Genomic DNA, 72,089 nt, shown 5'->3' with positions numbered 1-72,089 from the left:
GCTTGCTTGAATCCTGATGGAGCAGTGAGCAAGGGACTCATGTCTGAGTATACCCTGCCACACCTATAGTGGCCAAAAACGATTCAGAAAAGGGGGTGGTGATGAACAGAGTATCTGAATTAAGCAGACCACTCTTACCCAGTCCAAAGATCAGGGCTTGATCCATCACCGTTATTTGGCTCACTGCCCCATCCCAGCTCAGAACCTGGCTATATGCAAATTAGTCTGTCCCTGGCCCAGTGCATCATGGGAACAGGGCAGACTAAACTACCAAGCCAATTCTTCACCAGAAAGGAGACAAGCTACCGGGGACCGGTTTCTGGCATTTCAGCCTCGTCGGCCCGGCTTGCTTGAATCCTGATGGAGCAGTGAGCAAGGGACTCATGTCTGAGTATACCCTGCCACACCTATAGTGGCCAAAAACGATTCAGAAAAGGGGGTGGTGATGAACAGAGTATCTGAATTAAGCAGACCACTCTTACCCAGTCCAAAGATCAGGGCTTGATCCATCACCGTTATTTAGCTCACTGCCCCATCCCAGCTCAGAACCTGGCTATATGCAAATTAGTCTGTCCCTGGCCCCGTGCATCATGGGTACAGGGCAGACTAAACTACCAAGCCAATTCTTCACCAGAAAGGAGACAAGCTACCGGGGACCGGTTTCTGGAATTTCAGCCTCGTCGGCCCGGCTTGCTTGAATCCTGATGGAGCAGTGAGCAAGGGACTCATGTCTGAGTATACCCTGCCACACCTATAGTGGCCAAAAACGATTCAGAAAAGGGGGTGGTGATGAACAGAGTATCTGAATTAAGCAGACCACTCTTACCCAGTCCAAAGATCAGGGCTTGATCCATCACCGTTATTTAGCTCACTGCCCCATCCCAGCTCAGAACCTGGCTATATGCAAATTAGTCTGTCCCTGGCCCAGTGCATCATGGGAACGGGGCAGACTAAACTACCAAGCCAATTCTTCACCAGAAAGGAGACAAGCTACCGGGGACCGGTTTCTGGCATTTCAGCCTCGTCGGCCCGGCTTGCTTGAATCCTGATGGAGCAGTGAGCAAGGGACTCATGTCTGAGTATACCCTGCCACACCTATAGTGGCCAAAAACGATTCAGAAAAGGGGGTGGTGATGAACAGAGCATTTGAATTAAGCAGACCACTCTTACCCAGTCCAAAGATCAGGGCTTGATCCATCACCGTTATTTAGCTCACTGCCCCATCCCAGCTCAGAACCTGGCTATATGCAAATTAGTCTGTCCCTGGCTCAGTGCATCATGGGAACAGGGCAGACTAAACTACCAAGCCAATTCTTCACTAGAAAGGAGACAAGCTACCGGGGACCGGTTTCTGGCATTTCAGCCTCGTCGGCCCGGCTTGCTTGAATCCTGATGGAGCAGTGAGCAAGGGACTCATGTCTGAGTATACCCTGCCACACCTATAGTGGCCAAAAACGATTCAGAAAAGGGGATGGTGATGAACAGAGTATCTGAATTAAGCAGACCACTCTTACCCAGTCCAAAGATCAGGGCTTGATCCATCACCGTTATTTGGCTCACTGCCCCATCCCAGCTCAGAACCTGGCTATATGCAAATTAGTCTGTCCCTGGCCCAGTGCATCATGGGAACAGGGCAGACTAAACTACCAAGCAATTCTTCACCAGAAAGGAGACAAGCTACCGGGGACCGGTTTCTGGCATTTCAGCCTCGTCGGCCCGGCTTGCTTGAATCCTGATGGAGCAGTGAGCAAGGGACTCATGTCTGAGTATACCCTGCCACACCTATAGTGGCCAAAAACGATTCAGAAAAGGGGGTGGTGATGAACAGAGTATCTGAATTGAGCAGACCACTCTTACCCAGTCCAAAGATCAGGGCTTGATCCATCACCGTTATTTAGCTCACTGCCCCATCCCAGCTCAGAACCTGGCTATATGCAAATTAGTCTGTCCCTGGCCCAGTGCATCATGGGAACAGGGCAGACTAAACTACCAAGCCAATTCTTCACCAGAAAGGAGACAAGCTACCGGGGACCGGTTTCTGGCATTTCAGCCTCGTCGGCCCGGCTTGCTTGAATCCTGATGGAGCAGTGAGCAAGGGACTCATGTCTGAGTATACCCTGCCACACCTATAGTGGCCAAAAACGATTCAGAAAAGGGGGTGGTGATGAACAGAGTATCTGAATTAAGCAGACCACTCTTACCCAGTCCAAAGATCAGGGCTTGATCCATCACCGTTATTTGGCTCACTGCCCCATCCCAGCTCAGAACCTGGCTATATGCAAATTAGTCTGTCCCTGGCCCAGTGCATCATGGGAACAGGGCAGACTAAACTACCAAGCCAATTCTTCACCAGAAAGGAGACAAGCTACCGGGGACCGGTTTCTGGCATTTCAGCCTCATCGGCCCGGCTTGCTTGAATCCTGATGGAGCAGTGAGCAAGGGACTCATGTCTGAGTATACCCTGCCACACCTATAGTGGCCAAAAACGATTCAGAAAAGGGGGTGGTGATGAACAGAGTATCTGAATTAAGCAGACCACTCTTACCCAGTCCAAAGATCAGGGCTTGATCCATCACCGTTATTTAGCTCACTGCCCCATCCCAGCTCAGAACCTGGCTATATGCAAATTAGTCTGTCCCTGGCCCAGTGCATCATGGGAACGGGGCAGACTAAACTACCAAGCCAATTCTTCACCAGAAAGGAGACAAGCTACCGGGGACCGGTTTCTGGCATTTCAGCCTCGTCGGCCCGGCTTGCTTGAATCCTGATGGAGCAGTGAGCAAGGGACTCATGTCTGAGTATACCCTGCCACACCTATAGTGGCCAAAAACGATTCAGAAAAGGGGGTGGTGATGAACAGAGCATCTGAATTAAGCAGACCACTCTTACCCAGTCCAAAGATCAGGGCTTGATCCATCACCGTTATTTAGCTCACTGCCCCATCCCAGCTCAGAACCTGGCTATATGCAAATTAGTCTGTCCCTGGCTCAGTGCATCATGGGAACAGGGCAGACTAAACTACCAAGCCAATTCTTCACTAGAAAGGAGACAAGCTACCGGGGACCGGTTTCTGGCATTTCAGCCTCGTCGGCCTGGCTTGCTTGAATCCTGATGGAGCAGTGAGCAAGGGACCTCATGTCTGAGTATACCCTGCCACACCTATAGTGGCCAAAAACTATTCAGAAAAGGGGGTGGTGATGAACAGAGTATCTGAATTAAGCAGACCACTCTTACCCAGTCCAAAGATCAGGGCTTGATCCATCACCGTTATTTGGCTCACTGCCCCATCCCAGCTCAGAACCTGGCTATATGCAAATTAGTCTGTCCCTGGCCCAGTGCATCATGGGAACAGGGCAGACTAAACTACCAAGCCAATTCTTCACCAGAAAGGAGACAAGCTACCGGGGACCGGTTTCTGGCATTTCAGCCTCGTCGGCCCGGCTTGCTTGAATCCTGATGGAGCAGTGAGCAAGGGACTCATGTCTGAGTATACCCTGCCACAACTATAGTGGCCAAAAACGATTCAGAAAAGGGGGTGGTGATGAACAGAGTATCTGAATTGAGCAGACCACTCTTACCCAGTCCAAAGATCAGGGCTTGATCCATCACCGTTATTTAGCTCACTGCCCCATCCCAGCTCAGAACCTGGCTATATGCAAATTAGTCTGTCCCTGGCCCAGTGCATCATGGGAACAGGGCAGACTAAACTACCAAGCCAATTCTTCACCAGAAAGGAGACAAGCTACCGGGGACCGGTTTCTGGCATTTCAGCCTCGTCGGCCCGGCTTGCTTGAATCCTGATGGAGCAGTGAGCTAGGGACTCATGTCTGAGTATACCCTGCCACACCTATAGTGGCCAAAAACGATTCAGAAAAGGGGGTGGTGATGAACAGAGTATCTGAATTAAGCAGACCACTCTTACCCAGTCCAAAGATCAGGGCTTGATCCATCACCGTTATTTAGCTCACTGCCCCATCCCAGCTCAGAACCTGGCTATATGCAAATTAGTCTGTCCCTGGCCCAGTGCATCATGGGAACGGGGCAGACTAAACTACCAAGCCAATTCTTCACCAGAAAGGAGACAAGCTACCGGGGACCGGTTTCTGGCATTTCAGCCTCGTCGGCCCGGCTTGCTTGAATCCTGATGGAGCAGTGAGCAAGGGACTCATGTCTGAGTATACCCTGCCACACCTATAGTGGCCAAAAACGATTCAGAAATGGGGGTTGTGATGAACAGAGCATATGAATTAAGCAGACCACTCTTACCCAGTCCAAAGATCAGGGCTTGATCCATCACCGTTATTTAGCTCACTGCCCCATCCCAGCTCAGAACCTGGCTATATGCAAATTAGTCTGTCCCTGGCTCAGTGCATCATGGGAACAGGGCAGACTAAACTACCAAGCCAATTCTTCACTAGAAAGGAGACAAGCTACCGGGGACCGGTTTCTGGCATTTCAGCCTCGTCGGCCCGGCTTGCTTGAATCCTGATGGAGCAGTGAGCAAGGGACTCATGTCTGAGTATACCCTGCCACACCTATAGTGGCCAAAAACGATTCAGAAAAGGGGGTGGTGATGAACAGAGTATCTGAATTAAGCAGACCACTCTTACCCAGTCCAAAGATCAGGGCTTGATCCATCACCGTTATTTGGCTCACTGCCCCATCTCAGCTCAGAACCTGGCTATATGCAAATTAGTCTGTCCCTGGCCCAGTGCATCATGGGAACAGGGCAGACTAAACTACCAAGCCAATTCTTCACCAGAAAGGAGACAAGCTACCGGGGACCGGTTTCTGGCATTTCAGCCTCGTCGGCCCGGCTTGCTTGAATCCTGATGGAGCAGTGAGCAAGGGACTCATGTCTGAGTATACCCTGCCACACCTATAGTGGCCAAAAACGATTCAGAAAAGGGGGTGGTGATGAACAGAGTATCTGAATTGAGCAGACCACTCTTACCCAGTCCAAAGATCAGGGCTTGATCCATCACCGTTATTTAGCTCACTGCCCCATCTCAGCTCAGAACCTGGCTATATGCAAATTAGTCTGTCCCTGGCCCAGTGCATCATGGGACCAGGGCAGACTAAACTACCAAGCCAATTCTTCACCAGAAAGGAGACAAGCTACCGGGGACCGGTTTCTGGCATTTCAGCCTCGTCGGCCCGGCTTGCTTGAATCCTGATGGAGCAGTGAGCAAGGGACTCATATCTGAGTATACCCTGCCACACCTATAGTGGCCAAAAACGATTCAGAAAAGGGGGTGGTGATGAACAGAGTATCTGAATTAAGCAGACCACTCTTACCCAGTCCAAAGATCAGGGCTTCATCCATCACCGTTATTTGGCTCACTGCCCCATCCCAGCTCAGAACATGGCTATATGCAAATTAGTCTGTCCCTGGCCCAGTGCATCATGGGAACAGGGCAGACTAAACTACCAAGCCAATTCTTCACCAGAAAGGAGACAAGCTACCGGGGACCGGTTTCTGGCATTTCAGCCTCGTCGGCCCGGCTTGCTTGAATCCTGATGGAGCAGTGAGCAAGGGACTCATGTCTGAGTATACCCTGCCACACCTATAGTGGCCAATAACGATTCAGAAAAGGGGGTGGTGATGAACAGAGTATCTGAATTAAGCAGACCACTCTTACCCAGTCCAAAGATCAGGGCTTGATCCATCACCGTTATTTAGCTCACTGCCCCATCCCAGCTCAGAACCTGGCTATATGCAAATTAGTCTGTCCCTGGCCCAGTGCATCATGGGAACGAGGCAGACTAAACTACCAAGCCAATTCTTCACCAGAAAGGAGACAAGCTACCGGGGACCGGTTTCTGGCATTTCAGCCTCGTCGGCCCGGCTTGCTTGAATCCTGATGGAGCAGTGAGCAAGGGACTCATGTCTGAGTATACCCTGCCACACCTATAGTGGCCAAAAACGATTCAGAAAAGGGGGTGGTGATGAACAGAGCATCTGAATTAAGCAGACCACTCTTACCCAGTCCAAAGATCAGGGCTTGATCCATCACCGTTATTTAGCTCACTGCCCCATCCCAGCTCAGAACCTGGCTATATACAAATTAGTCTGTCCCTGGCTCAGTGCATCATGGGAACAGGGCAGACTAAACTACCAAGCCAATTCTTCACTAGAAAGGAGACAAGCTACCGGGGACCGGTTTCTGGCATTTCAGCCTCGTCGGCCCGGCTTGCTTGAATCCTGATGGAGCAGTGAGCAAGGGACTCATGTCTGAGTATACCCTGCCACACCTATAGTGGCCAAAAACGATTCAGAAAAGGGGGTGGTGATGAACAGAGTATCTGAATTAAGCAGACCACTCTTACCCAGTCCAAAGATCAGGGCTTGATCCATCACCGTTATTTGGCTCACTGCCCCATCCCAGCTCAGAACCTGGCTATATGCAAATTAGTCTGTCCCTGGCCCAGTGCATCATGGGAACAGGGCAGACTAAACTACCAAGCCAATTCTTCACCAGAAAGGAGACAAGCTACCGGGGACCGGTTTCTGGCATTTCAGCCTCGTCGGCCCGGCTTGCTTGAATCCTGATGGAGCAGTGAGCAAGGGACTCATGTCTGAGTATACCCTGCCACACCTATAGTGGCCAAAAACGATTCAGAAAAGGGGGTGGTGATGAACAGAGTATCTGAATTGAGCAGACCACTCTTACCCAGTCCAAAGATCAGGGCTTGATCCATCACCCTTATTTAGCTCACTGCCCCATCCCAGCTCAGAACCTGGCTATATGCAAATTAGTCTGTCCCTGGCCCAGTGCATCATGGGAACAGGGCAGACTAAACTACCAAGCCAATTCTTCACCAGAAAGGAGACAAGCTACCGGGGACCGGTTTCTGGCATTTCAGCCTCGTCGGCCCGGCTTGCTTGAATCCTGATGGAGCAGTGAGCAAGGGACTCATGTCTGAGTATACCCTGCCACACCTATAGTGGCCAAAAACGATTCAGAAAAGGGGGTGGTGATGAACAGAGTATCTGAATTAAGCAGACCACTCTTACCCAGTCCAAAGATCAGGGCTTGATCCATCACCGTTATTTGGCTCACTGCCCCAACCCAGCTCAGAACCTGGCTATATGCAAATGAGTCTGTCCCTGGCCCAGTGCATCATGGGAACAGGGCAGACTAAACTACCAAGCCAATTCTTCACCAGAAAGGAGACAAGCTACCGGGGACCGGTTTCTGGCATTTCAGCCTCGTCGGCCCGGCTTGCTTGAATCCTGATGGAGCAGTGAGCACGGGACTCATGTCTGAGTATACCCTGCCACACCTATAGTGGCCAAAAACGATTCAGAAAAGGGGGTGGTGATGAACAGAGTATCTGAATTAAGCAGACCACTCTTACCCAGTCCAAAGATCAGGGCTTGATCCATCACCGTTATTTAGCTCACTGCCCCATCCCAGCTCAGAACCTGGCTATATGCAAATTAGTCTGTCCCTGGCCCAGTGCATCATGGGAACAGGGCGGACTAAACTACCAAGCCAATTCTTCACCAGAAAGGAGACAAGCTACCGGGGACCGGTTTCTGGAATTTCAGCCTCGTCGGCCCGGCTTGCTTGAATCCTGATGGAGCAGTGAGCAAGGGACTCATGTCTGAGTATACCCTGCCACACCTATAGTGGCCAAAAACGATTCAGAAAAGGGGGTGGTGATGAACAGAGTATCTGAATTAAGCAGACCACTCTTACCCAGTCCAAAGATCAGGGCTTGATCCATCACCGTTATTTAGCTCACTGCCCCATCCCAGCTCAGAACCTGGCTATATGCAAATTAGCCTGTCCCTGGCCCAGTGCATCATGGGAACAGGGCAGACTAAACTACCAAGCCAATTCTTCACCAGAAAGGAGACAAGCTACCGGGGACCGGTTTCTGGCATTTCAGCCTCGTCGGCCCGGCTTGCTTGAATCCTGATGGAGCAGTGAGCAAGGGACTCATGTCTGAGTATACCCTGCCACACCTATAGTGGCCAAAAACAATTCAGAAAAGGGGGTGGTGATGAACAGAGCATCTGAATTAAGCAGACCACTCTTACCCAGTCCAAAGATCAGGGCTTGATCCATCACCGTTATTTAGCTCACTGCCCCATCCCAGCTCAGAACCTGGCTATATGCAAATTAGTCTGTCCCTGGCTCAGTGCATCATGGGAACAGGGCAGACTAAACTACCAAGCCAATTCTTCACTAGAAAGGAGACAAGCTACCGGGGACCGGTTTCTGGCATTTCAGCCTCGTCGGCCCGGCTTGCTTGAATCCTGATGGAGCAGTGAGCAAGGGACTCATGTCTGAGTATACCCTGCCACACCTATAGTGGCAAAAAACGATTCAGAAAAGGGGGTGGTGATGAACAGAGTATCTGAATTAAGCAGACCACTCTTACCCAGTCCAAAGATCAGGGCTTGATCCATCACCGTTATTTAGCTCACTGCCCCATCCCAGCTCAGAACCTGGCTATATGCAAATTAGTCTGTCCCTGGCCCAGTGCATCATGGGAACAGGGCAGACTAAACTACCAAGCCAATTCTTCACCAGAAAGGAGACAAGCTACCGGGGACCGGTTTCTGGCATTTCAGCCTCGTCGGCCCGGCTTGCTTGAATCCTGATGGAGCAGTGAGCAAGGGACTCATGTCTGAGTATACCCTGCCACACCTATAGTGGCCAAAAACGATTCAGAAAAGGGGGTGGTGATGAACAGAGTATCTGAATTAAGCAGACCACTCTTACCCAGTCCAAAGATCAGGGCTTGATCCATCACCGTTATTTAGCTCACTGCCCCATTTCAGCTCAGAACCTGGCTATATGCAAATTAGTCTGTCCCTGGCCCAGTGCATCATGGGAACAGGGCAGACTAAACTACCAAGCCAATTCTTCACCAGAAAGGAGACAAGCTACCGGGGACCGGTTTCTGGCATTTCAGCCTCGTCGGCCCGGCTTGCTTGAATCCTGATGGAGCAGTGAGCAAGGGACTCATGTCTGAGTATACCCTGCCACACCTATAGTGGCCAAAAACGATTCAGAAAAGGGGGTGGTGATGAACAGAGTATCTGAATTAAGCAGACCACTCTTACCCAGTCCAAAGATCAGGGCTTGATCCATCACCGTTATTTAGCTCACTGCCCCATCCCAGCTCAGAACCTGGCTATATGCAAATTAGTCTGTCCCTGGCCCAGTGCATCATGGGAACAGGGCAGACTAAACTACCAAGCCAATTCTTCACCAGAAAGGAGACAAGCTACCGGGGACCGGTTTCTGGCATTTCAGCCTCGTTGGCCCGGCTTGCTTGAATCCTGATGGAGCAGTGAGCAAGGGACTCATGTCTGAGTATACCCTGCCACACCTATAGTGGCCAAAAACGATTCAGAAAAGGGGGTGGTGATGAACAGAGTATCTGAATTAAGCCGACCACTCTTACCCAGTCCAAAGATCAGGGCTTGATCCATCACCGTTATTTAGCTCACTGCCCCATCCCAGCTCAAAACCTGGCTATATGCAAATTAGTCTGTCCCTGGCCCAGTGCATCATGGGAACAGGGCAGACTAAACTACCAAGCCAATTCTTCACCAGAAAGGAGACAAGCTACCGGGGACCGGTTTCTGGCATTTCAGCCTCGTCGGCCCGGCTTGCTTGAATCCTGATGGAGCAGTGAGCAAGGGACTCATGTCTGAGTATACCCTGCCACACCTATAGTGGCCAAAAACGATTCAGAAAAGGGGGTGGTGATGAACAGAGTATCTGAATTAAGCAGACCACTCTTACCCAGTCCAAAGATCAGGGCTTGATCCATCACCGTTATTTGGCTCACTGCCCCATCCCAGCTCAGAACCTGGCTATATGCAAATTAGTCTGTCCCTGGCCCAGTGCATCATGGGAACAGGGCAGACTAAACTACCAAGCCAATTCTTCACCAGAAAGGAGACAAGCTACCGGGGACCGGTTTCTGGCATTTCAGCCTCGTCGGCCCGGCTTGCTTGAATCCTGATGGAGCAGTGAGCAAGGGACTCATGTCTGAGTATACCCTGCCACACCTATAGTGGCCAAAAACGATTCAGAAAAGGGGGTGGTGATGAACAGAGTATCTGAATTAAGCAGACCACTCTTACCCAGTCCAAAGATCAGGGCTTGATCCATCACCGTTATTTGGCTCACTGCCCCATCCCAGCTCAGAACCTGGCTATATGCAAATTAGTCTGTCCCTGGCCCAGTGCATCATGGAAACAGGGCAGACTAAACTACCAAGCCAATTCTTCACCAGAAAGGAGACAAGCTACCGGGGACCGGTTTCTGGCATTTCAGCCTCGTCGGCCCGGCTTGCTTGAATCCTGATGGAGCAGTGAGCAAGGGACTCATGTCTGAGTATACCCTGCCACACCTATAGTGGCCAAAAACGATTCAGAAAAGGGGGTGGTGATGAACAGAGTATCTGAATTGAGCAGACCACTCTTACCCAGTCCAAAGATCAGGGCTTGATCCATCACCGTTATTTAGCTCACTGCCCCATCCCAGCTCAGAACCTGGCTATATGCAAATTAGTCTGTCCCTGGCCCAGTGCATCATGGGAACAGGGCAGACTAAACTACCAAGCCAATTCTTCACCAGAAAGGAGACAAGCTACCGGGGACCGGTTTCTGGCATTTCAGCCTCGTCGGCCCGGCTTGCTTGAATCCTGATGGAGCAGTGAGCAAGGGACTCATGTCTGAGTATACCCTGCCACACCTATAGTGGCCAAAAACGATTCAGAAAAGGGGGTGGTGATGAACAGAGTATCTGAATTAAGCAGACCACTCTTACCCAGTCCAAAGATCAGGGCTTGATCCATCACCGTTATTTAGCTCACTGCCCCATCCCAGCTCAGAACCTGGCTATATGCAAATTAGTCTGTCCCTGGTCCAGTGCATCATGGGAACAGGGCAGACTAAACTACCAAGCCAATTCTTCACCAGAAAGGAGACAAGCTACCGGGGACCGGTTTCTGGCATTTCAGCCTCGTCGGCCCGGCTTGCTTGAATCCTGATGGAGCAGTGAGCAAGGGACTCATGTCTGAGTATACCCTGCCACACCTATAGTGGCCAAAAACGATTCAGAAAAGGGGGTGGTGATGAACAGAGTATCTGAATTAAGCAGACCACTCTTACCCAGTCCAAAGATCAGGGCTTGATCCATCACCGTTATTTAGCTCACTGCCCCATCCCAGCTCAGAACCTGGCTATATGCAAATTAGTCTGTCCCTGGCCCAGTGCATCATGGGAACAGGGCAGACTACTACCAAGCCAATTCTTCACCAGAAAGGAGACAAGCTACCGGGGACCGGTTTCTGGCATTTCAGCCTCGTCGGCCCGGCTTGCTTGAATCCTGATGGAGCAGTGAGCAAGGGACTCATGTCTGAGTATACCCTGCCACACCTATAGTGGCCAAAGACGATTCAGAAAAGGGGGTGGTGATGAACAGAGTATCTGAATTAAGCAGACCACTCTTACCCAGTCCAAAGATCAGGGCTTCATCCATCACCGTTATTTAGCTCACTGCCCCATCCCAGCTCAGAACCTGGCTATATGCAAATTAGTCTGTCCCTGGCCCAGTGCATCATGGGAACAGGGCAGACTAAACTACCAAGCCAATTCTTCACCAGAAAGGAGACAAGCTTCCGGGGACCGGTTTCTGGCATTTCAGCCTCGTCGGCCCGGCTTGCTTGAATCCTGATGGAGCAGTGAGCAAGGGACTCATGTCTGAGTATACCCTGCCACACCTATAGTGGCCAAAAACGATTCAGAAAAGGGGGTGGTGATGAACAGAGTATCTGAATTAAGCAGACCACTCTTACCCAGTCCAAAGATCAGGGCTTGATCCATCACCGTTATTTAGCTCACTGCCCCATCCCAGCTCAGAACCTGGCTATATGCAAATTAGTCTGTCCCTGGCCCAGTGCATCATGGGAACAGGGCAGACTAAACTACCAAGCCAATTCTTCACCAGAAAGGAGACAAGCTACCGGGGACCGGTTTCTGGCATTTCAGCCTCGTCCGCCCGGCTTGCTTGAATCCTGATGGAGCAGTGAGCAAGGGACTCATGTCTGAGTATACCCTGCCATACCTATAGTGGCCAAAAACGATTCAGAAAAGGGGGTGGTGATGAACAGAGTATCTGAATTAAGCAGACCACTCTTACCCAGTCCAAAGATCAGGGCTTGATCCATCACCGTTATTTGGCTCACTGCCCCATCCCAGCTCAGAACCTGGCTATATGCAAATTAGTCTGTCCCTGGCCCAGTGCATCATGGGAACAGGGCAGACTAAACTACCAAGCCAATTCTTCACCAGAAAGGAGACAAGCTACCGGGGACCGGTTTCTGGCATTTCAGCCTCGTTGGCCCGGCTTGCTTGAATCCTGATGGAGCAGTGAGCAAGGGACTCATGTCTGAGTATACCCTGCCACACCTATAGTGGCCAAAAACGATTCAGAAAAGGGGGTGGTGATGAACAGAGTATCTGAATTGAGCAGACCACTCTTACCCAGTCCAAAGATCAGGGCTTGATCCATCACCGTTATTTAGCTCACTGCCCCATCCCAGCTCAGAACCTGGCTATATGCAAATTAGTCTGTCCCTGGCCCAGTGCATCATGGGAACAGGGCAGACTAAACTACCAAGCCAATTCTTCACCAGAAAGGAGACAAGCTACCGGGGACCGGTTTCTGGCATTTCAGCCTCGTCGGCCCGGCTTGCTTGAATCCTGATGGATCAGTGAGCAAGGGACTCATGTCTGAGTATACCCTGCCACACCTATAGTGGCCAAAAACGATTCAGAAAAGGGGGTGGTGATGAACAGAGTATCTGAATTAAGCAGACCACTCTTACCCAGTCCAAAGATCAGGGCTTGATCCATCACCGTTATTTAGCTCACTGCCCCATCCCAGCTCAGAACCTGGCTATATGCAAATTAGTCTGTCCCTGGCCCAGTGCATCATGGGAACAGGGCAGACTAAACTACCAAGCCAATTCTTCACCAGAAAGGAGACAAGCTACTGGAGACCGGTTTCTGGCATTTCAGCCTCGTCGGCCCGGCTTGCTTGAATCCTGATGGAGCAGTGAGCAAGGGACTCATGTCTGAGTATACCCTGCCACACCTATAGTGGCCAAAAACGATTCAGAAAAGGGGGTGGTGATGAACAGAGTATCTGAATTAAGCAGACCACTCTTACCCAGTCCAAAGATCAGGGCTTGATCCATCACCGTTATTTAGCTAACTGCCCCATCCCAGCTCAGAACCTGGCTATATGCAAATTAGTCTGTCCCTGGCCCATTGCATCATGGGAACAGGGCAAACTAAACTACCAAGCCAATTCTTCACCAGAAAGGAGACAAGCTACCGGGGACCGGTTTCTGGCATTTCAGCCTCGTCGGACCGGCTTGCTTGAATCCTGATGGAGCAGTGAGCAAGGGACTCATGTCTGAGTATACCCTGCCACACCTATAGTGGCCAAAAACGATTCAGAAAAGGGGGTGGTGATGAACAGAGTATCTGAATTAAGCAGACCACTCTTACCCAGTCCAAAGATCAGGGCTTGATCCATCACCGTTATTTAGTTCACTGCCCCATCCCAGCTCAGAACCTGGCTATATGCAAATTAGTCTGTCCCTGGCCCAGTGCATCATGGGAACAGGGCAGACTAAACTACCAAGCCAATTCTTCACCAGAAAGGAGACAAGCTACCGGGGACCGGTTTCTGGCATTTCAGCCTCGTCGGCCCGGCTTGCTTGAATCCTGATGGAGCAGTGAGCAAGGGACTCATGTCTGAGTATACCCTGCCACACCTATAGTGGCCAAAAACGATTCAGAAAAGGGGGTGGTGATGAACAGAGTATCTGAATTAAGCAGACCACTCTTACCCAGTTCAAAGATCAGGGCTTGATCCATCACCGTTATTTAGCTCACTGCCCCATCCCAGCTCAGAACCTGGCTATATGCAAATTAGTCTGTCCCTGGCCTAGTGCATCATGGGAACAGGGCAGACTAAACTACCAAGCCAATTCTTCACCAGAAAGGAGACAAGCTACCCGGGACCGGTTTCTGGCATTTCAGCCTCGTCGGCCCGGCTTGCTTGAATCCTGATGGAGCAGTGAGCAAGGGACTCATGTCTGAGTATACCCTGCCACATCTATAGTGGCCAAAAACGATTTAGAAAAGGGGGTGGTGATGAACAGAGTATCTGAATTAAGCAGACCACTCTTACCCAGTCCAAAGATCAGGGCTTGATCCATCACCGTTATTTAGCTCACTGCCCCATCCCAGCTCAGAACCTGGCTATATGCAAATTAGTCTGTCCCTGGCCCAGTGCATCATGGGAACAGGGCAGACTAAACTACCAAGCCAATTCTTCACCAGAAAGGAGACAAGCTACCGGGGACCGGTTTCCTGGCATTTCAGCCTCGTCGGCCCGGCTTGCTTGAATCCTGATGGAGCAGTGAGCAAGGGACTCATGTCTGAGTATACCCTGCCACACCTATAGTGGCCAAAAACGATTCAGAAAAGGGGGTGGTGATAAACAGAGTATCTGAATTAAGCAGACCACTCTTACCCAGTCCAAAGATCAGGGCTTCATCCATCACCGTTATTTAGCTCACTGCCCCATCCCAGCTCAGAACCTGGCTATATGCAAATTAGTCTGTCCCTGGCCCAGTGCATCATGGGAACAGGGCAGACTAAACTACCAAGCCAATTCTTCACCAGAAAGGAGACAAGCTACCGGGGACCGGTTTCTGGCATTTCAGCCTCGTCGGCCCGGCTTGCTTGAATCCTGATGGAGCAGTGAGCAAGGGACTCATGTCTGAGTATACCCTGCCACACCTATAGTGGCCAAAAACGATTCAGAAAAGGGGGTGGTGATGAACAGAGTATCTGAATTAAGCAGACCACTCTTACCCAGTCCAAAGATCAGGGCTTGATCCATCACCGTTATTTAGCTCACTGCCCCATCCCAGCTCAGAACCTGGCTATATGCAAATTAGTCTGTCCCTTGCCCAGTGCATCATGGGAACAGGGCAGACAAAACTACCAAGCCAATTCTTCACCAGAAAGGAGACAAGCTACCGGGGACCGGTTTCTGGCATTTCAGCCTCGTCCGCCCGGCTTGCTTGAATCCTGATGGAGCAGTGAGCAAGGGACTCATGTCTGAGTATACCCTGCCACACCTATAGTGGCCAAAAACGATTCAGAAAAGGGGGTGGTGATGAACAGAGTATCTGAATTAAGCAGACCACTCTTACCCAGTCCAAAGATCAGGGCTTGATCCATCACCGTTATTTAGCTCACTGCCCCATCCCAGCTCAGAACCTGGCTATATGCAAATTAGTCTGTCCCTGGCCCAGTGCATCATGGGAACAGGGCAGACTAAACTACCAAGCCAATTCTTCACCAGAAAGGAGACAAGCTACCGGGGACCGGTTTCTGGCATTTCAGCCTCGTCGGCCCGGCTTGCTTGAATCCTGATGGAGCAGTGAGCAAGGGACTCATGTCTGAGTATACCCTGCCACACCTATAGTGGCCAAAAACGATTCAGAAAAGGGGGTGGTGATGAACAGAGTATCTGAATTAAGCAGACCACTCTTACCCAGTCCAAAGATCAGGGCTTGATCCATCACCGTTATTTAGCTCACTGCCCCATCCCAGCTCAGAACCTGGCTATATGCAAATTAGTTTGTCCCTGGCCCAGTGCATCATGGGAACAGGGCAGACTAAACTACCAAGCTAATTCTTCACCAGAAAGGAGACAAGCTACCGGGGCCCGGTTTCTGGCATTTCAGCCTCGTCGGCCCGGCTTGCTTGAATCCTGATGGAGCAGTGAGCAAGGGACTCATGTCTGAGTATACCCTGCCACACCTATAGTGGCCAAAAACGATTCAGAAAAGGGGGTGGTGATGAACAGAGTATCTGAATTAAGCAGACCACTCTTACCCAGTCCAAAGATCAGGGCTTGATCCATCACCGTTATTTAGCTCACTGCCCCATCCCAGCTCAGAACCTGGCTATATGCAAATTAGTCAGTCCCTGGCCCAGTGCATCATGGGAACAGGGCAGACTAAACTACCAAGCCAATTCTTCACCAGAAAGGAGACAAGCTACCGGGGACCGGTTTCTGGCATTTCAGCCTCGTCGGCCCGGCTTGCTTGAATCCTGATGGAGCAGTGAGCAAGGGACTCATGTCTGAGTATACCCTGCCACACCTATAGTGGCCAAAAACGATTCAGAACAGGGGGTGGTGATGAACAGAGTATCTGAATTAAGCAGACCACTCTTACCCAGTCCAAAGATCAGGGCTTGATCCATCACCGTTATTTGGCTCACTGCCCCATGCCAGCTCAGAACCTGGCTATATGCAAATTAGTCTGTCCCTGGCCCAGTGCATCATGGGAACAGGGCAGACTAAACTACCAAGCCAATTCTTCACCAGAAAGGAGACAAGCTACCGGGAACCGGTTTCTGGCATTTCAGCCTCGTCGGCCCGGCTTGCTTGAATCCTGATGGAGCAGTGAGCAAGGGACTCATGTCTGAGTATACCCTGCCACACCTATAGTGGCCAAAAACGATTCAGAAAAGGGGGTGGTGATGAACAGAGTATCTGAATTAAGCAGACCACTCTTACCCAGTCCAAAGATCAGGGCTTGATCCATCACCGTTATTTAGCTCACTGCCCCATCCCAGCTCAGAACCTGGCTTTATGCAAATTAGTCTGTCCCTGGCCCAGTGCATCATGGGAACAGGGCAGACTAAACTACCAAGCCAATTCTTCACCAGAAAGGAGACAAGCTACCGGGGACCGGTTTCTGGCATTTCAGCCTCGTCGGCCCGGCTTGCTTGAATCCTGATGGAGCAGTGAGCAAGGGACTCATGTCTGAGTATACCCTGCCACACCTATAGTGGCCAAAAACGATTCAGAAAAGGGGGTGGTGATGAACAGAGTATCTGAATTAAGCAGACCACTCTTACCCAGTCCAAAGATCAGGGCTTCATCCATCACCGTTATTTAGCTCACTGCCCCATCCCAGCTCAGAACCTGGCTATATGCAAATTAGTCTGTCCCTGGCCCAGTGCATCATGGGAACAGGGCAGACTAAACTACCAAGCCAATTCTTCACCAGAAAGGAGACAAGCTACCGGGGACCGGTTTCTGGCATTTCAGCCTCGTCGGCCCGGCTTGCTTGAATCCTGATGGAGCAGTGAGCAAGGGACTCATGTCTCAGTATACCCTGCCACACCTATAGTGGCAAAAAACGATTCAGAAAAGGGGGTGGTGATGAACAGAGTATCTGAATTAAGCAGACCACTCTTACCCAGTCCAAAGATCAGGGCTTGAACCATCACCGTTATTTAGCTCACTGCCCCATCCCAGCTCAGAACCTGGCTATATGCAAATTAGTCTGTCCCTGGCCCAGTGCATCATGGGAACAGGGCAGACAAAACTACCAAGCCAATTCTTCACCAGAAAGGAGACAAGCTACCGGGGACCGGTTTCTGGCATTTCAGCCTCGTCCGCCCGGCTTGCTTGAATCCTGATGGAGCAGTGAGCAAGGGACTCATGTCTGAGTATACCCTGCCACATCTATAGTGGCCAAAAACGATTCAGAAAAGGGGGTGGTGATGAACAGAGTATCTGAATTAAGCAGACCACTCTTACCCAGTCCAAAGATCAGGGCTTGATCCATCACCGTTATTTAGCTCACTGCCCCATCCCAGCTCAGAACCTGGCTATATGCAAATTAGTCTGTCCCTGGCCCAGTGCATCATGGGAACAGGGCAGACTAAACTACCAAGCCAATTCTTCACCAGAAAGGAGACAAGCTACCGGGGACCGGTTTCTGGCATTTCAGCCTCGTCGGCCCGGCTTGCTTGAATCCTGATGGAGCAGTGAGCAAGGGACTCATGTCTGAGTATACCCTGCCACACCTATAGTGGCCAAAAACGATTCAGAAAAGGGGGTGGTGATGAACAGAGTATCTGAATTAAGCAGACCACTCTTACCCAGTCCAAAGATCAGGGCTTGATCCATCACCGTTATTTAGCTAACTGCCCCATCCCAGCTCAGAACCTGGCTATATGCAAATTAGTTTGTCCCTGGCCCAGTGCATCATGGGAACAGGGCAGACTAAACTACCAAGCTAATTCTTCACCAGAAAGGAGACAAGCTACCGGGGCCCGGTTTCTGGCATTTCAGCCTCGTCGGCCCGGCTTGCTTGAATCCTGATGGAGCAGTGAGCAAGGGACTCATGTCTGAGTATACCCTGCCACACCTATAGTGGCCAAAAACGATTCAGAAAAGGGGGTGGTGATGAACAGAGTATCTGAATTAAGCAGACCACTCTTACCCAGTCCAAAGATCAGGGCTTGATCCATCACCGTTATTTAGCTCACTGCCCCATCCCAGCTCAGAACCTGGCTATATGCAAATTAGTCTGTCCCTGGCCCAGTGCATCATGGGAACAGGGCAGACTAAACTACCAAGCCAATTCTTCACCAGAAAGGAGACAAGCTACCGGGGACCGGTTTCTGGCATTTCAGCCTCGTCGGCCCGGCTTGCTTGAATCCTGATGGAGCAGTGAGCAAGGGACTCATGTCTGAGTATACCCTGCCACACCTATAGTGGCCAAAAACGATTCAGAACAGGGGGTGGTGATGAACAGAGTATCTGAATTAAGCAGACCACTCTTACCCAGTCCAAAGATCAGGGCTTGATCCATCACCGTTATTTGGCTCACTGCCCCATCCCAGCTCAGAACCTGGCTATATGCAAATTAGTCTGTCCCTGGCCCAGTGCATCATGGGAACAGGGCAGACTAAACTACCAAGCCAATTCTTCACCAGAAAGGAGACAAGCTACCGGGGACCGGTTTCTGGCATTTCAGCCTCGTCGGCCCGGCTTGCTTGAATCCTGATGGAGCAGTGAGGAAGGGACTCATGTCTGAGTATACCCTGCCACACCTATAGTGGCCAAAAACGATTCAGAAAAGGGGGTGGTGATGAACAGAGTATCTGAATTAAGCAGACCACTCTTACCCAGTCCAAAGATCAGGGCTTGATCCATCACCGTTATTTAGCTCACTGCCCCATCCCAGCTCAGAACCTGGCTATATGCAAATTAGTCTGTCCCTGGCCCAGTGCATCATGGGAACAGGGCAGACTAAACTACCAAGCCAATTCTTCACCAGAAAGGAGACAAGCTACCGGGGACCGGTTTCTGGCATTTCAGCCTCGTCGGCCCGGCTTGCTTGAATCCTGATGGAGCAGTGAGCAAGGGACTCATGTCTGAGTATACCCTGCCACACCAATAGTGGCCAAAAACGATTCAGAAAAGGGGGTGGTGATGAACAGAGTATCTGAATTAAGCAGACCACTCTTACCCAGTCCAAAGATCAGGGCTTCATCCATCACCGTTATTTAGCTCACTGCCCCATCCCAGCTCAGAACCTGGCTATATGCAAATTAGTCTGTCCCTGGCCGAGTGCATCATGGGAACAGGGCAGACTAAACTACCAAGCCAATTCTTCACCAGAAAGGAGACAAGCTACCGGGGACCGGTTTCTGGCATTTCAGCCTCGTCGGCCCGGCTTGCTTGAATCCTGATGGAGCAGTGAGCAAGGGACTCATGTCTGAGTATACCCTGCCACACCTATAGTGGCCAAAAACGATTCAGAAAAGGGGGTGGTGATGAACAGAGTATCTGAATTAAGCAGACCACTCTTACCCAGTCCAAAGATCAGGGCTTGATCCATCACCGTTATTTAGCTCACTGCCCCATCCCAGCTCAGAACCTGGCTATATGCAAATTAGTCTGTCCCTGGCCCAGTGCATCATGGGAACAGGGCAGACAAAACTACTAAGCCAATTCTTCACCAGAAAGGAGACAAGCTACCGGGGACCGGTTTCTGGCATTTCAGCCTCGTCCGCCCGGCTTGCTTGAATCCTGATGGAGCAGTGAGCAAGGGACTCATGTCTGAGTATACCCTGCCACACCTATAGTGGCCAAAAACGATTCAGAAAAGGGGGTGGTGATGAACAGAGTATCTGAATTAAGCAGACCACTCTTACCCAGTCCAAAGATCAGGGCTTGATCCATCACCGTTATTTAGCTCACTGCCCCATCCCAGCTCAGAACCTGGCTATATGCAAATTAGTCTGTCCCTGGCCCAGTGCATCATGGGAACAGGGCAGACTAAACTACCAAGCCAATTCTTCACCAGAAAGGAGACAAGCTACCGGGGACCGGTTTCTGGCATTTCAGCCTCGTCGGCCCGGCTTGCTTGAATCCTGATGGAGCAGTGAGCAAGGGACTCATGTCTGAGTATACCCTGCCACACCTATAGTGGCCAAAAACGATTCAGAAAAGGGGGTGGTGATGAACAGAGTATCTGAATTAAGCAGACCACTCTTACCCAGTCCAAAGATCAGGGCTTGATCCATCACCGTTATTTAGCTCACTGCCCCATCCCAGCTCAGAACCTGGCTATATGCAAATTAGTTTGTCCCTGGCCCAGTGCATCATGGGAACAGGGCAGACTAAACTACCAAGCTAATTCTTCACGAGAAAGGAGACAAGCTACCGGGGCCCGGTTTCTGGCATTTCAGCCTCGTCGGCCCGGCTTGCTTGAATCCTGATGGAGCAGTGAGCAAGGGACTCATGTCTGAGTAGACCCTGCCACACCTATAGTGGCCAAAAACGATTCAGAAAAGGGGGTGGTGATGAACAGAGTATCTGAATTAAGCAGACCACTCTTACCCAGTCCAAAGATCAGGGCTTGATCCATCACCGTTATTTAGCTCACTGCCCCATCCCAGCTCAGAACCTGGCTATATGCAAATTAGTCTGTCCCTGGCCCAGTGCATCATGGGAACAGGGCAGACTAAACTACCAAGCCAATTCTTCACCAGAAAGGAGACAAGCTACCGGGGACCGGTTTCTGGCATTTCAGCCTCGTCGGCCCGGCTTGCTTGAATCCTGATGGAGCAGTGAGCAAGGGACTCATGTCTGAGTATACCCTGCCACACCTATAGTGGCCAAAAACGATTCAGAACAGGGGGTGGTGATGAACAGAGTATCTGAATTAAGCAGACCACTCTTACCCAGTCCAAAGATCAGGGCTTGATCCTGTCGTGTATTTCTATAGGTTCTGAATCGATCCCCCTATTCCTGACCCTATTCTGGTTAAACTACCTAGCTAGTTAACTAACAGTCAGCCCATGAGGCAAGAAATTCCCCATGATGCAGATACCGTTATCTGACGCAGTCACACTACGGCACAGGAACGTGTTATCTGATTAGGTCATAACGCTTGAGATCTAATTAGACAAGCGATATTCCTCCAGCCCCTGATAAGGCATACGACGTTCTCATAACAAATCAAACCTATGACAACCTGGATAATCCGTGCGGCCATTGTTTTGATTTCACAGAGAACTTTAGTAAAGAATGTGCTAACGAGCAAGTCGTATGACATCTTTATTGACGTACCTATGTCCATCCTTACGTCAATCCCGGCACCTTTAAGGTATAAATATTGCCGATCTTGCCCTATGCAAAACACACGCGTGGTGACAAGACGGAGCAGCCACACTTGCCGAAGCCGAGAGCAGAAGCAGACCCCGCAGGCAGCAGCCCCGCCTTCCTGACGCACTGAGAGACGCGCTGCTATCTCAAGCCGAGAGACCCAGCACCGGCGCTTCCGGGTAGCCCTCGCAGGCAGCCTGGAATATCGAGAGCAGAGAAAGAGATACCATTCCTCATTCATCCTAAATTCCAGGTACAGAACTGAATAACCCCTCCTAGAGAATTCTTTAGTTATTCACTTGGCAAAAACAAACTTAACTTAAACTGTAACTTTCTATTCCCGCCCACGCATTAGACTTAGGTCAGGTACACGGGGTAGGCGTATTTAGAAACACCAGTTGAGTACGTTTAGTCAAATGTATATGTGTATGTAAATATATTTTAATCATTTTAAACATCATATGGCTCAGAAACCATATCAATGTTTTTACAGTATTATTTTCTACTATTGCTTTTAATGTATGCACTTTACTTAACTATAAGTATCGCAATAATATCGATCCATTTCTCTTGTACGAGAAAAGAGACTGATCAATAAATAACACCTTTTATTGAACACGCCCGTCTCTTCCTTTTCTCTACATTCTGATGAGACTAAGAATGCACGTACTGACTGAGTAAAATAATTGCCTTGTGCTCACACGACTCTCGAGATTGACTCTTGATTAGGGGAGAGCAAAGTTGTCATGTTCTATGGTTGTCAGAAACTAAATCCCTTCTTGTCTAATCAGGGAAGTTAATCCTTCCTTGAACATTCGAGAAAGTTTCTAGCGAACTCTGAGCTTAGCTGGCAAACCCAAAAATTAAGTCTAGTATCGACAGTAGTAGACCTAGTTAACGTCTGGCCTAGGCCTTTACTGCTGTAGGTACTATTCCAATGCGCAGAGCCTATTGGGAAAATAGGAACTACACTACATGGCGCCCAACGCGTTTGGAAAGGGCGATAAAACTAACGTAAGACATTTAGAGTAACTCAGTCGTGCTTTCTCACTCAGACCCCTTTTCCCAAAATACTCCAAAGACGTCTGGAGTGGGTGAAAGGTTATTATATCCTCCAAAACCTCGCAGGAGGGAACTCCTATGTATGGTTCTTGGTCTAGTCAACGTTGAAGGATAAAACAGTTCCAGAATATTGTGCATCTAATCTCTGTTTCCATAAAGAAACCTGATCTGCAAATAAAAATAATACCATCCTGTCAGTAAAATGGGAGACAGTGATGGAGAAAGAGAGGCAATTAGATTAGCTACTGAAATAGCAGATGCTGATGCTACCATGCAAACAGCAGACCCGGATATAATACTCATCCAGGTCGCCAAAAGGAGATCTATAACCTTAAAACTTATAGAAAATGGACTGACACCTAGAGGTGGCACAGTCATATTCGTAATTGAGGCACACGAATATCGGCAGACAGAGGTATACTATACATGGATACATTTTCCAGCAGCAAATGCTGTAACAAAGTACTTCCACTATTACAAAGTAGAGGAACCTCCTGAAACGTACACTCCTTTCGAGGAGGTGGAAGTACCACTCAAATTCCAAGAGCATTTGCTCTTATTTGATGGCGCCCTAAAACATAATAATCACATTACAAGGCTCGGTCCTTTAGGAAGACCAGGAGCAACGTGGCCGGTCTTAGCCGGATACACACCACATCCAGACATCGACGAGATGACTGCACCAGAGCTATTAATACAGCTAAAACAACTACTAAAAATTCACAGACAATTAGTTCAGTATGTAATGCGGACTTCTACAATTCAGCCAGCGATTAAACTACCACAGCTGACCTCTCACCAGGGGAACACAAATAAAATTACACCACAGAACATCCAATCCTGCCTAGGTAAGGTTCCAGCTAAAAGGGAACAGATACCATTCTGGTTGGCACAGAAAATCACCCAAATAGAGGCGGTGTTTCCTGACACCACCCCGCTAGAAAAACACAGGATTCTGACTATATGTCTCCCAATGGGAATCGCACCACACATTGAGGACTGTGACACTTGGGGTACAGTCTTTGCTTCCATCTACACAAAAACGCACGGTGTTCCATCCATTTCGGTAATACCAGATGTGCTAAAACAAATTCAAGATGAATATGGTCCAGAACCTGCTTTAACTCTTGGTATGAAATTACTGAAAGACTTCAAGCAGGTCTCGGCTATATTACTAGCCAACATAAAGGGTGAAGCAGCAAACGTGGCGATCCGCCAGAGGTTAAAAGAGACAGATATAGCAGACCAACCAGCTGAAATTGCCAGAATCATAGAAAAATCCTATGAAGAACTAGGCAGAGATAGTCTAGGTGGAATACCAGTAAAACCGCAACTGACTACAAGTCCAGAAAAAATGTTTTTTAATAATAATAATAATTCACCAAAAAAGAACTGGGATGGGAACAAACAATCCAATCCTAAAGAAAAGAAATTCCAGTCCAGAGGAAGGTCTCCTAGGCGAAGAGAGAAATCTCCAAACCCGAGACAAAGGTCACCTCAGAGTGAACCCTCTGGGAATAGATATAACCTTAGAAATAGGGATAATATTAAAAAACCTGATAGATATCAAGACATTGATACACGTCCCTCTCAATCTTTTCAGAATTCCTCGCAGAAATCGGAAAGAAGAGGACGATCAGAAGAGCACGCCAAGTCCAAAGACAAGGAACCTGCTCAACTGAAAAAGAAATCACAATTTCCAAAAAAGAAGGTAGCCAGTATCAAGGTAGTTAACAATGCCGAGAATACTGAGGACACAATTGAAAAACGGAGAGTGGGCCCAGACAATGCTAGACAGCGCAGCAGAGGTGAGCATAGCTCGCAAAGTCCTTATGAATCATCTGGAGACAGTGGACACGAATGAATACCTTCAAGTGGAAACTGCAGATACCAGAGTTAGCAAGCCCCACAAAATATACGAGATAACATTACGTATAGAGGGAGATAAGACTAGGAAAATAAGGGGACTATTTTGGGATAACCTATCCAAGGGCTATGACATCCTTCTAGCTGAAAAAGACTGGCCACCGGAGTTTGTCAGGGAGTGCCCTCATGGCGAAGAAGTAATTATGCCTGCCTTCTCGAATCAAATACCGATTCATAAAAAATACACACTTGCTAGAAAGTGGGCAGTGGCCTTAGCACCTGCTTTATATAAAAATCACGTAGGATGGGATGAGGATTCTCCTCCTCACAAAGTCCAGTTAAAATCACAACCAACTGCACAAAGGCAGTACCCAATTAAGCAAGAAGCTAAAAAACAAGTAAATGAAATACTAGATCAGCTAGAATACCAAGGGGTGATTGAAACTTGCACCTCACAAATGAACAATCCTTTGTTTCCGGTCTCCAAACCAGACAATTCGTACCGTCTAGTTTTGGATTACCGACACCTTAACACATGTTGCAAAACTTTTGCAGTGCAAAACTCACACAGTGCTGCACTAATGAATAACATAGTGCGCAAAAAATACAAAACAACCTTGGACATCTCCAACGGATTCTTTTGTCAAAACATAGCACCAGAGAGCAGATATTTAACTGCATTCTCAGTAAATGGCACTCAAAAACAATTCTGTCGGTTAGCCCAGGGGTACAAGAATAGCCCGGGGGTATTCTCAGCGAGAGTAACAGAATTACTACAACAATATGATGATGAAGCATTATCTTATGTCGATGACATTTACTTAACAGATGATGACTTGGAAACTCACTTGAAAAGAGTGAACACCATAATACTTGGTTTCGCTGCAGAGGGTTACAAATTCAACTTCAAAAAGTCCAGAATTGCCCATCTGACGGTCCTATTCTTAGGATATGAGTTATCAAGTGAAGGCAAAAGCCTGGCAGACAATTTCCTAGAGAAATGTGCCGTAATCCAAGCTCCTAAAACACTAAAAAACCTACAGTCAATTCTAGGCTTCCTAAATTTCGGAAGAACTTACATTGCTAATTACGCAGAAAGGGTCAAGCCCCTTTACGATCTAATTAAACCAGACTTTAAAAGATCCAGTTGGACTCAAACTCACACAGAAATTTTGAGATCCTTACAAACAGACATGCTAATTAAAACAAAATTAGAAACCCGTGATAATACACGCAACCTTGTGATCCGAGTCATCCCAGGGAAATGCGGATACACATACCTGACCTCTAATGAGGGAGAAAAGGTACCAATTGCATTCAAATCACATTTGTACACAAAAGCTGAACAGAGATTCAGCAACAAAGGAAAAATGGTTCAAGCAGTTCAAACCGCAATAGCTAGAGAAAAAGACATAGCTGATGGTCGACATATCACAGTCAGAACAGCTGAATCAGCCTTCGAGGCATTAACAACACCGTGTAATTTACCAACAACAACATTGGATCCAGATTGGTTGCAATGGGTAAATTCAATCACAACGGACAAAGTATACTACTTCTTTGATCCAGAACTAGAAGAATTGAAAAATCTAAAATATGAAAAAACGTATCCTCTGCCAATCGACATTCTGCCTCTAAGACATTACGCCTGTGTAATCTATACAGACGGACATGCTCAACCCTCCGTTTGGGGAGAACATGCATACAATCCCACATGTGAGATTACAAAAGAAGTGTGGCACGGAGGTAAACTAAGACCTCTATTAACAAAATCACACTCAGTAGAAACTAATTCAGAACTGCAAACTGAAATATTAGCTTTGAAAATGGCGCTAGATAATGCGGATCGCGAATTCCCGACGCTTATAGTGTCAGATTCATATTTCTGCGTCAAAGCATATAACAAGGATTTGCAGACATGGATTCAGAACGGTTACAAAGATGACACAGATGCACCAATAAAGCAGAGACTTCTCTGGGAACAAATAGCTCTTTTGAAGAAAGAACTACCAAAGACTCACGTGACTCACTCACTGAGTCATCAGCGTGATGGCGTTCACGTTGTGGGGAATTCATTGGCTGAGACAGCCGCAGCGGCAGCCACTAAATCGGCTCCCGTAGATCGAAAAAAGCGTACATTAAAATACATTGACGGCGAAACATTGCTGGCGGTGAAAACGTCATCAAAAGGCGACTGCTCAGCGTTACCGATCAACTATCCACTCAATTATACATACATAATCGATGCAAACTCCGTCCCTTTTGCTCGAATCCCTGGAGTGGGGGATAGAGTGATTCCAAACATGGACAGGAGAAACTTGTTAATCGCAGACGCACACATGGGCGAGGGTCACAGACACCTTAAATTAAAAGATTCTCTGGAAGAATTACAATCACGGTACTGGTGGCCAGGCATGAGCCTGCACTACACCATGTTTGTAAAAAACTGCCCAAACTGCAACAGAGATCGCAGTGGGGAGAGAAGCAGTTTAATACCTCGTCGTATCAAGGCAGATAACATCTCCACTAAAAAGAATGGCTTGCGATTAACATATACAGGCTAGTTCCCACTTATAATGTAGATCCACAGCACTCGGCTGACGTCCGGACTGTTATACAAGATTTGCGAGTCTAAATGGCATATACGCTAAGAGCATGCTACGTTCGACCATTTTTTTTTCTTTTTCTCAGGCAATCCAGCCTGGGGGGGGAAAGAATGGCCAAATGAGCACAGCCCAGCGGGAATCTTCTCACTTCCTTCCTGAGGGTATGGGATGGTGTAAAGAAAAAACCAAGACAGAAAGCAATCTATAATAGAAAGGATATTAGGTTCGGGAGCTTGGTGGGTCAAACATCTAATAAGTGTCCAACGTAGTCTAAATAACTTGCCAAGAAATTCTCTGAAGGGATTCAGTCCGTACGAATTATTATTCGGAACTAGGATGTTGATCTCTGACCTTGATAGTCAGACTTCAGTGGTAATAGAAAAAACCTTTGATGTCAAAGACCGTTTGGCTATTTTGCAGGACTTAAACAAAACAAGAAAAGACCTGAGCAACATACAGTTGAAACAACAGCCAACAACCACTGAAGAATCACCACCTGTCCCAGCAAGACCTGTCTGGATTCCAAAAGTCGGGGATCTAGTCAGGGAAAAGATCGCGGTAAAGAAGGAATTTGGGCCTTCTTACAGAAAAGCAGTTCCTGTCTTGTCTGTCAACGGGACAAGATCAGTTGTACTACCGCCACTTGCTGGAAAAAAGGAGAACCGAGTTGTATCCATCGACCTGGTAAAACCACAACATGTGGCCGATAACAAACAGTAGGCCAAGTGGACTCCCAATAAGTAGCAGAACACCAAGGTTTGCTACCAGTACAGAGGTCCTATCAAAGAGGCTCATCACATTCGAAACGCCTACAGAAGAACAACAAGGACTATGCAACAATGCAATAGAACTTAGACCTCTGAAAACCCAAATAAAGACATTTAGTAGAGACACACCAATCTATACAGAAGTACCAAGTGAAAATGCAAGAAACAAAAATCCTGAACCAATTGGAACAATTGACAGAACTGCATCCGGTTACTTCATCAACTTCGATGATTCCTCTGACGGTTTCAGCGAACAAAAGACACAGCCATCATCAAAATCCTTTAAAGACAAAGCGAAGGAACTTTTGAAACAACTAAAAGAAACATATCTGATTTCTCCATGGATTGAATTTTGGGTGGGTTTTGGTGCATTTATCCTCATACTTTGGCTCATCATGGTATTTACCTTGGGACGCTTCATTGAGGGAAAATATGCTAAAATGGACACAGCAAGTCAGAACATCAACTTGGTCCTCAAACCACACACATCTTCACACGTCGAGAAACGAGAACTTTCTTCAGAACTTTCTTCAGCCAACTTCACAGCAATTCCAATACCTGGTGGGGTAGCCTGGGACAACACTGACTATGAAATTTATGGTCCGGTCGAGATCCTGAAATATCCACACCAAATCAAGATCTCTTTGAGTGACTTTGCAAAACCAAACTCATTTGCTGATGATTGGGACTTTGAAAGTATTAACAATATGATGTCTGACTTAGTAATGTCTGCTAAATTTACAAAACATGATTATTTGCAGGGTTCTACAAATTATGATAGTATGTATTGCTATAACCACTATGGTAACCATTTCTTGCATAAATCTGCACAACCTAGAAATGTTTTAAGTTATAATCAATGGGAACATTGTGCTACACCTCCAAAAGGGAGCTCTAGAACCGTATATGACAAATATTCATATTTTTCAGGTTTTAACATAACTAATGCTGAAACATTTTATTACAAATTGTCAAACAAGACAGGGATGAAAACCATGATAACCAACACAAAATTGATATATTCGGATTCTTTCTTTGAAAAAATGAATACTTTTGGATTTGATTATTGGGACAAACATGTTGATTTGAAAAGTGTTTGGGGTACAAAAGAATGGCAAGTACAGGGTTTAGAAGCTTTGTTTAGAGCCTGCATGATCCCAGAACAAATGATATTTTTAAATGACACCGTCCAACAAACCACCTGTCTTGGCCTAGCAAAAATCAAAGATTTAAATAACCTATCTATTCCAAAGCCAACAATGTTTAGCAATAACTCTGATACAGATGAAGGAATAGACATAAACCATATACTTAACCAAAACAGAACACATCCTGATTGGAAACAATGGTTGATCTGGCCCACAGATACAAATAACTGTCAAGATAGATTCCTGAATAAAACACAGGGTTTCAAAATGACCAGGCCAGACCCTAGATATCCCCAAAGACATCACCCAGGGATAATAACAACCTACAGTGTGGGCAAATTATGCCTTCAATGGCTACAAACTTCCACACTGCCTGAAATTAAGCAACACCTAACTTTACTTACTGATGGTGCTGACTTGCGTGATTTCATACTGGGACCACGCAAACAGCGTCATAAGCGTTTCATAGCAGCCTCTGTATATGCAGCATACAATGAGGCCTGGAAGGTTACTCAAATTGAGACAGCAGAAAGAATACGGGAAATTGACCGTATTAATTTGGAAAAATCACTTTCTGTAGTGGACAATGGGTTAATGACTCTGTCCTCCAGAATTTTTTCATTGGACAGCATTGTGTCTTCAGCAATCGATATATTATCGCAAGACTTACTATTATTACAACATGGTCAGTCACAATTGCGTTCTATTGTACAGCTTGGTTGGACGTTACAAAATCTGCGTTCAGGCTATGTGCCTTGGCGTTTAATCAACACAACGTCACTATTCCAAATCTTTAACCTTACTGATAGACAAATCGGTATGGCGCAGAAGGGTGCTGATTATACAATCTTGAGCATTGAAAAACTAGAAAGATTACCAATGACAATGTCAGAACGACCTGTCAGTGAATGGATAATACACGGAATCATAAATATTCCAATCTCAACCTTCAGGTTTCAATACTGCCAAAAATATATACAGGCTGGCATGTACGAGAAATTGGGAAAAGGGTACCTTAAAACAACTTGGAACCTGCCCTATTCACATGCATGTGTCAGTAACAAAGGACAGAAAGTGTTTCTTAGTGGCAACAATTGTGCTATGTCACTGAGCGGCACGCTTCTGTGTAACGGTATTAGTTTGCACGGAGCCTGTGAAGGGAATTCATACAACCTTTCATGTCACCAGCAAGGCGCACCTGCAACTGAAATAGAACCATTCTTTCAAAGACTCTATAATGGGAGTTACATTCTTATTGTAGACCGCAGATGCTGTAGTCATATGCCCGGGACTCCTTATCTCGTCACTACGACGGCGAAGGTCAAGTGCTGTGGACGTTCTTTGTTCCCCAGCTCCTTTCCAGACAGGGAGGCAAGGGCATGGCCCGGTCTGAAAATTACTTCTATTCGAATAGACACTTTAAGCAGAATGAAAACAGTGCTTCTTCAGACGCCTACAAGGCTCACGTCATCTAAAGAAACGTATGATCTACAAGTCGCAAGGACGACTGCAGAGATACATACATTATTATCAACCAATTCCCCCGTACATTTCGCGGAAATCCTGAGCGAAATCTTAAATATTTCTGATACCACAGGGGTCTCAAAGGTATTTAAGACAGTATTTTCGATGGCATTAACACCATTCAAAGCCATACTGGGTATTTTTCCAGACTTCGTCCATTCGATTTTTGGCGGACTTCCCCTGATCCTAGGACTAATTGCAGGAATCCTATTCCTAGTCCTTATTTTTCGTTATGGCAACCCATGTCACAGAACAAAATCTCACGACAATGGAAGATACGATCCTAGCCATTGGATACCGGGACCGGATATCAAAAATCCTGGGACTCTCCCGGCTTAGAGACCTAAACATGACTTGGTTTCTATCATTTCGACCAATGTGGCAAAGGTGTGTTTTACCTGTACTAAGGTGTCTGCTATGCGGAGAAGAATGCGTGTTAGACACCTGTCTGACGCTACAATCGGATGCGCCAGTGGATGCAGATACACTGTTGGTTCCTACCAAGGTTCACGCACTGTGCTGCTCTCAAAGGCTGCCAATTCTGATGACGGCATTCCTGGAATCTTCACCACTGCGATTGAAGAGTAGTGAAGTTCAAGATGAAAGCAGCATCGAACAGGTACGACCTTCTGTCAGCAATGCAAATCAGAATGTCAATGGAGACAATCATGCGCATGAATGCATGGTTACCCCTATTTCCGACTTAGTGGAACTTTCCCATGAAGCTGTTGACAGTTTTTTCGAAAGCCTGAATGATATGATGTTCTCTCCGGAACAGAAATAGAGACTTTTGAGTAAACTCGCACACGGCGTTCCCTGAATTCGGCCTTCAACTTTAAAAATAAAGTCACATGAACAATTACAATCCAGTTCACGGACAGCAACTTTTTTCAGCAAGCCCCTAAAATATTTTTCTATATATTTTTTCCCGGGACACTGATCTTCTGCTTAAAGTAAGAAACTATTCCTAGAGAACTAAGATTTCTATTTTTTTAGATTCTTTATAGACTTTATATAGACTTTAGCTGCCCACTGGTATGTTCACAATATATTTTATGTGATGAAATGGTTTCGACTTTTTTTCTGTATAGCCATATTAAGAGCCATTTCATGTGTATTTATCATATACCAACAAACAATAATGCATAACAATGCGTGTTTACTTTTGCATTTGATTCATAGCTTAAGTGCATACGATATATATGACTGCAATTTTTCAGTATATTTGAAAATTTCAAAATGCATTTATGTATTTTGGGGTGGTAAGGTATACACTATACTCTATAGTATGTTGTACTATGTTATACTATGCATAGATTAGTAGATATGACCATAGTTAGCGTGGAGTGGGTGTCGTGTATTTCTATAGGTTCTGAATCGATCCCCCTATTCCTGACCCTATTCTGGTTAAACTACCTAGCTAGTTAACTAACAGTCAGCCCATGAGGCAAGAAATTCCCCATGATGCAGATACCGTTATCTGACGCAGTCACACTACGGCACAGGAACGTGTTATCTGATTAGGTCATAACGCTTGAGATCTAATTAGACAAGCGATATTCCTCCAGCCCCTGATAAGGCATACGACGTTCTCATAACAAATCAAACCTATGACAACCTGGATAATCCGTGCGGCCATTGTTTTGATTTCACAGAGAACTTTAGTAAAGAATGTGCTAACGAGCAAGTCGTATGACATCTTTATTGACGTACCTATGTCCATCCTTACGTCAATCCCGGCACCTTTAAGGTATAAATATTGCCGATCTTGCCCTATGCAAAACACACGCGTGGTGACAAGACGGAGCAGCCACACTTGCCGAAGCCGAGAGCAGAAGCAGACCCCGCAGGCAGCAGCCCCGCCTTCCTGACGCGCTGAGAGACGCGCTGCTATCTCAAGCCGAGAGACCCAGCACCGGCGCTTCCGGGTAGCCCTCGCAGGCAGCCTGGAATATCGAGAGCAGAGAAAGAGATACCATTCCTCATTCATCCTAAATTCCAGGTACAGAACTGAATAACCCCTCCTAGAGAATTCTTTAGTTATTCACTTGGCAAAAACAAACTTAACTTAAACTGTAACTTTCTATTCCCGTCCACGCATTAGACTTAGGTCAGGTACACGGGGTAGGCGTATTTAGAAACACCAGTTGAGTACGTTTAGTCAAATGTATATGTGTATGTAAATATATTTTAATCATTTTAAACATCATATGGCTCAGAAACCATATCAATGTTTTTACAGTATTATTTTATACTATTGCTTTTAATGTATGCACTTTACTTAACTATAAGTATCGCAATAATATCGATCCATTTCTCTTGTACGAGAAAAGAGACTGATCAATAAATAACACCTTTTATTGAACACGCCCGTCTCTTCCTTTTCTCTACATTCTGATGAGACTAAGAATGCACGTACTGACTGAGTAAAATAATTGCTTTGTGCTCACACGACTCTCGAGATTGACTCTTGATTAGGGGAGAGCAAAGTTGTCATGTTCTATGGTTGTCAGAAACTAAATCCCTTCTTGTCTAATCAGGGAAGTTAATCCTTCCTTGAACATTCGAGAAAGTTTCTAGCGAACTCTGAGCTTAGCTGGCAAACCCAAAAATTAAGTCTAGTATCGACAGTAGTAGACCTAGTTAACGTCTGGCCTAGGCCTTTACTGCTGTAGGTACTATTCCAATGCGCAGAGCCTATTGGGAAAATAGGAACTACACTACAATCCATCACCGTTATTTGGCTCACTGCCCCATCCCAGCTCAGAACCTGGCTATATGCAAATTAGTCTGTCCCTGGCCCAGTGCATCATGGGAACAGGGCAGACTAAACTACCAAGCCAATTCTTCACCAGAAAGGAGACAAGCTACCGGGGACCGGTTTCTGGCATTTCAGCCTCGTCGGCCCGGCTTGCTTGAATCCTGATGGAGCAGTGAGCAAGGGACTCATGTCTGAGTATACCCTGCCACACCTATAGTGGCCAAAAACGATTCAGAAAAGGGGGTGGTGATGAACAGAGTATCTGAATTAAGCAGACCACTCTTACCCAGTCCAAAGATCAGGGCTTGATCCATCACCGTTATTTAGCTCACTGCCCCATCCCAGCTCAGAACCTGGCTATATGCAAATTAGTCTGTCCCTGGCCCAGTGCATCATGGGAACAGGGCAGACTAAACTACCAAGCCAATTCTTCACCAGAAAGGAGACAAGCTACCGGGGACCGGTTTCTGGCATTTCAGCCTCGTCGGCCCGGCATGCTTGAATCCTGATGGAGCAGTGAGCAAGGGACTCATGTCTGAGTATACCCTGCCACACCTATAGTGGCCAAAAACGATTCAGAAAAGGGGGTGGTGATGAACAGAGTATCTGAATTAAGCAGACCACTCTTACCCAGTCCAAAGATCAGGGCTTGATCCATCACCGTTATTTAGCTCACTGCCCCATCCCAGCTCAGAACCTGGCTATATGCAAATTAGTCTGTCCCTTGCCCAGTGCATCATGGGAACAGGGCAGACAAAACTACCAAGCCAATTCTTCACCAGAAAGGAGACAAGCTACCGGGGACCGGTTTCTGGCATTTCAGCCTCGTCCGCCCGGCTTGCTTGAATCCTGATGGAGCAGTGAGCAAGGGACTCATGTCTGAGTATACCCTGCCACACCTATAGTGGCCAAAAACGATTCAGAAAAGGGGGTGGTGATGAACAGAGTATCTGAATTAAGCAGACCACTCTTACCCAGTCCAAAGATCAGGGCTTGATCCATCACCGTTATTTAGCTCACTGCCCCATCCCAGCTCAGAACCTGGCTATATGCAAATTAGTCTGTCCCTGGCCCAGTGCATCATGGGAACAGGGCAGACTAAACTACCAAGCCAATTCTTCACCAGAAAGGAGACAAGCTACCGGGGACCGGTTTCTGGCATTTCAGCCTCGTCGGCCCGGCTAGCTTGAATCCTGATGGAGCAGTGAGCAAGGGACTCATGTCTGAGTATACCCTGCCACACCTATAGTGGCCAAAAACGATTCAGAAAAGGGGGTGGTGATGAACAGAGTATCTGAATTAAGCAGACCACTCTTACCCAGTCCAAAGATCAGGGCTTGATCCATCACCGTTATTTAGCTCACTGCCCCATCCCAGCTCAGAACCTGGCTATATGCAAATTAGTTTGTCCCTGGCCCAGTGCATCATGGGAACAGGGCAGACTAAACTACCAAGCTAATTCTTCACCAGAAAGGAGACAAGCTACCGGGGCCCGGTTTCTGGCATTTCAGCCTCGTCGGCCCGGCTTGCTTGAATCCTGATGGAGCAGTGAGCAAGGGACTCATGTCTGAGTATACCCTGCCACACCTATAGTGGCCAAAAACGATTCAGAAAAGGGGGTGGTGATGAACAGAGTATCTGAATTAAGCAGACCACTCTTACCCAGTCCAAAGATCAGGGCTTGATCCATCACCGTTATTTAGCTCACTGCCCCATCCCAGCTCAGAACCTGGCTATATGCAAATTAGTCTGTCCCTGGCCCAGTGCATCATGGGAACAGGGCAGACTAAACTACCAAGCCAATTCTTCACCAGAAAGGAGACAAGCTACCGGGGACCGGTTTCTGGCATTTCAGCCTCGTCGGCCCGGCTTGCTTGAATCCTGATGGAGCAGTGAGCAAGGGACTCATGTCTGAGTATACCCTGCCACACCTATAGTGGCCAAAAACGATTCAGAACAGGGGGTGGTGATGAACAGAGTATCTGAATTAAGCAGACCACTCTTACCCAGTCCAAAGATCAGGGCTTGATCCATCACCGTTATTTGGCTCACTGCCCCATCCCAGCTCAGAACCTGGCTATATGCAAATTAGTCTGTCCCTGGCCCAGTGCATCATGGGAACAGGGCAGACTAAACTACCAAGCCAATTCTTCACCAGAAAGGAGACAAGCTACCGGGGACCGGTTTCTGGCATTTCAGCCTCGTCGGCCCGGCTTGCTTGAATCCTGATGGAGCAGTGAGCAAGGGACTCATGTCTGAGTATACCCTGCCACACCTATAGTGGCCAAAAACGATTCAGAAAAGGGGGTGGTGATGAACAGAGTATCTGAATTAAGCAGACCACTCTTACCCAGTCCAAAGATCAGGGCTTGATCCATCACCGTTATTTAGCTCACTGCCCCATCCCAGCTCAGAACCTGGCTATATGCAAATTAGTCTGTCCCTGGCCCAGTGCATCATGGGAACAGGGCAGACTAAACTACCAAGCCAATTCTTCACCAGAAAGGAGACAAGCTACCGGGGACTGGTTTCTGGCATTTCAGCCTCGTCGGCCCGGCTTGCTTGAATCCTGATGGAGCAGTGAGCAAGGGACTCATGTCTGAGTATACCCTGCCACACCTATAGTGGCCAAAAACGATTCAGAAAAGGGGGTGGTGATGAACAGAGTATCTGAATTAAGCAGACCACTCTTACCCAGTCCAAAGATCAGGGCTTCATCCATCACCGTTATTTAGCTCACTGCCCCATCCCAGCTCAGAACCTGGCTATATGCAAATTAGTCTGTCCCTGGCCCAGTGCATCATGGGAACAGGGCAGACTAAACTACCAAGCCAATTCTTCACCAGAAAGGAGACAAGCTACCGGGGACCGGTTTCTGGCATTTCAGCCTCGTCGGCCCGGCTTGCTTGAATCCTGATGGAGCAGTGAGCAAGGGACTCATGTCTGAGTATACCCTGCCACACCTATAGTGGCCAAAAACGATTCAGAAAAGGGGGTGGTGATGAACAGAGTATCTGAATTAAGCAGACCACTCTTACCCAGTCCAAAGATCAGGGCTTGATCCATCACCGTTATTTAGCTCACTGCCCCATCCCAGCTCAGAACCTGGCTATATGCAAATTAGTCTGTCCCTGGCCCAGTGCATCATGGGAACAGGGCAGACAAACCTACTAAGCCAATTCTTCACCAGAAAGGAGACAAGCTACCGGGGACCGGTTTCTGGCATTTCAGCATCGTCCGCCCGGCTTGCTTGAATCCTGATGGAGCAGTGAGCAAGGGACTCATGTCTGAGTATACCCTGCCACACCTATAGTGGCCAAAAACGATTCAGAAAAGGGGGTGGTGATGAACAGAGTATCTGAATTAAGCAGACCACTCTTACCCAGTCCAAAGATCAGGGCTTGATCCATCACCGTTATTTAGCTCACTGCCCCATCCCAGCTCAGAACCTGGCTATATGCAAATTAGTCTGTCCCTGGCCCAGTGCATCATGGGAACAGGGCAGACTAAACTACCAAGCCAATTCTTCACCAGAAAGGAGACAAGCTACCGGGGACCGGTTTCTGGCATTTCAGCCTCGTCGGCCCGGCTTGCTTGAATCCTGATGGAGCAGTGAGCAAGGGACTCATGTCTGAGTATACCCTGCCACACCTATAGTGGCCAAAAATGATTCAGAACAGGGGGTGGTGATGAACAGAGTATCTGAATTAAGCAGACCACTCTTACCCAGTCCAAAGATCAGGGCTTGATCCATCACCATTATTTGGCTCACTGCCCCATCCCAGCTCAGAACCTGGCTATATGCAAATTAGTCTGTCCCTGGCCCAGTGCATCATGGGAACAGGGCAGACTAAACTACCAAGCCAATTCTTCACCAGAAAGGAGACAAGCTACCGGGGACCGGTTTCTGGCATTTCAGCCTCGTCGGCCCGGCTTGCTTGAATCCTGATGGAGCAGTGAGCAAGGGACTCATGTCTGAGTATACCCTGCCACACCTATAGTGGCCAAAAACGATTCAGAAAAGGGGGTGGTGATGAACAGAGTATCTGAATTAAGCAGACCACTCTTACCCAGTCCAAAGATCAGGGCTTGATCCATCACCGTTATTTAGCTCCCTGCCCCATCCCAGCTCAGAACCTGGCTATATGCAAATTAGTCTGTCCCTGGCCCAGTGCATCATGGGAACAGGGCAGACTAAACTACCAAGCCAATTCTTCACCAGAAAGGAGACAAGCTACCGGGGACCGGTTTCTGGCATTTCAGCCTCGTCGGCCCGGCTTGCTTGAATCCTGATGGAGCAGTGAGCAAGGGACTCATGTCTGAGTATACCCTGCCACACCTATAGTGGCCAAAAACGATTCAGAAAAGGGGGTGGTGATGAACAGAGTATCTCAATTAAGCAGACCACTCTTACCCAGTCCAAAGATCAGGGCTTGATCCATCACCGTTATTTAGCTCACTGCCCCATCCCAGCTCAGAACCTGGCTATATGCAAATTAGTCTGTCCCTGGCCCAGTGCATCATGGGAACAGGGCAGACTAAACTACCAAGCCAATTCTTCACCAGAAAGGAGACAAGCTACCGGGGACCGGTTTCTGGCATTTCAGCCTCGTCGGCCCGGCTTGCTTGAATCCTGATGGAGCAGTGAGCAAGGGACTCATGTCTGAGTATACCCTGCCACACCTATAGTGGCCAAAAACGATTCAGAAAAGGGGGTGGTGATGAACAGAGTATCTGAATTGAGCAGACCACACTTACCCAGTCCAAAGATCAGGGCTTGATCCATCACCGTTATTTAGCTCACTGCCCCATCCCAGCTCAGAACCTGGCTATATGCAAATTAGTTTGTCCCTGGCCCAGTGCATCATGGGAACAGGGCAGACTAAACTACCAAGCTAATTCTTCACCAGAAAGGAGACAAGCTACCGGGGCCCGGTTTCTGGCATTTCAGCCTCGTCGGCCCGGCTTGCTTGAATCCTGATGGAGCAGTGAGCAAGGGACTCATGTCTGAGTATACCCTGCCACACCTATAGTGGCCAAAAACGATTCAGAAAAGGGGGTGGTGATGAACAGAGTATCTGAATTAAGCAGACCACTCTTACCCAGTCCAAAGATCAGGGCTTGATCCATCACCGTTATTTAGCTCACTGCCCCATCCCAGCTCAGAACCTGGCTATATGCAAATTAGTCTGTCCCTGGCCCAGTGCATCATGGGAACAGGGCAGACTAAACTACCAAGCCAATTCTTCACCAGAAAGGAGACAAGCTACCGGGGACCGGTTTCTGGCATTTCAGCCTCGTCGGCCCGGCTTGCTTGAATCCTGATGGAGCAGTGAGCAAGGGACTCATGTCTGAGTATACCCTGCCACACCTATAGTGGCCAAAAACGATTCAGAAAAGGGGGTGGTGATGAACAGAGTATCTGAATTAAGCAGACCACTCTTACCCAGTCCAAAGATCAGGGCTTCATCCATCACCGTTATTTAGCTCACTGCCCCATCCCAGCTCAGAACCTGGCTATATGCAAATTAGTCTGTCCCTGGCCCAGTGCATCATGGGAACAGGGCAGACTAAACTACCAAGCCAATTCTTCACCAGAAAGGAGACAAGCTACCGGGGACCGGTTTCTGGCATTTCAGCCTCGTCGGCCCGGCTTGCTTGAATCCTGATGGAGCAGTGAGCAAGGGACTCATGTCTGAGTATACCCTGCCACACCTATAGTGGCCAAAAACGATTCAGAAAAGGGGGTGGTGATGAACAGAGTATCTGAATTAAGCAGACCACTCTTACCCAGTCCAAAGATCAGGGCTTGATCCATCACCGTTATTTAGCTCACTGCCCCATCCCAGCTCAGAACCTGGCTATATGCAAATTAGTCTGTCCCTGGCCCAGTGCATCATGGGAACAGGGCAGACTAAACTACCAAGCCAATTCTTCACCAGAAAGGAGACAAGCTACCGGGGACCGGTTTCTGGCATTTCAGCCTCGTCCGCCCGGCTTGCTTGAATCCTGATGGAGCAGTGAGCAAGGGACTCATGTCTGAGTATACCCTGCCATACCTATAGTGGCCAAAAACGATTCAGAAAAGGGGGTGGTGATGAACAGAGTATCTGAATTAAGCAGACCACTCTTACCCAGTCCAAAGATCAGGGCTTGATCCATCACCGTTATTTGGCTCACTGCCCCATCCCAGCTCAGAACCTGGCTATATGCAAATTAGTCTGTCCCTGGCCCAGTGCATCATGGGAACAGGGCAGACTAAACTACCAAGCCAATTCTTCACCAGAAAGGAGACAAGCTATCGGGGACCGGAATCTGGCATTTCAGCCTCGTCTGCCCGGCTTGCTTGAATCCTGATGGAGCAGTGAGCAAGGGACTCATGTCTGAGTATACCCTGCCACACCTATAGTGGCCAAAAACGATTCAGAAAAGGGGGTGGTGATGAACAGAGTATCTGAATTAAGCAGACCACTCTTACCCAGTCCAAAGATCAGGGCTTGATCCATCACCGTTATTTGGCTCACTGCCCCATCCCAGCTCAGAACCTGGCTATATGCAAATTAGTCTGTCCCTGGCCCAGTGCATCATGGGAACAGGGCAGACTAAACTACCAAGCCAATTCTTCACCAGAAAGGAGACAAGCTACCGGGGACCGGTTTCTGGCATTTCAGCCTCGTCGGCCCGGCTTGCTTGAATCCTGATGGAGCAGTGAGCAAGGGACTCATGTCTGAGTATACCCTGCCACACCTATAGTGGCCAAAAACGATTCAGAAAAGGGGGTGGTGATGAACAGAGTATCTGAATTGAGCAGACCACTCTTACCCAGTCCAAAGATCAGGGCTTGATCCATCACCATTATTTAGCTCACTGCCCCATCCCAGCTCAGAACCTGGCTATATGCAAATTAGTCTGTCCCTGGCCCAGTGCATCATGGGAACAGGGCAGACTAAACTACCAAGCCAATTCTTCACCAGAAAGGAGACAAGCTACTGGGGACCGGTTTCTGGCATTTCAGCCTCGTCGGCCCGGCTTGCTTGAATCCTGATGGAGCAGTGAGCAATGGACTCATGTCTGAGTATACCCTGCCACACCTGTAGTGGCCAAAAACGATTCAGAAAAGGGGGTGGTGATGAACAGAGTATCTGAATTAAGCAGACCACTCTTACCCAGTCCAAAGATCAGGGCTTGATCCATCACCGTTATTTAGCTCACTGCCCCATCCCAGCTCAGAACCTGGCTATATGCAAATTAGTCTGTCCCTGGCCCAGTGCATCATGGGAACAGGGCAGACTAAACTACCAAGCCAATTCTTCACCAGAAAGGAGACAAGCTACCGGGGACTGGTTTCTGGCATTTCAGCCTCGTCGGCCCGGCTTGCTTGAATCCTGATGGAGCAGTGAGCAAGGGACTCATGTCTGAGTATACCCTGCCACACCTATAGTGGCCAAAAACGATTCAGAAAAGGGGGTGGTGATGAACAGAGTATCTGAATTAAGCAGACCACTCTTACCCAGTCCAAAGATCAGGGCTTCATCCATCACCGTTATTTAGCTCACTGCCCCATCCCAGCTCAGAACCTGGCTATATGCAAATTAGTCTGTCCCTGGCCCAGTGCATCATGGGAACAGGGCAGACTAAACTACCAAGCCAATTCTTCACCAGAAAGGAGACAAGCTACCGGGGACCGGTTTCTGGCATTTCAGCCTCGTCGGCCCGGCTTGCTTGAATCCTGATGGAGCAGTGAGCAAGGGACTCATGTCTGAGTATACCCTGCCACACCTATAGTGGCCAAAAACGATTCAGAAAAGGGGGTGGTGATGAACAGAGTATCTGAATTAAGCAGACCACTCTTACCCAGTCCAAAGATCAGGGCTTGATCCATCACCGTTATTTAGCTCACTGCCCCATCCCAGCTCAGAACCTGGCTATATGCAAATTAGTCTGTCCCTGGCCCAGTGCATCATGGGAACAGGGCAGACAAACCTACTAAGCCAATTCTTCACCAGAAAGGAGACAAGCTACCGGGGACCGGTTTCTGGCATTTCAGCCTCGTCCGCCCGGCTTGCTTGAATCCTGATGGAGCAGTGAGCAAGGGACTCATGTCTGAGTATACCCTGCCACACCTATAGTGGCCAAAAACGATTCAGAAAAGGGGGTGGTGATGAACAGAGTATCTGAATTAAGCAGACCACTCTTACCCAGTCCAAAGATCAGGGCTTGATCCATCACCGTTATTTAGCTCACTGCCCCATCCCAGCTCAGAACCTGGCTATATGCAAATTAGTCTGTCCCTGGCCCAGTGCATCATGGGAACAGGGCAGACTAAACTACCAAGCCAATTCTTCACCAGAAAGGAGACAAGCTACCGGGGACCGGTTTCTGGCATTTCAGCCTCGTCGGCCCGGCTTGCTTGAATCCTGATGGAGCAGTGAGCAAGGGACTCATGTCTGAGTATACCCTGCCACACCTATAGTGGCCAAAAATGATTCAGAACAGGGGGTGGTGATGAACAGAGTATCTGAATTAAGCAGACCACTCTTACCCAGTCCAAAGATCAGGGCTTGATCCATCACCATTATTTGGCTCACTGCCCCATCCCAGCTCAGAACCTGGCTATATGCAAATTAGTCTGTCCCTGGCCCAGTGCATCATGGGAACAGGGCAGACTAAACTACCAAGCCAATTCTTCACCAGAAAGGAGACAAGCTACCGGGGACCGGTTTCTGGCATTTCAGCCTCGTCGGCCCGGCTTGCTTGAATCCTGATGGAGCAGTGAGCAAGGGACTCATGTCTGAGTATACCCTGCCACACCTATAGTGGCCAAAAACGATTCAGAAAAGGGGGTGGTGATGAACAGAGTATCTGAATTAAGCAGACCACTCTTACCCAGTCCAAAGATCAGGGCTTGATCCATCACCGTTATTTAGCTCACTGCCCCATCCCAGCTCAGAACCTGGCTATATGCAAATTAGTCTGTCCCTGGCCCAGTGCATCATGGGAACAGGGCAGACTAAACTACCAAGCCAATTCTTCACCAGAAAGGAGACAAGCTACCGGGGACCGGTTTCTGGCATTTCAGCCTCGTCGGCCCGGCTTGCTTGAATCCTGATGGAGCAGTGAGCAAGGGACTCATGTCTGAGTATACCCTGCCACACCTATAGTGGCCAAAAACGATTCAGAAAAGGGGGTGGTGATGAACAGAGTATCTGAATTGAGCAGACCACTCTTACCCAGTCCAAAGATCAGGGCTTGATCCATCACCGTTATTTAGCTCACTGCCCCATCCCAGCTCAGAACCTGGCTATATGCAAATTAGTTTGTCCCTGGCCCAGTGCATCATGGGAACAGGGCAGACTAAACTACCAAGCTAATTCTTCACCAGAAAGGAGACAAGCTACCGGGGCCCGGTTTCTGGCATTTCAGCCTCGTCGGCCCGGCTTGCTTGAATCCTGATGGAGCAGTGAGCAAGGGACTCATGTCTGAGTATACCCTGCCACACCTATAGTGGCCAAAAACGATTCAGAAAAGGGGGTGGTGATGAACAGAGTATCTGAATTAAGCAGACCACTCTTACCCAGTCCAAAGATCAGGGCTTGATCCATCACCGTTATTTAGCTCACTGCCCCATCCCAGCTCAGAACCTGGCTATATGCAAATTAGTCTGTCCCTGGCCCAGTGCATCATGGGAACAGGGCAGACTAAACTACCAAGCCAATTCTTCACCAGAAAGGAGACAAGCTACCGGGGACCGGTTTCTGGCATTTCAGCCTCGTCGGCCCGGCTTGCTTGAATCCTGATGGAGCAGTGAGCAAGGGACTCATGTCTGAGTATACCCTGCCACACCTATAGTGGCCAAAAACGATTCAGAAAAGGGGGTGGTGATGAACAGAGTATCTGAATTAAGCAGACCACTCTTACCCAGTCCAAAGATCAGGGCTTCATCCATCACCGTTATTTAGCTCACTGCCCCATCCCAGCTCAGAACCTGGCTATATGCAAATTAGTCTGTCCCTGGCCCAGTGCATCATGGGAACAGGGCAGACTAAACTACCAAGCCAATTCTTCACCAGAAAGGAGACAAGCTACCGGGGACCGGTTTCTGGCATTTCAGCCTCGTCGGCCCGGCTTGCTTGAATCCTGATGGAGCAGTGAGCAAGGGACTCATGTCTGAGTATACCCTGCCACACCTATAGTGGCCAAAAACGATTCAGAAAAGGGGGTGGTGATGAACAGAGTATCTGAATTAAGCAGACCACTCTTACCCAGTCCAAAGATCAGGGCTTGATCCATCACCGTTATTTAGCTCACTGCCCCATCCCAGCTCAGAACCTGGCTATATGCAAATTAGTCTGTCCCTGGCCCAGTGCATCATGGGAACAGGGCAGACTAAACTACCAAGCCAATTCTTCACCAGAAAGGAGACAAGCTACCGGGGACCGGTTTCTGGCATTTCAGCCTCGTCCGCCCGGCTTGCTTGAATCCTGATGGAGCAGTGAGCAAGGGACTCATGTCTGAGTATACCCTGCCATACCTATAGTGGCCAAAAACGATTCAGAAAAGGGGGTGGTGATGAACAGAGTATCTGAATTAAGCAGACCACTCTTACCCAGTCCAAAGATCAGGGCTTGATCCATCACCGTTATTTGGCTCACTGCCCCATCCCAGCTCAGAACCTGGCTATATGCAAATTAGTCTGTCCCTGGCCCAGTGCATCATGGGAACAGGGCAGACTAAACTACCAAGCCAATTCTTCACCAGAAAGGAGACAAGCTATCGGGGACCGGAATCTGGCATTTCAGCCTCGTCTGCCCGGCTTGCTTGAATCCTGATGGAGCAGTGAGCAAGGGACTCATGTCTGAGTATACCCTGCCACACCTATAGTGGCCAAAAACGATTCAGAAAAGGGGGTGGTGATGAACAGAGTATCTGAATTAAGCAGACCACTCTTACCCAGTCCAAAGATCAGGGCTTGATCCATCACCGTTATTTGGCTCACTGCCCCATCCCAGCTCAGAACCTGGCTATATGCAAATTAGTCTGTCCCTGGCCCAGTGCATCATGGGAACAGGGCAGACTAAACTACCAAGCCAATTCTTCACCAGAAAGGAGACAAGCTACCGGGGACCGGTTTCTGGCATTTCAGCCTCGTCGGCCCGGCTTGCTTGAATCCTGATGGAGCAGTGAGCAAGGGACTCATGTCTGAGTATACCCTGCCACACCTATAGTGGCCAAAAACGATTCAGAAAAGGGGGTGGTGATGAACAGAGTATCTGAATTGAGCAGACCACTCTTACCCAGTCCAAAGATCAGGGCTTGATCCATCACCATTATTTAGCTCACTGCCCCATCCCAGCTCAGAACCTGGCCATATGCAAATTAGTCTGTCCCTGGCCCAGTGCATCATGGGAACAGGGCAGACTAAACTACCAAGCCAATTCTTCACCAGAAAGGAGACAAGCTACTGGGGACCGGTTTCTGGCATTTCAGCCTCGTCGGCCCGGCTTGCTTGAATCCTGATGGAGCAGTGAGCAAGGGACTCATGTCTGAGTATACCCTGCCACACCTATAGTGGCCAAAAACGATTCAGAAAAGGGGGTGGTGATGAACAGAGTATCTGAATTAAGCAGACCACTCTTACCCAGTCCAAAGATCAGGGCTTGATCCATCACCGTTATTTAGCTCACTGCCCCATCCCAGCTCAGAACCTGGCTATATGCAAATTAGTCTGTCCCTGGCCCAGTGCATCATGGGAACAGGGCAGACTAAACTACCAAGCCAATTCTTCACCAGAAAGGAGACAAGCTACCGGGGACCGGTTTCTGGCATTTCAGCCTCGTCGGCCCGGCTTGCTTGAATCCTGATGGAGCAGTGAGCAAGGGACCCATGTCTGAGTATACCCTGCCACACCTATAGTGGCCAAAAACGATTCAGAAAAGGGGGTGGTGATGAACAGAGTATCTGAATTAAGCAGACCACTCTTACCCAGTCCAAAGATCAGGGCTTGATCCATCACCGTTATTTAGCTCACTGCCCCATCCCAGCTCAGGACCTGGCTATATGCAAATTAGTCTGTCCCTGGCCCAGTGCATCATGGGAACAGGGCAGACTAAACTACCAAGCCAATTCTTCACCAGAAAGGAGACAAGCTACCGGGGACCGGTTTCTGGCATTTCAGCCTCGTCGGACCGGCTTGCTTGAATCCTGATGGAGCAGTGAGCAAGGGACTCATGTCTGAGTATACCCTGCCACACCTGTAGTGGCCAAAAACGATTCAGAAAAGGGGGTGGTGATGAACAGAGTATCTGAATTAAGCAGACCACTCTTACCCAGTCCAAAGATCAGGGCTTGATCCATCACCGTTATTTAGCTCACTGCCCCATCCCAGCTCAGAACCTGGCTATATGCAAATTAGTCTGTCCCTGGCCCAGTGCATCATGGGAACAGGGCAGACTAAACTACCAAGCCAATTCTTCACCAGAAAGGAGACAAGCTACCGGGGACCGGTTTCTGGCATTTCAGCCTCGTCGGCCCGGCTTGCTTGAATCCTGATGGAGCAGTGAGCAAGGGACTCATGTCTGAGTATACCCTGCCACACCTATAGTGGCCAAAAACGATTCAGAAAAGGGGGTGGTGATGAACAGAGTATCTGAATTAAGCAGACCACTCTTACCCAGTCCAAAGATCAGGGCTTGATCCATCACCGTTATTTAGCTCACTGCCTCATCCCAGCTCAGAACCTGGCTATATGCAAATTAGTCTGTCCCTGGCCTAGTGCATCATGGGAACAGGGCAGACTAAACTAAAAAATCCAATTCTTCACCAGAAAGGAGACAAGCTACCGGGGACCGGTTTCTGGCATTTCAGCCTCGTCGGCCCGGCTTGCTTGAATCCTGATGGAGCAGTGAGCAAGGGACTCATGTCTGAGTATACCCTGCCACACCTATAGTGGCCAAAAACGATTCAGAAAAGGGGGTGGTGATGAACAGAGTATCTGAATTAAGCAGACCACTCTTACCCAGTCCAAAGATCAGGGCTTCATCCATCACCGTTATTTAGCTCACTGCCCCATCCCAGCTCAGAACCTGGCTATATGCAAATTAGTCTGTCCCTGGCCCAGTGCATCATGGGAACAGGGCAGACTAAACTACCAAGCCAATTCTTCACCAGAAAGGAGACAAGCTACCGGGGACCGGTTTCTGGCATTTCAGCCTCGTCCGCCCGGCTTGCTTGAATCCTGATGGAGCAGTGAGCAAGGGACTCATGTCTGAGTATACCCTGCCACACCTATAGTGGCCAAAAACGATTCAGAAAAGGGGGTGGTGATGAACAGAGTATCTGAATTAAGCAGACCACTCTTACCCAGTCCAAAGATCAGGGCTTGATCCATCACCGTTATTTAGCTCACTGCCCCATCCCAGCTCAGAACCTGGCTATATGCAAATTAGTCTGTCCCTGGCCCAGTGCATCATGGGAACAGGGCAGACTAAACTACCAAGCCAATTCTTCACCAGAAAGGAGACAAGCTACCAGGGACCGGTTTCTGGCATTTCAGCCTCGTCGGCCCGGCTTGCTTGAATCCTGATGGAGCAGTGAGCAAGGGACTCATGTCTGAGTATACCCTGCCACACCTATAGTGGCCAAAAACGATTCAGAAAAGGGGGTGGTGATGAACAGAGTATCTGAATTAAGCAGACCACTCTTACCCAGTCCAAAGATCAGGGCTTGATCCATCACCGTTATTTAGCTCACTGCCCCATCCCAGCTCAGAACCTGGCTATATGCAAATTAGTTTGTCCCTGGCCCAGTGCATCATGGGAACAGGGCAGACTAAACTACCAAGCCAATTCTTCACCAGAAAGGAGACAAGCTACCGGGGCCCGGTTTCTGGCATTTCAGCCTCGTCGGCCCGGCTTGCTTGAATCCTGATGGAGCAGTGAGCAAGGGACTCATGTCTGAGTATACCCTGCCACACCTATAGTGGCCAAAAACGATTCAGAAAAGGGGGTGGTGATGAACAGAGTATCTGAATTAAGCAGACCACTCTTACCCAGTCCAAAGATCAGGGCTTGATCCATCACCGTTATTTAGCTCACTGCCCCATCCCAGCTCAGAACCTGGCTATATGCAAATTAGTCTGTCCCTGGCCCAGTGCATCATGGGAACAGGGCAGACTAAACTACCAAGCCAATTCTTCACCAGAAAGGAGACAAGCTACCGGGGACCGGTTTCTGGCATTTCAGCCTCGTCGGCCCGGCTTGCTTGAATCCTGATGGAGCAGTGAGCAAGGGACTCATGTCTGAGTATACCCTGCCACACCTATAGTGGCCAAAAACGATTCAGAACAGGGGGTGGTGATGAACAGAGTATCTGAATTAAGCAGACCACTCTTACCCAGTCCAAAGATCAGGGCTTGATCCATCACCGTTATTTGGCTCACTGCCCCATCCCAGCTCAGAACCTGGCTATATGCAAATTAGTCTGTCCCTGGCCCAGTGCATCATGGGAACAGGGCAGACTAAACTACCAAGCCAATTCTTCACCAGAAAGGAGACAAGCTACCGGGGACCGGTTTCTGGCATTTCAGCCTCGTCGGCCCGGCTTGCTTGAATCCTGATGGAGCAGTGAGCAAGGGACTCATGTCTGAGTATACCCTGCCACACCTATAGTGGCCAAAAACGATTCAGAAAAGGGGGTGGTGATAAACAGAGTATCTGAATTAAGCAGACCACTCTTACCCAGTCCAAAGATCAGGGCTTGATCCATCACCGTTATTTAGCTCACTGCCCCATCCCAGCTCAGAACCTGGCTATATGCAAATTAGTCTGTCCCTGGCCCAGTGCATCATGGGAACAGGGCAGACTAAACTACCAAGCCAATTCTTCACCAGAAAGGAGACAAGCTACCGGGGACCGGTTTCTGGCATTTCAGCCTCGTCAGCCCGGCTTGCTTGAATCCTGATGGAGCAGTGAGCAAGGGACTCATGTCTGAGTATACCCTGCCACACCTATAGTGGCCAAAAACGATTCAGAAAAGGGGGTGGTGATGAACAGAGTATCTGAATTAAGCAGACCACTCTTACCCAGTCCAAAGATCAGGGCTTGATCCATCACCGTTATTTAGCTCACTGCCCCATCCCAGCTCAGAACCTGGCTATATGCAAATTAGTCTGTCCCTGGCCCAGTGCATCATGGGAACAGGGCAGACTAAACTACCAAGCCAATTCTTCACCAGAAAGGAGACAAGCTACCGGGGACCGGTTTCTGGCATTTCAGCCTCGTCGGCCCGGCTTGCTTGAATCCTGATGGAGCAGTGAGCAAGGGACTCATGTCTGAGTATACCCTGCCACACCTATAGTGGCCAAAAACGATTCAGAAAAGGGGGTGGTGATGAACAGAGTATCTGAATTAAGCAGACCACTCTTACCCAGTCCAAAGATCAGGGCTTGATCCATCACCGTTATTTAGCTCACTGCCCCATCCCAGCTCAGAACCTGGCTATATGCAAATTAGTCTGTCCCTGGCCCAGTGCATCATGGGAACAGGGCAGACTAAACTACCAAGCCAATTCTTCACCAGAAAGGAGACAAGCTACCGGGGACCGGTTTCTGGCATTTCAGCCTCGTCGGCCCGGCTTGCTTGAATCCTGATGGAGCAGTGAGCAAGGGACTCATGTCTGAGTATACCCTGCCACACCTATAGTGGCCAAAAACGATTCAGAACAGGGGGTGGTGATGAACAGAGTATCTGAATTAAGCAGACCACTCTTACCCAGTCCAAAGATCAGGGCTTGATCCATCACCGTTATTTGGCTCACTGCCCCATCCCAGCTCAGAACCTGGCTATATGCAAATTAGTCTGTCCCTGGCCCAGTGCATCATGGGAACAGGGCAGACTAAACTACCAAGCCAATTCTTCACCAGAAAGGAGACAAGCTACCGGGGACCGGTTTCTGGCATTTCAGCCTCGTCGGCCCGGCTTGCTTGAATCCTGATGGAGCAGTGAGCAAGGGACTCATGTCTGAGTATACCCTGCCACACCTATAGTGGCCAAAAACGATTCAGAAAAGGGGGTGGTGATAAACAGAGTATCTGAATTAAGCAGACCACTCTTACCCAGTCCAAAGATCAGGGCTTGATCCATCACCGTTATTTAGCTCACTGCCCCATCCCAGCTCAGAACCTGGCTATATGCAAATTAGTCTGTCCCTGGCCCAGTGCATCATGGGAACAGGGCAGACTAAACTACCAAGCCAATTCTTCACCAGAAAGGAGACAAGCTACCGGGGACCGGTTTCTGGCATTTCAGCCTCGTCAGCCCGGCTTGCTTGAATCCTGATGGAGCAGTGAGCAAGGGACTCATGTCTGAGTATACCCTGCCACACCTATAGTGGCCAAAAACGATTCAGAAAAGGGGGTGGTGATGAACAGAGTATCTGAACTAAGCAGACCACTCTTACCCAGTCCAAAGATCAGGGCTTGATCCATCACCGTTATTTAGCTCACTGCCCCATCCCAGCTCAGAACCTGGCTATATGCAAATTAGTCTGTCCCTGGCCCAGTGCATCATGGGAACAGGGCAGACTAAACTACCAAGCCAATTCTTCACCAGAAAGGAGACAAGCTACCGGGGACCGGTTTCTGGCATTTCAGCCTCGTCTGCCCGGCTTGCTTGAATCCTGATGGAGCAGTGAGCAAGGGACTCATGTCTGAGTATACCCTGCCACACCTATAGTGGCCAAAAACGATTCAGAAAAGGGGATGGTGATGAACAGAGTATCTGAATTGAGCAGACCACTCTTACCCAGTCCAAAGATCAGGGCTTGATCCATCACCGTTATTTAGCTCACTGCCCCATCCCAGCTCAGAACCTGGCTATATGCAAATTAGTCTGTCCCTGGCCCAGTGCATCATGGGAACAGGGCAGACTAAACTACCAAGCCAATTCTTCACCAGAAAGGAGACAAGCTACCGGGGACCGGTTTCTGGCATTTCAGCCTCGTCGGCCCGGCTTGCTTGAATCCTGATGGAGCAGTGAGCAAGATACTCATGTCTGAGTATACCCTGCCACACCTATAGTGGCCAAAAACGATTCAGAAAAGGGGGTGGTGATGAACAGAGTATCTGAATTGAGCAGTCCACTCTTACCCAGTCCAAAGATCAGGGCTTGATCCATCACCGTTATTTAGCTCACTGCTCCATCCCAGCTCAGAACCTGGCTATATGTATATTAGTCTGTCCCTGGCCCAGTGCATCATGGGAACAGGGCAGACTAAACTACCAAGCCAATTCTTCACCAGAAAGGAGACAAGCTACCGGGGACCGGTTTCTGGCATTTCAGCCTCGTCGGCCCGGCTTGCTTGAATCCTGATGGAGCAGTGAGCAAGGGACTCATGTCTGAGTATACCCTGCCACACCTATAGTGGCCAAAAACGATTCAGAAAAGGGGGTGGTGATGAACAGAGTATCTGAATTAAGCAGACCACTCTTACCCAGTCCAAAGATCAGGGCTTGATCCATCACCGTTATTTAGCTCACTGCCCCATCCCAGCTCAGAACCTGGCTATATGCAAATTAGTCTGTCCCTGGCCCAGTGCATCATGGGAACAGGGCAGACTAAACTACCAAGCCAATTCTTCACCAGAAAGGAGACAAGCTACCGGGGACCGGTTTCTGGCATTTCAGCCTCGTCGGCCCGGCTTGCTTGAATCCTGATGGAGCAGTGAGCAAGGGACTCATGTCTGAGTATACCCTGCCACACCTATAGTGGCCAAAAACGATTCAGAAAAGGGGGTGGTGATGAACAGAGTATCTGAATTAAGCAGACCACTCTTACCCAGTCCAAAGATCAGGGCTTGATCCATCACCGTTATTTAGCTCACTGCCCCATCCCAGCTCAGAACCTGGCTATATGCAAATGAGTCTGTCCCTGGCCCAGTGCATCATGGGAACAGGGCAGACTAAACTACCAAGCCAATTCTTCACCAGAAAGGAGACAAGCTACCGGGGACCGGTTTCCGGCATTTCAGCCTCGTCGGCCCGGCTTGCTTGAATCCTGATGGAGCAGTGAGCAAGGGACTCATGTCTGAGTATACCCTGCCACACCTATAGTGGCCAAAAACGATTCAGAAAAGGGGGTGGTGATGAACAGAGTATCTGAATTAAGCAGACCACTCTTACCCAGTCCAAAGATCAGGGCTTGATCCATCACCGTTATTTAGCTCACTGCCCCATCCCAGCTCAGAACCTGGCTATATGCAAATTAGTCTGTCCCTGGCCCAGTGCATCATGGGAACAGGGCAGACTAAACTACCAAGCCAATTCTTCACCAGAAAGGAGACAAGCTACCGGGGACCGGTTTCTGGCATTTCAGCCTCGTCGGCCCAGCTTGCTTGAATCCTGATGGAGCAGTGAGCAAGGGACTCATGTCTGAGTATACCCTGCCACACCTATAGTGGCCAAAAACGATTCAGAAAAGGGGGTGGTGATGAACAGAGTATCTGAACTAAGCAGACCACTCTTACCCAGTCCAAAGATCAGGGCTTGATCCATCACCGTTATTTAGCTCACTGCCCCATCCCAGCTCAGAACCTGGCTATATGCAAATTAGTCTGTCCCTGGCCCAGTGCATCATGGGAACAGGGCAGACTAAACTACCAAGCCAATTTTTCACCAGAAAGGAGACAAGCTACCGGGGACCGGTTTCTGGCATTTCAGCCTCGTCGGCCCGGCTTGCTTGAATCCTGATGGAGCAGTGAGCAAGGGACTCATGTCTGAGTATACCCTGCCACACCTATAGTGGCCAAAAACGATTCAGAAAAGGGGGTGGTGATGAACAGAGTATCTGAATTAAGCAGACCACTCTTACCCAGTCCAAAGATCAGGGCTTGATCCATCACCGTTATTTAGCTCACTGCCCCATCCCAGCTCAGAACCTGGCTATATGCAAATTAGTCTGTCCCTGGCCCAGTGCATCATGGGAACAGGGCAGACTAAACTACCAAGCCAATTCTTCACCAGAAAGGAGACAAGCTACCGGGGACCGGTTTCTGGCATTTCAGCCTCGTCGGCCCGGCTTGCTTGAATCCTGATGGAGCAGTGAGCAAGGGACTCATGTCTGAGTATACCCTGCCACACCTATAGTGGCCAAAAACGATTCAGAAAAGGGGGTGGTGATGAACAGAGTATCTGAATTAAGCAGACCACTCTTACCCAGTCCTAAGATCAGGGCTTGATCCATCACCGTTATTTAGCTCACTGCCCCATCCCAGCTCAGAACCTGGCTATATGCAAATGAGTCTGTCCCTGGCCCAGTGCATCATGGGAACAGGGCAGACTAAACTACCAAGCCAATTCTTCACCATAAAGGAGACAAGCTACCGGGGACCGGTTTCCGGCATTTCAGCCTCGTCGGCCCGGCTTGCTTGAATCCTGATGGAGCAGTGAGCAAGGGACTCATGTCTGAGTATACCCTGCCACACCTATAGTGGCCAAAAACGATTCAGAAAAGGGGGTGGTGATGAACAGAGTATCTGAATTAAGCAGACCACTCTTACCCAGTCCAAAGATCAGGGCTTGATCCATCACCGTTATTTAGCTCACTGCCCCATCCCAGCTCAGAACCTGGCTATATGCAAATTAGTCTGTCCCTGGCCCAGTGCATCATGGGAACAGGGCAGACTAAACTACCAAGCCAATTCTTCACCAGAAAGGAGAGAAGCTACCGGGGACCGGTTTCTGGCATTTCAGCCTCGTCGGCCCGGCTTGCTTGAATCCTGATGGAGCAGTGAGCAAGGGACTCATGTCTGAGTATACCCTGCCCCACCTATAGTGGCCAACAACGATTCAGAAAAGGGGGTGGTGATGAACAGAGTATCTGAATTAAGCAGACCACTCTTACCCAGTCCAAAGATCAGGGCTTGATCCATCACCGTTATTTAGCTCACTGCCCCATCCCAGCTCAGAACCTGGCTATATGCAAATTAGTCTGTCCCTGGCCCAGTGCATCATGGGAACAGGGCAGACTAAACTACCAAGCCAATTCTTCACCAGAAAGGAGACAAGCTACCGGGGACTGGTTTCTGGCATCTCAGCCTCGTCGGCCTGGCTTGCTTGAATCCTGATGGAGCAGTGAGCAAGGGACTCATGTCTGAGTATACCCTGCCACACCTATAGTGGCCAAAAACGATTCAGAAAAGGGGGTGGTGATGAACAGAGTATCTGAATTAAGCAGACCACTCTTACCCAGTCCAAAGATCAGGGCTTGATCCATCACCGTTATTTAGCTCACTGCCCCATCCCAGCTCAGAACCTAGCTATATGCAAATTAGTCTGTCCCTGGCCCAGTGCATCATGGGAACAGGGCAGACTAAACTACCAAGCCAATTCTTCACCAGAAAGGAGACAAGCTACCGGGGACCGGTTTCTGGCATTTCAGCCTCGTCAGCCCGGCTTGCTTGAATCCTGATGGAGCAGTGAGCAAGGGACTCATGTCTGAGTATACCCTACCACACCTATAGTGGCCAAAAACGATTCAGAAAAGGGGGTGGTGATGAACAGAGTATCTGAATTAAGCAGACCACTCTTACCCAGTCCAAAGATCAGGGCTTGATACATCACCGTTATTTAGCTCACTGCCACATCCCAGCTCAGAACCTGGCTATATGCAAATTAGTCTGTCCCTGGCCCAGTGCATCATGGGAACAGGGCAGACTAAACTACCAAGCCAATTCTTCATCAGAAAGGAGACAAGCTACCGGGGACCGGTTTCTGGCATTTCAGCCTCGTCGGCCTGGCTTGCTTGAATCCTGATGGAGCAGTGAGCAAGGGACTCATGTCTGAGTATACCCTGCCACACCTATAGTGGCCAAAAACGATTCAAAAAAGGGGGTGGTGATGAACAGAGTATCTGAATTAAGCCGACCACTCTTACCCAGTCCAAAGATCAGGGCTTGATCCATCACCGTTATTTAGCTCACTGTCCCATCCCAGCTCAGAACCTGGCTATATGCAAATTAGTCTGTCCCTGGCCCAGTGCATCATGGGAACAGGGCAGACTAAACTACCAAGCCAATTCTTCACCAGAAAGGAGACAAGCTACCGGGGACCGGTTTCTGGCATTTCAGCCTCATCGGCCCGGCTTGCTTGAATCCTGATGGAGCGGTGAGCAAGGGACTCATGTCTGAGTATACCCTGCCACACCTGTAGTGGCCAAAAACGATTCAGAAAAGGGGGTGGTGATGAACAGAGTATCTGAATTAAGCAGACCACTCTTACCCAGTCCAAAGATCAGGGCTTGATCCATCACCGTTATTTGGCTCACTGCCCCATCCCAGCTCAGAACCTGGCTATATGCAAATTAGTCTGTCCCTGGCCCAGTGCATCATGGGAACAGGGCAGACTAAACTATCAAGCCAATTCTTCACCAGAAAGGAGACAAGCTACCGGGGACCGGTTTCTGGCATTTCAGCCTCGTCGGCCCGGCTTGCTTGAATCCTGATGGAGCAGTGAGCAAGGGACTCATGTCTGAATATACCCTGCCACACCTATAGTGGCCAAAAACGATTCAGAAAAGGGGGTGGTGATGAACAGAGTATCTGAATTAAGCAGACCACTCTTACCCAGTCCAAAGATCAGGGCTTGATCCATCACCGTTATTTGGCTCACTGCCCCATCCCCGCTCAGAACCTGGCTATATGCAAATTAGTCTGTCCCTGGCCCAGTGCATCATGGGAACAGGGCAGACTAAACTACCAAGCCAATTCTTCACCAGAAAGGAGACAAGCTACCGGGGACCGGTTTCTGGCATTTCAGCCTCGTCGGCCCGGCTTGCTTGAATCCTGATGGAGCAGTGAGCAAGGGACTCATGTCTGAGTATACCCTGCCACACCTATAGTGGCCAAAAACGATTCAGAAAAGGGGATGGTGATGAACAGAGTATCTGAATTGAGCAGACCACTCTTACCCAGTCCAAAGATCAGGGCTTGATCCATCACCGTTATTTAGCTCACTGCCCCATCCCAGCTCAGAACCTGGCTATATGCAAATTAGTCTGTCCCTGGCCCAGTGCATCATGGGAACAGGGCAGACTAAACTACCAAGCCAATTCTTCACCAGAAAGGAGACAAGCTACCGGGGACCGGTTTCTGGCATTTCAGCCTCGTCGGCCCGGCTTGCTTGAATCCTGATGGAGCAGTGAGCAAGATACTCATGTCTGAGTATACCCTGCCACACCTATAGTGGCCAAAAACGATTCAGAAAAGGGGGTGGTGATGAACAGAGTATCTGAATTGAGCAGTCCACTCTTACCCAGTCCAAAGATCAGGGCTTGATCCATCACCGTTATTTAGCTCACTGCCCCATCCCAGCTCAGAACCTGGCTATATGCAAATTAGTCTGTCCCTGGCCCAGTGCATCATGGGAACAGGGCAGACTAAACTACCAAGCCAATTCTTCACCAGAAAGGAGACAAGCTACCGGGGACCGGTTTCTGGCATTTCAGCCTCGTCGGCCCGGCTTGCTTGAATCCTGATGGAGCAGTGAGCAAGGGACTCATGTCTGAGTATACCCTGCCACACCTATAGTGGCCAAAAACGATTCAGAAAAGGGGGTGGTGATGAACAGAGTATCTGAATTAAGCAGACCACTCTTACCCAGTCCAAAGATCAGGGCTTGATCCATCACCGTTATTTAGCTCACTGCCCCATCCCAGCTCAGAACCTGGCTATATGCAAATGAGTCTGTCCCTGGCCCAGTGCATCATGGGAACAGGGCAGACTAAACTACCAAGCCAATTCTTCACCAGAAAGGAGACAAGCTACCGGGGACCGGTTTCCGGCATTTCAGCCTCGTCGGCCCGGCTTGCTTGAATCCTGATGGAGCAGTGAGCAAGGGACTCATGTCTGAGTATACCCTGCCACACCTATAGTGGCCAAAAACGATTCAGAAAAGGGGGTGGTGATGAACAGAGTATCTGAATTAAGCAGACCACTCTTACCCAGTCCAAAGATCAGGGCTTGATCCATCACCGTTATTTAGCTCACTGCCCCATCCCAGCTCAGAACCTGGCTATATGCAAATTAGTCTGTCCCTGGCCCAGTGCATCATGGGAACAGGGCAGACTAAACTACCAAGCCAATTCTTCACCAGAAAGGAGACAAGCTACCGGGGACCGGTTTCTGGCATTTCAGCCTCGTCGGCCCAGCTTGCTTGAATCCTGATGGAGCAGTGAGCAAGGGACTCATGTCTGAGTATACCCTGCCACACCTATAGTGGCCAAAAACGATTCAGAAAAGGGGGTGGTGATGAACAGAGTATCTGAACTAAGCAGACCACTCTTACCCAGTCCAAAGATCAGGGCTTGATCCATCACCGTTATTTAGCTCACTGCCCCATCCCAGCTCAGAACCTGGCTATATGCAAATTAGTCTGTCCCTGGCCCAGTGCATCATGGGAACAGGGCAGACTAAACTACCAAGCCAATTTTTCACCAGAAAGGAGACAAGCTACCGGGGACCGGTTTCTGGCATTTCAGCCTCGTCGGCCCGGCTTGCTTGAATCCTGATGGAGCAGTGAGCAAGGGACTCATGTCTGAGTATACCCTGCCACACCTATAGTGGCCAAAAACGATTCAGAAAAGGGGGTGGTGATGAACAGAGTATCTGAATTAAGCAGACCACTCTTACCCAGTCCAAAGATCAGGGCTTGATCCATCACCGTTATTTAGCTCACTGCCCCATCCCAGCTCAGAACCTGGCTATATGCAAATTAGTCTGTCCCTGGCCCAGTGCATCATGGGAACAGGGCAGACTAAACTACCAAGCCAATTCTTCACCAGAAAGGAGACAAGCTACCGGGGACCGGTTTCTGGCATTTCAGCCTCGTCGGCCCGGCTTGCTTGAATCCTGATGGAGCAGTGAGCAAGGGACTCATGTCTGAGTATACCCTGCCACACCTATAGTGGCCAAAAACGATTCAGAAAAGGGGGTGGTGATGAACAGAGTATCTGAATTAAGCAGACCACTCTTACCCAGTCCTAAGATCAGGGCTTGATCCATCACCGTTATTTAGCTCACTGCCCCATCCCAGCTCAGAACCTGGCTATATGCAAATGAGTCTGTCCCTGGCCCAGTGCATCATGGGAACAGGGCAGACTAAACTACCAAGCCAATTCTTCACCATAAAGGAGACAAGCTACCGGGGACCGGTTTCCGGCATTTCAGCCTCGTCGGCCCGGCTTGCTTGAATCCTGATGGAGCAGTGAGCAAGGGACTCATGTCTGAGTATACCCTGCCACACCTATAGTGGCCAAAAACGATTCAGAAAAGGGGGTGGTGATGAACAGAGTATCTGAATTAAGCAGACCACTCTTACCCAGTCCAAAGATCAGGGCTTGATCCATCACCGTTATTTAGCTCACTGCCCCATCCCAGCTCAGAACCTGGCTATATGCAAATTAGTCTGTCCCTGGCCCAGTGCATCATGGGAACAGGGCAGACTAAACTACCAAGCCAATTCTTCACCAGAAAGGAGAGAAGCTACCGGGGACCGGTTTCTGGCATTTCAGCCTCGTCGGCCCGGCTTGCTTGAATCCTGATGGAGCAGTGAGCAAGGGACTCATGTCTGAGTATACCCTGCCCCACCTATAGTGGCCAACAACGATTCAGAAAAGGGGGTGGTGATGAACAGAGTATCTGAATTAAGCAGACCACTCTTACCCAGTCCAAAGATCAGGGCTTGATCCATCACCGTTATTTAGCTCACTGCCCCATCCCAGCTCAGAACCTGGCTATATGCAAATTAGTCTGTCCCTGGCCCAGTGCATCATGGGAACAGGGCAGACTAAACTACCAAGCCAATTCTTCACCAGAAAGGAGACAAGCTACCGGGGACTGGTTTCTGGCATCTCAGCCTCGTCGGCCTGGCTTGCTTGAATCCTGATGGAGCAGTGAGCAAGGGACTCATGTCTGAGTATACCCTGCCACACCTATAGTGGCCAAAAACGATTCAGAAAAGGGGGTGGTGATGAACAGAGTATCTGAATTAAGCAGACCACTCTTACCCAGTCCAAAGATCAGGGCTTGATCCATCACCGTTATTTAGCTCACTGCCCCATCCCAGCTCAGAACCTAGCTATATGCAAATTAGTCTGTCCCTGGCCCAGTGCATCATGGGAACAGGGCAGACTAAACTACCAAGCCAATTCTTCACCAGAAAGGAGACAAGCTACCGGGGACCGGTTTCTGGCATTTCAGCCTCGTCAGCCCGGCTTGCTTGAATCCTGATGGAGCAGTGAGCAAGGGACTCATGTCTGAGTATACCCTACCACACCTATAGTGGCCAAAAACGATTCAGAAAAGGGGGTGGTGATGAACAGAGTATCTGAATTAAGCAGACCACTCTTACCCAGTCCAAAGATCAGGGCTTGATACATCACCGTTATTTAGCTCACTGCCACATCCCAGCTCAGAACCTGGCTATATGCAAATTAGTCTGTCCCTGGCCCAGTGCATCATGGGAACAGGGCAGACTAAACTACCAAGCCAATTCTTCATCAGAAAGGAGACAAGCTACCGGGGACCGGTTTCTGGCATTTCAGCCTCGTCGGCCTGGCTTGCTTGAATCCTGATGGAGCAGTGAGCAAGGGACTCATGTCTGAGTATACCCTGCCACACCTATAGTGGCCAAAAACGATTCAAAAAAGGGGGTGGTGATGAACAGAGTATCTGAATTAAGCCGACCACTCTTACCCAGTCCAAAGATCAGGGCTTGATCCATCACCGTTATTTAGCTCACTGTCCCATCCCAGCTCAGAACCTGGCTATATGCAAATTAGTCTGTCCCTGGCCCAGTGCATCATGGGAACAGGGCAGACTAAACTACCAAGCCAATTCTTCACCAGAAAGGAGACAAGCTACCGGGGACCGGTTTCTGGCATTTCAGCCTCATCGGCCCGGCTTGCTTGAATCCTGATGGAGCGGTGAGCAAGGGACTCATGTCTGAGTATACCCTGCCACACCTGTAGTGGCCAAAAACGATTCAGAAAAGGGGGTGGTGATGAACAGAGTATCTGAATTAAGCAGACCACTCTTACCCAGTCCAAAGATCAGGGCTTGATCCATCACCGTTATTTGGCTCACTGCCCCATCCCAGCTCAGAACCTGGCTATATGCAAATTAGTCTGTCCCTGGCCCAGTGCATCATGGGAACAGGGCAGACTAAACTATCAAGCCAATTCTTCACCAGAAAGGAGACAAGCTACCGGGGACCGGTTTCTGGCATTTCAGCCTCGTCGGCCCGGCTTGCTTGAATCCTGATGGAGCAGTGAGCAAGGGACTCATGTCTGAATATACCCTGCCACACCTATAGTGGCCAAAAACGATTCAGAAAAGGGGGTGGTGATGAACAGAGTATCTGAATTAAGCAGACCACTCTTACCCAGTCCAAAGATCAGGGCTTGATCCATCACCGTTATTTGGCTCACTGCCCCATCCCCGCTCAGAACCTGGCTATATGCAAATTAGTCTGTCCCTGGCCCAGTGCATCATGGGAACAGGGCAGACTAAACTACCAAGCCAATTCTTCACCAGAAAGGAGACAAGCTACCGGGGACCGGTTTCTGGCATTTCAGCCTCGTCGGCCCGGCTTGCTTGAATCCTGATGGAGCAGTGAGCAAGGGACTCATGTCTGAGTATACCCTGCCACACCTATAGTGGCCAAAAACGATTCAGAAAAGGGGATGGTGATGAACAGAGTATCTGAATTGAGCAGACCACTCTTACCCAGTCCAAAGATCAGGGCTTGATCCATCACCGTTATTTAGCTCACTGCCCCATCCCAGCTCAGAACCTGGCTATATGCAAATTAGTCTGTCCCTGGCCCAGTGCATCATGGGAACAGGGCAGACTAAACTACCAAGCCAATTCTTCACCAGAAAGGAGACAAGCTACCGGGGACCGGTTTCTGGCATTTCAGCCTCGTCGGCCCGGCTTGCTTGAATCCTGATGGAGCAGTGAGCAAGATACTCATGTCTGAGTATACCCTGCCACACCTATAGTGGCCAAAAACGATTCAGAAAAGGGGGTGGTGATGAACAGAGTATCTGAATTGAGCAGTCCACTCTTACCCAGTCCAAAGATCAGGGCTTGATCCATCACCGTTATTTAGCTCACTGCCCCATCCCAGCTCAGAACCTGGCTATATGCAAATTAGTCTGTCCCTGGCCCAGTGCATCATGGGAACAGGGCAGACTAAACTACCAAGCCAATTCTTCACCAGAAAGGAGACAAGCTACCGGGGACCGGTTTCTGGCATTTCAGCCTCGTCGGCCCGGCTTGCTTGAATCCTGATGGAGCAGTGAGCAAGGGACTCATGTCTGAGTATACCCTGCCACACCTATAGTGGCCAAAAACGATTCAGAAAAGGGGGTGGTGATGAACAGAGTATCTGAATTAAGCAGACCACTCTTACCCAGTCCAAAGATCAGGGCTTGATCCATCACCGTTATTTAGCTCACTGCCCCATCCCAGCTCAGAACCTGGCTATATGCAAATGAGTCTGTCCCTGGCCCAGTGCATCATGGGAACAGGGCAGACTAAACTACCAAGCCAATTCTTCACCAGAAAGGAGACAAGCTACCGGGGACCGGTTTCCGGCATTTCAGCCTCGTCGGCCCGGCTTGCTTGAATCCTGATGGAGCAGTGAGCAAGGGACTCATGTCTGAGTATACCCTGCCACACCTATAGTGGCCAAAAACGATTCAGAAAAGGGGGTGGTGATGAACAGAGTATCTGAATTAAGCAGACCACTCTTACCCAGTCCAAAGATCAGGGCTTGATCCATCACCGTTATTTAGCTCACTGCCCCATCCCAGCTCAGAACCTGGCTATATGCAAATTAGTCTGTCCCTGGCCCAGTGCATCATGGGAACAGGGCAGACTAAACTACCAAGCCAATTCTTCACCAGAAAGGAGACAAGCTACCGGGGACCGGTTTCTGGCATTTCAGCCTCGTCGGCCCAGCTTGCTTGAATCCTGATGGAGCAGTGAGCAAGGGACTCATGTCTGAGTATACCCTGCCACACCTATAGTGGCCAAAAACGATTCAGAAAAGGGGGTGGTGATGAACAGAGTATCTGAACTAAGCAGACCACTCTTACCCAGTCCAAAGATCAGGGCTTTATCCATCACCGTTATTTAGCTCACTGCCCCATCCCAGCTCAGAACCTGGCTATATGCAAATTAGTCTGTCCCTGGCCCAGTGCATCATGGGAACAGGGCAGACTAAACTACCAAGCCAATTCTTCACCAGAAAGGAGACAAGCTACCGGGGACCGGTTTCTGGCATTTCAGCCTCGTCGGCCCGGCTTGCTTGAATCCTGATGGAGCAGTGAGCAAGGGACTCATGTCTGAGTATACCCTGCCACACCTATAGTTGCCAAAAACGATTCAGAAAAGGGGATGGTGATGAACAGAGTATCTGAATTGAGCAGACCACTCTTACCCAGTCCAAAGATCAGGGCTTAGTCCATCACCGTTATTTAGCTCACTGCCCCATCCCAGCTCAGAACCTGGCTATATGCAAATTAGTCTGTCCCTGGCCCAGTGCATCATGGGAACAGGGCAGACTAAACTACCAAGCCAATTCTTCACCAGAAAGGAGACAAGCTACCGGGGACCGGTTTCTGGCATTTCAGCCTCGTCGGCCCGGCTTGCTTGAATCCTGATGGAGCAGTGAGCAAGATACTCATGTCTGAGTATACCCTGCCACACCTATAGTGGCCAAAAACGATTCAGAAAAGGGGGTGGTGATGAACAGAGTATCTGAATTGAGCAGTCCACTCTTACCCAGTCCAAAGATCAGGGCTTGATCCATCACCGTTATTTAGCTCACTGCCCCATCCCAGCTCAGAACCTGGCTATATGTATATTAGTCTGTCCCTGGCCCAGTGCATCATGGGAACAGGGCAGACTAAACTACCAAGCCAATTCTTCACCAGAAAGGAGACAAGCTACCGGGGACCGGTTTCTGGCATTTCAGCCTCGTCGGCCCGGCTTGCTTGAATCCTGATGGAGCAGTGAGCAAGGGACTCATGTCTGAGTATACCCTGCCACACCTATAGTGGCCAAAAACGATTCAGAAAAGGGGGTGGTGATGAACAGAGTATCTGAATTAAGCAGACCACTCTTACCCAGTCCAAAGATCAGGGCTTGATCCATCACCGTTATTTAGCTCACTGCCCCATCCCAGCTCAGAACCTGGCTATATGCAAATTAGTCTGTCCCTGGCCCAGTGCATCATGGGAACAGGGCAGACTAAACTACCAAGCCAATTCTTCACCAGAAAGGAGACAAGCTACCGGGGACCGGTTTCTGGCATTTCAGCCTCGTCGGCCCGGCTTGCTTGAATCCTGATGGAGCAGTGAGCAAGGGACTCATGTCTGAGTATACCCTGCCACACCTATAGTGGCCAAAAACGATTCAGAAAAGGGGGTGGTGATGAACAGAGTATCTGAATTAAGCAGACCACTCTTACCCAGTCCTAAGATCAGGGCTTGATCCATCACCGTTATTTAGCTCACTGCCCCATCCCAGCTCAGAACCTGGCTATATGCAAATGAGTCTGTCCCTGGCCCAGTGCATCATGGGAACAGGGCAGACTAAACTACCAAGCCAATTCTTCACCATAAAGGAGACAAGCTACCGGGGACCGGTTTCCGGCATTTCAGCCTCGTCGGCCCGGCTTGCTTGAATCCTGATGGAGCAGTGAGCAAGGGACTCATGTCTGAGTATACCCTGCCACACCTATAGTGGCCAAAAACGATTCAGAAAAGGGGGTGGTGATGAACAGAGTATCTGAATTAAGCAGACCACTCTTACCCAGTCCAAAGATCAGGGCTTGATCCATCACCGTTATTTAGCTCACTGCCCCATCCCAGCTCAGAACCTGGCTATATGCAAATTAGTCTGTCCCTGGCCCAGTGCATCATGGGAACAGGGCAGACTAAACTACCAAGCCAATTCTTCACCAGAAAGGAGAGAAGCTACCGGGGACCGGTTTCTGGCATTTCAGCCTCGTCGGCCCGGCTTGCTTGAATCCTGATGGAGCAGTGAGCAAGGGACTCATGTCTGAGTATACCCTGCCCCACCTATAGTGGCCAACAACGATTCAGAAAAGGGGGTGGTGATGAACAGAGTATCTGAATTAAGCAGACCACTCTTACCCAGTCCAAAGATCAGGGCTTGATCCATCACCGTTATTTAGCTCACTGCCCCATCCCAGCTCAGAACCTGGCTATATGCAAATTAGTCTGTCCCTGGCCCAGTGCATCATGGGAACAGGGCAGACTAAACTACCAAGCCAATTCTTCACCAGAAAGGAGACAAGCTACCGGGGACTGGTTTCTGGCATTTCAGCCTCGTCGGCCCGGCTTGCTTGAATCCTGATGGAGCAGTGAGCAAGGGACTCATGTCTGAGTATACCCTGCCACACCTATAGTGGCCAAAAACGATTCAGAAAAGGGGGTGGTGATGAACAGAGTATCTGAATTAAGCAGACCACTCTTACCCAGTCCAAAGATCAGGGCTTGATCCATCACCGTTATTTAGCTCACTGCCCCATCCCAGCTCAGAACCTAGCTATATGCAAATTAGTCTGTCCCTGGCCCAGTGCATCATGGGAACAGGGCAGACTAAACTACCAAGCCAATTCTTCACCAGAAAGGAGACAAGCTACCGGGGACCGGTTTCTGGCATTTCAGCCTCGTCAGCCCGGCTTGCTTGAATCCTGATGGAGCAGTGAGCAAGGGACTCATGTCTGAGTATACCCTACCACACCTATAGTGGCCAAAAACGATTCAGAAAAGGGGGTGGTGATGAACAGAGTATCTGAATTAAGCAGACCACTCTTACCCAGTCCAAAGATCAGGGCTTGATACATCACCGTTATTTAGCTCACTGCCCCATCCCAGCTCAGAACCTGGCTATATGCAAATTAGTCTGTCCCTGGCCCAGTGCATCATGGGAACAGGGCAGACTAAACTACCAAGCCAATTCTTCATCAGAAAGGAGACAAGCTACCGGGGACCGGTTTCTGGCATTTCAGCCTCGTCGGCCTGGCTTGCTTGAATCCTGATGGAGCAGTGAGCAAGGGACTCATGTCTGAGTATACCCTGCCACACCTATAGTGGCCAAAAACGATTCAAAAAAGGGGGTGGTGATGAACAGAGTATCTGAATTAAGCCGACCACTCTTACCCAGTCCAAAGATCAGGGCTTGATCCATCACCGTTATTTAGCTCACTGTCCCATCCCAGCTCAGAACCTGGCTATATGCAAATTAGTCTGTCCCTGGCCCAGTGCATCATGGGAACAGGGCAGACTAAACTACCAAGCCAATTCTTCACCAGAAAGGAGACAAGCTACCGGGGACCGGTTTCTGGCATTTCAGCCTCATCGGCCCGGCTTGCTTGAATCCTGATGGAGCGGTGAGCAAGGGACTCATGTCTGAGTATACCCTGCCACACCTGTAGTGGCCAAAAACGATTCAGAAAAGGGGGTGGTGATGAACAGAGTATCTGAATTAAGCAGACCACTCTTACCCAGTCCAAAGATCAGGGCTTGATCCATCACCGTTATTTGGCTCACTGCCCCATCCCAGCTCAGAACCTGGCTATATGCAAATTAGTCTGTCCCTGGCCCAGTGCATCATGGGAACAGGGCAGACTAAACTATCAAGCCAATTCTTCACCAGAAAGGAGACAAGCTACCGGGGACCGGTTTCTGGCATTTCAGCCTCGTCGGCCCGGCTTGCTTGAATCCTGATGGAGCAGTGAGCAAGGGACTCATGTCTGAATATACCCTGCCACACCTATAGTGGCCAAAAACGATTCAGAAAAGGGGGTGGTGATGAACAGAGTATCTGAATTAAGCAGACCACTCTTACCCAGTCCAAAGATCAGGGCTTGATCCATCACCGTTATTTGGCTCACTGCCCCATCCCCGCTCAGAACCTGGCTATATGCAAATTAGTCTGTCCCTGGCCCAGTGCATCATGGGAACAGGGCAGACTAAACTACCAAGCCAATTCTTCACCAGAAAGGAGACAAGCTACCGGGGACCGGTTTCTGGCATTTCAGCCTCGTCGGCCCGGCTTGCTTGAATCCTGATGGAGCAGTGAGCAAGGGACTCATGTCTGAGTATACCCTGCCACACCTATAGTGGCCAAAAACGATTCAGAAAAGGGGATGGTGATGAACAGAGTATCTGAATTGAGCAGACCACTCTTACCCAGTCCAAAGATCAGGGCTTGATCCATCACCGTTATTTAGCTCACTGCCCCATCCCAGCTCAGAACCTGGCTATATGCAAATTAGTCTGTCCCTGGCCCAGTGCATCATGGGAACAGGGCAGACTAAACTACCAAGCCAATTCTTCACCAGAAAGGAGACAAGCTACCGGGGACCGGTTTCTGGCATTTCAGCCTCGTCGGCCCGGCTTGCTTGAATCCTGATGGAGCAGTGAGCAAGATACTCATGTCTGAGTATACCCTGCCACACCTATAGTGGCCAAAAACGATTCAGAAAAGGGGGTGGTGATGAACAGAGTATCTGAATTGAGCAGTCCACTCTTACCCAGTCCAAAGATCAGGGCTTGATCCATCACCGTTATTTAGCTCACTGCCCCATCCCAGCTCAGAACCTGGCTATATGTATATTAGTCTGTCCCTGGCCCAGTGCATCATGGGAACAGGGCAGACTAAACTACCAAGCCAATTCTTCACCAGAAAGGAGACAAGCTACCGGGGACCGGTTTCTGGCATTTCAGCCTCGTCGGCCCGGCTTGCTTGAATCCTGATGGAGCAGTGAGCAAGGGACTCATGTCTGAGTATACCCTGCCACACCTATAGTGGCCAAAAACGATTCAGAAAAGGGGGTGGTGATGAACAGAGTATCTGAATTAAGCAGACCACTCTTACCCAGTCCAAAGATCAGGGCTTGATCCATCACCGTTATTTAGCTCACTGCCCCATCCCAGCTCAGAACCTGACTATATGCAAATTAGTCTGTCCCTGGGCCAGTGCATCATGGGAACAGGGCAGACTAAACTACCAAGCCAATTCTTCACCAGAAAGGAGACAAGCTACCGGGGACCGGTTTCTGGCATTTCAGCCTCGTCGGCCCGGCTTGCTTGAATCCTGATGGAGCAGTGAGCAAGGGACTCATGTCTGAGTATACCCTGCCACACCTATAGTGGCCAAAAACGATTCAGAAAAGGGGGTGGTGATGAACAGAGTATCTGAATTAAGCAGACCACTCTTACCCAGTCCAAAGATCAGGGCTTGATCCATCACCGTTATTTAGCTCACTGCCCCATCCCAGCTCAGAACCTGGCTATATGCAAATGAGTCTGTCCCTGGCCCAGTGCATCATGGGAACAGGGCAGACTAAACTACCAAGCCAATTCTTCACCATAAAGGAGACAAGCTACCGGGGACCGGTTTCCGGCATTTCAGCCTCGTCGGCCCGGCTTGCTTGAATCCTGATGGAGCAGTGAGCAAGGGACTCATGTCTGAGTATACCCTGCCACACCTATAGTGGCCAAAAACGATTCAGAAAAGGGGGTGGTGATGAACAGAGTATCTGAATTAAGCAGACCACTCTTACCCAGTCCAAAGATCAGGGCTTGATCCATCACCGTTATTTAGCTCACTGCCCCATCCCAGCTCAGAACCTGGCTATATGCAAATTAGTCTGTCCCTGGCCCAGTGCATCATGGGAACAGGGCAGACTAAACTACCAAGCCAATTCTTCACCAGAAAGGAGACAAGCTACCGGGGACCGGTTTCTGGCATTTCAGCCTCGTCGGCCCGGCTTGCTTGAATCCTGATGGAGCAGTGAGCAAGGGACTCATGTCTGAGTATACCCTGCCACACCTATAGTGGCCAAAAACGATTCAGAAAAGTGGGTGGTGATGAACAGAGTATCTGAATTAAGCAGACCACTCTTACCCAGTCCAAAGATCAGGGCTTGATCCATCACCGTTATTTAGCTCCCTGCCCCATCCCAGCTCAGAACCTGGCTATATGCAAATTAGTCTGTCCCTGGCCCAGTGCATCATGGGAACAGGGCAGACTAAACTACCAAGCCAATTCTTCACCAGAAAGGAGACAAGCTACCGGGGACCGGTTTCTGGCATTTCAGCCTCGTCGGCCCGGCTTGCTTGAATCCTGATGGAGCAGTGAGCAAGGGACTCATGTCTGAGTATACCCTGCCACACCTATAGTGGCCAAAAACGATTCAGAAAAGGGGGTGGTGATGAACAGAGTATCTGAATTAAGCAGACCACTCTTACCCAGTCCAAAGATCAGGGCTTGATCCATCACCGTTATTTAGCTCACTGCCCCATCCCAGCTCAGAACCTGGCTATATGCAAATTAGTCTGTCCCTGGCCCAGTGCATCATGGGAACAGGGCAGACTAAACTACCAAGCCAATTCTTCATCAGAAAGGAGACAAGCTACCGGGGACCGGTTTCTGGCATTTCAGCCTCGTCGGCCCGGCTTGCTTGAATCCTGATGGAGCAGTGAGCAAGGGACTCATGTCTGAGTATACCCTGCCACACCTATAGTGGCCGAAAACGATTCAGAAAAGGGGGTGGTGATGAACAGAGTATCTGAATTAAGCAGACCACTCTTACCCAGTCCAAAGATCAGGGCTTGATCCATCACCGTTATTTAGCTCACTGCCCCATCCCAGCTCAGAACCTGGCTATATGCAAATTAGTCTGTCCCTGGCCCAGTGCATCATGGGAACAGGGCAGACTAAACTACCAAGCCAATTCTTCACCAGAAAGGAGAGAAGCTACCGGGGACCGGTTTCTGGCATTTCAGCCTCGTCGGCCCGGCTTGCTTGAATCCTGATGGAGCAGTGAGCAAGGGACTCATGTCTGAGTATACCCTGCCCCACCTATAGTGGCCAACAACGATTCAGAAAAGGGGGTGGTGATGAACAGAGTATCTGAATTAAGCAGACCACTCTTACCCAGTCCAAAGATCAGGGCTTGATCCATCACCGTTATTTAGCTCACTGCCCCATCCCAGCTCAGAACCTGGCTATATGCAAATTAGTCTGTCCCTGGCCCAGTGCATCATGGGAACAGGGCAGACTAAACTACCAAGCCAATTCTTCATCAGAAAGGAGACAAGCTACCGGGGACCGGTTTCTGGCATTTCAGCCTCGTCGGCCCGGCTTGCTTGAATCCTGATGGAGCAGTGAGCAAGGGACTCATGTCTGAGTATACCCTGCCACACCTATAGTGGCCGAAAACGATTCAGAAAAGGGGGTGGTGATGAACAGAGTATCTGAATTAAGCAGACCACTCTTACCCAGTCCAAAGATCAGGGCTTGATCCATCACCGTTATTTAGCTCACTGCCCCATCCCAGCTCAGAACCTGGCTATATGCAAATTAGTCTGTCCCTGGCCCAGTGCATCATGGGAACAGGGCAGACTAAACTACCAAGCCAATTCTTCACCAGAAAGGAGAGAAGCTACCGGGGACCGGTTTCTGGCATTTCAGCCTCGTCGGCCCGGCTTGCTTGAATCCTGATGGAGCAGTGAGCAAGGGACTCATGTCTGAGTATACCCTGCCCCACCTATAGTGGCCAACAACGATTCAGAAAAGGGGGTGGTGATGAACAGAGTATCTGAATTAAGCAGACCACTCTTACCCAGTCCAAAGATCAGGGCTTGATCCATCACCGTTATTTAGCTCACTGCCCCATCCCAGCTCAGAACCTGGCTATATGCAAATTAGTCTGTCCCTGGCCCAGTGCATCATGGGAACAGGGCAGACTAAACTACCAAGCCAATTCTTCACCAGAAAGGAGACAAGCTACCGGGGACTGGTTTCTGGCATTTCAGCCTCGTCGGCCCGGCTTGCTTGAATCCTGATGGAGCAGTGAGCAAGGGACTCATGTCTGAGTATACCCTGCCACACCTATAGTGGCCAAAAACGATTCAGAAAAGGGGGTGGTGATGAACAGAGTATCTGAATTAAGCAGACCACTCTTACCCAGTCCAAAGATCAGGGCTTGATACATCACCGTTATTTAGCTCACTGCCCCATCCCAGCTCAGAACCTGGCTATATGAAAATTAGTCTGTCCCTGGCCCAGTGCATCATGGGAACAGGGCAGACTAAACTACCAAGCCAATTCTTCATCAGAAAGGAGACAAGCTACCGGGGACCGGTTTCTGGCATTTCAGCCTCGTCGGCCCGGCTTGCTTGAATCCTGATGGAGCAGTGAGCAAGGGACTCATGTCTGAGTATACCCTGCCACACCTATAGTGGCCAAAAACGATTCAAAAAAGGGGGTGGTGATGAACAGAGTATCTGAATTAAGCCGACCACTCTTACCCAGTCCAAAGATCAGGGCTTGATCCATCACCGTTATTTAGCTCACTGTCCCATCCCAGCTTAGAACCTGGCTATATGCAAATTAGTCTGTCCCTGGCCCAGTGCATCATGGGAACAGGGCAGACTAAACTACCAAGCCAATTCTTCACCAGAAAGGAGACAAGCTACCGGGGACCGGTTTCTGGCATTTCAGCCTCATCGGCCCGGCTTGCTTGAATCCTGATGGAGCGGTGAGCAAGGGACTCATGTCTGAGTATACCCTGCCACACCTGTAGTGGCCAAAAACGATTCAGAAAAGGGGGTGGTGATGAACAGAGTATCTGAATTAAGCAGACCACTCTTACCCAGTCCAAAGATCAGGGCTTGATCCATCACCGTTATTTGGCTCACTGCCCCATCCCAGCTCAGAACCTGGCTATATGCAAATTAGTCTGTCCCTGGCCCAGTGCATCATGGGAACAGGGCAGACTAAACTATCAAGCCAATTCTTCACCAGAAAGGAGACAAGCTACCGGGGACCGGTTTCTGGCATTTCAGCCTCGTCGGCCCGGCTTGCTTGAATCCTGATGGAGCAGTGAGCAAGGGACTCATGTCTGAATATACCCTGCCACACCTATAGTGGCCAAAAACGATTCAGAAAAGGGGGTGGTGATGAACAGAGTATCTGAATTAAGCAGACCACTCTTACCCAGTCCAAAGATCAGGGCTTGATCCATCACCGTTATTTGGCTCACTGCCCCATCCCCGCTCAGAACCTGCCTATATGCAAATTAGTCTGTCCCTGGCCCAGTGCATCATGGGAACAGGGCAGACTAAACTACCAAGCCAATTCTTCACCAGAAAGGAGACAAGCTACCGGGGACCGGTTTCTGGCATTTCAGCCTCGTCGGCCCGGCTTGCTTGAATCCTGATGGAGCAGTGAGCAAGGGACTCATGTCTGAGTATACACTGCCACACCTATAGTGGCCAAAAATGATTCAGAAAAGGGGGAGGTGATGAACAGAGTATCTGAATTAAGCAGACCACTCTTACCCAGTCCAAAGATCAGGTCTTGATCCATCACCGTTATTTGGCTCACTGCCCCATCCCAGCTCAGAACCTGGCTATATGCAAATTAGTCTGTCCCTGGCCCAGTGCATCATGGGAACAGGGCAGACTAAACTACCAAGCCAATTCTTCACCAGAAAGGAGACAAGCTACCGGGGACCGGTTTCTGGCATTTCAGCCTCGTCGGCCCGGCTTGCTTGAATCCTGATGGAGCAGTGAGCAAGGGACTCATGTCTGAGTATACCCTGACACACCTATAGTGGCCAGAAACGATTCAGAAAAGGGGGTGGTGATGAACAGAGTATCTGAATTGAGCAGACCACTCTTACCCAGTCCAAAGATCAGGGCTTGATCCATCACCGTTATTTAGCTCACTGCCCCATCCCAGCTCAGAACCTGGCTATATGCAAATTAGTCTGTCCCTGGCCCAGTGCATCATGGGAACAGGGCAGACTAAACTACCAAGCCAATTCTTCACCAGAAAGGAGACGAGCTACCGGGGACCGGTTTCTGGCATTTCAGCCTCGTCGGCCCGGCTTGCTTGAATCCTGATGGAGCAGTGAGCAAGGGACTCATGTCTGAGTATACCCTGCCACACCTATAGTGGCCAAAAACGATTCAGAAAAGGGGGTGGTGATGAACAGAGTATCTGAATTAAGCAGACCACTCTTACCCAGTCCAAAGATCAGGGCTTGATCCATCACCGTTATTTGGCTCACTGCCCCATCCCAGCTCAGAACCTGGCTATATGCAAATTAGTCTGTCCCTGGCCCAGTGCATCATGGGAACAGGGCAGACTAAACTACCAAGCCAATTCTTCACCAGAAAGGAGACAAGCTACCGGGGACCGGTTTCTGGCATTTAAGCCTCGTCGGCCCGGCTTGCTTGAATCCTGATGGAGCAGTGAGCAAGGGACTCATGTCTGAGTATACCCTGCCACACCTATAGTGGCCAAAAACGATTCAGAAAAGGGGGTGGTGATGAACAGAGTATCTGAATTAAGCAGACCACTCTTACCCAGTCCAAAGATCAGGGCATGATCCATCACCGTTATTTAGCTCACTGCCCCATCCCAGCTCAGAACCTGGCTATATGCAAATTAGTCTGTCCCTGGCCCAGTGCATCATGGGAACAGGGCAGACTAAACTACCAAGCCAATTCTTCACCAGAAAGGAGACAAGCTACCGGGGACCGGTTTCTGGCATTTCAGCCTCGTCGGCCCGGCTTGCTTGAATCCTGATGGAGCAGTGAGCAAGGGACTCATGTCTGAGTATACCCTGCCACACCTATAGTGGCCAAAAACGATTCAGAAAAGGGGGTGGTGATGAACAGAGTATCTGAATTAAGCAGACCACT

The sequence above is a fragment of the Lissotriton helveticus genome, chromosome 1_1 (assembly GCF_964261635.1).
Source record: "Lissotriton helveticus chromosome 1_1, aLisHel1.1, whole genome shotgun sequence".
In the NCBI taxonomy this organism is placed as follows: Eukaryota; Metazoa; Chordata; class Amphibia; order Caudata; family Salamandridae; genus Lissotriton; species Lissotriton helveticus.
The sequence above is the reverse complement of the archived record's forward strand: the minus strand, read 5'-3'. Positions refer to the sequence as shown.